This window comes from Stenella coeruleoalba (assembly GCF_951394435.1).
Source record: "Stenella coeruleoalba genome assembly, chromosome: 8".
NCBI classification, from domain to species: domain Eukaryota; kingdom Metazoa; phylum Chordata; class Mammalia; order Artiodactyla; family Delphinidae; genus Stenella; species Stenella coeruleoalba.
Window position 1 is genome coordinate 35605194 of NC_137154.1, and position 67412 is coordinate 35672605.

A 67412-nucleotide genomic window follows, 5' to 3' on the forward strand; every position below is an offset into this window, starting at 1 on the left:
CCAACTGTACCAGTAAGAAAACTGAGACTGTGCTAATAAGATATAGAGCCGGCACTTGAACTCGGGACAGTGCTTTGTCTCTGGCATCATGGATGCCTCTGCCAGGAGATCTCTCTCCATGATTGAATAACCGTCCCCGGGAGCCTCTAAACTCTTCTTGTTGCCACTGAAGGCACCTGCCTGTCAAGTCCTAAACTCTGTTTTCAGCCTTAGTTCTCACTTCCACAAGCATATGTGATGCTTTCCAATTTCGCCCACCACTCTTCCTTGAAAGAGTCCTATCCTCATACCATCACTCACTTGCTTTCATCCACCTGGGAAGCTCATGCTAATACCTTCCTCATGGTCAAAACCCTCCCCGTGTCCCTATCTCCTGAAGTCCTGCCTAATCCTCTCAGCCAGAAGGAATTTCTTCCTCTGCATCCCCTCAGTATGTTCTTGTCCTAAATCCTGTGGCCACACTTGGTACTTGCCACCGTGTGTTATGGCAACGTGTGTACCTGTCTCAAAGCCCCACTCACTCTGAGTAACACGGAGGGAGAGACCAAGTCTTACTCGTGTTTTTCCTACATGTTATAACACTGAGCTCTGTTCCTTGTACAGAGCCAGTACTCAGTATTTGCTCATTTGAATAAAAAATGCATTTATTACCTACTGTGTCACAAATTATTAGGTACTGGAACTATATTAACATCTTAACATAATTAAGACACTTGAGTCGAGTGTAAAAATAAATACATGAGTGAATGGATCAATAATGATGAAAATGTGATTCTGTTTCAATGCCGATCCACACTCTATTCCAGATGTTATTTTCTCCTCATCCTACAAGCAACAGGAGAAGTTTTCTGCAAAAGGGAATGGGGCTGGGTTCAATGACGTACAATATGAAAATTCTCATAAAATTACAGATTACACTAAAAGGCAAGAAAGGAGCAGCCCAAACCACACACAGTCTCAGTTTATGCAGTAGAATGTGTAACTCAGAGAAGTAAATCCACTTTTGTCAAGTTGAGAAAGGCATGGGAGGAGCTTTCTCCTGTAAAAGGCTCCCATGGTGAACCTTTCAGACAGCGACTACCCACCCTCCTTGCATTGCCTTGTAAATCCAGTTCCCACAAAACAGACTGTCATAGAAGAATCTGTGTATCAGAGATGCTGGAATAAATGACCTTGGACTTCTATGCAGCTGTGAGATTCTGAATGTCTGGCTCCAGGAGAGACATCTGAGGAGATGCAGGAAGGAGGCATGAACAAAAGCAGAGAACAAAGGGGCAGGACTGAGCTCCTTAGGAAAATAGCCACAAAGCCCAGGGGGAGGAATAGTCCCCAAACAAATGAAAACGAGATGAAAGGTTGGACGCAGGAAGCCAGGGGAGGTATCAGAGCAAACACCGTTAGCTCCTTCCAGAAAGATCCTTGTACCCTCTTTAACAGTCCAGAGTAGATCAACCTGCTACAGATGTGTGGGCGCTAAGCTTCCCACATTGCATTATCCCCATTTAGGGAAAGACTGTTTAAAGGAGTACATACACATAGTACACTACTATATATAAACTAGATAACCAACAAGGACCCACTGTATATAGCACAGAGAACTGAACTCAATATTTTCTCATAACCTATAATGGAAAAGAATCTGAAAAAGTATATACACATACACATTCGTATAACTGAATCACTTTGCTGTACACCTGAAACTAACACATCATTGTAAATCAACTCTACTTCAATAAAACAAATAAATACTATAGGGCTATAGAAACACAACAGCGCATTTCCAAGTGAAATTCCATGGTGTCTGGGCTCTGCTTTGAAATACACCAAAGAAATAAAGTTTCAGTTCAGAGTGGGGAGAGGGATACATGAAATAAACTTGGACATGAGTTGATAATTGTTGAAACTGAGTGATGTGGACATGGAAGTTCATTTTTCCACACTCTCCACTTTTATATATGCTTGAGAATTTTCCAGAAAAAGTTAAAACACAACTGAGCAAATACATCACAGGAAGGAAATCAAGGATGATAAGCCAGCACCAAATTCTGATGCCACGGAGCGTTCTTCTTTCAAGATGAGGTCTTCACTGAGTTTAGTATTTGCGGCTCCATCTGCCTGCCGAAGCACAGTATTATGGACAAGCCTGAGGGGGTGTGTGGAAGCCTCCTTACCACAGGATGGACACCTATGCCCGTGGCCTGGGGTTTGCAGCATCAGCTTCTGAGGGCATCTCTTTTCCCACCAAGAGCGGTGCAGCTCATGCCCATAGCCTGCCCACGTGGCAGCTGAAGTTGGAGGTGGAATGCGAGTGTCTGTGTTTATTGGAGGAGGACAGGGTCAAGCTTCCGGGTTAACATGATCAGACAGGAGTGTCCAGCTGCCAGTCTCTACACATGATACCAGAGCTCAGGGCCCCTCCCTGGGCAGGGAATGTGCGGGCTCCACACACTTAAAAGGAGAGGAATGACGTTTATTTGCTTGTGTGTCGGTTTAATATGGGTAGTCTTTCTGCTAAGCTCTGTGTTCCATGAGCTCTGGGACTGTTTTATTTTTTATTCAGTGTTGCTTGGGGTCTGACTCAGTGGAGGAGCAACGTAAATGTTTGCAGAACTGAAATAAAGTTGAATTGAAGACTGACAAAATGGTCGTTAAAACACACCCAAGGATTTAACTTGCCCAATCCTTCTGTTCAGATTCACTCAGATCCTCTCTCCCTCCCTCTCTCTCCTTCCCCAGGAGGGATGATTAGTGTATTCCGATGGCTAAGAATATAACAATTTCATTGATATTTGTTTCTGCAGCAGTGCAATATCTCATTTTCCCAAGAAGGCAGTTTTCCATTTCTGTTCCAGGTTTCTCCCAACAAAACAGATCAATCCTGGGAATACCTGAAGGCCACTTGTTAAGAAAGAAAGAATGTGGGTAACGGGTTTGAAATAGACACAATTCTGTAATCATCAGGTTAAACACTGACATTTATTTAGGGTTTTGTGAACTCATACATTATTAGGATAAATTCTAATTTATATCAGTATATAATAGGCAAATATATAATACCATAAATTGCATTGGTACACATAAATACAAAATTTGAGGTAGGGCCTCAAGAATAATGACTTCTTAAATGAATAATGCACAGTATATAATATGTACTCTATAAGATATATATATATATGATGCATCATTTATAACGTAATATATTTTCTTCAAGTACAGTTAATGAAAAAATATAAGGACCTGATTACGGAACATATCTTTATTCATAGGCGACAGGACCATGTAAGGTGCCTGCATTTAGGACATTAGCCAAGTACACAATTTAAGAATAAACCTATTCCATGATAGGTCCATATAAAGTGCAAAAAAAGACCAAAAAAATGAGAGACAAAACAGCTCCTAGTCAGTTACTAGGTATCACCCTAACAATAAAATACACCTATAAGGCAAATGGTTACCTGAAGATGTATTTAACCCATAGCAGGCAAATCAAACCACTGCTTGCTCTTCAGAGGCGATGAACGCCCAATCCGAGAACCCTTCCTCTTTCGCTGCAGGCTGCTCAGAGGTGACCCGAGCAGAGACCACAATTCAAAATGACTTGGCCTTTCTGTACAGTTGAAGCAAAATCCAGGAAAGATAGGAAGCTTCACTTTTGCAAATCCTAGGGCCACTTTGCAGAAAAATTAGTATCAAGATTAAATCACCCAAACCTTTGCTCCCAGCCTGGAGGTTTTCTGCGTGATACCTGGTATGAAACATAGGTAACGCTCATGCCACTCGTTGGCCTTGGTCTTTATTTCTCTGCAAGATAACCTACCGCCCAGCCTGCCCTTGCTCGAGTCATCTGCCTCAGAGAAGCGTGTCACAGACCCAAATCCAAGTGCAGCAGCAGTAGGATCGTGCCATCACACCTACGTTAAGTAACAGTTATTGTGCAAGTCTCTGAGAAGAGAATGATGACCGATACCGATAGCCAAGGGAACAAAGAGGAAAGAAAAATAGCTTAATTTTAGGCATGGGCAAACCATGCTGACAGGTTAAGGTTATCAGGAAGCACTGAGGCACATGTAGATAACAAAATTAGAACTTAATTAAAGGAAAACTCCACTCCAGTGCAACATTAGCAAAGACAACCCCAGTCTTATCCATTTCCGGGTCATTGCGTTCAGTGTCCTTTTAAAGTGCCACTCACTGAAAAACAAGTTGATTCCATTTCTGACATACTAAAAACACATTGGAAATTTCAAAGACGTTGAGGTCATCGAGATTTTGCATTGACCACAGATTTCATGCAATAAATAAATATAAAAGAAAAAGAGAAAAAAGACCAGACTGGACACATTTGTACGTGGCAAACACACAGCCTTAAAGAGATTAAAAGTTACTAATATGCAAGACAAATGTTTGCATAAGAAGCCACAACACCGATTGTTAAGACATGTACATTTTTTTCTCCTTTAAGGATATTACAGCGTTACTGTTTTTAACATATGGCTTTTTTTTTTCTCTGGATGGGTTTCTGGCATTTGTTGGTATTAGGAAATAATCTCACAAGTGGAAAATACCCCACCATTCTGCACAGTGAACCAATGAAAGTCTTTCCTCAGCAACTCGGTTTTTGCCTCAGTTTGAAGGGGAAATCTCAAGTGGTACCTTATGACAATGCTGCTCATTTTATTTTTATTCATTCATTTTATTCCCTTCCACTTGACTGTGCATTTTAATAGCATGGAAACATCCATCTGGTCATACGCATCTCAGCTCTTAGCGTCCCAGCCAAGTCTAGGGGAGGTGCAGCATGAGTAGATTGGTGATGACTAGAAACAGCTCAGATACTGAACACATCTCTGACAAGGAAAGCCTCAAAAGTTAAACACGACTGTAGAAACTGGCAAAACTAAACTCACAAGGTGACTATTTCCAGATAAGCTTAGAACCTTCCACCTTTAAGGAAACTGTACATAAAACTTGAAAGTTGTAGGAAAAAGAAAAAAAAACAAAAACCCAGCTGCTCAGGGAACAGGTCCTGGGTCTTAACTGGACAAATTGTAATGAATACAGATGTCGCTGCCCCCAAGTGCAAAACACACTAGCTAGTGAGGCTGTCCCCATTCTGACAATTAAGTTAACTTGCAATGTGTACAAAACAAATCTGGCAGCATCCATGAGTTTTTTCCCCCTTTCTTTTAATCACAACAGCAATAATTAACAGAAACTGGGTTGGCATCCAGCATCAGACTCAAGTTTTAGCCAAGAGGCAAGAGAGGAAAGCCAAAAACCACTCATCCTGACACAAACGTACCAGTCCTATGGGAGAATGCTAATTGATTTCAGCTCTCTTCTTCAACCTTCAAATGGGAAAGGCTGCAGAACATTTCCAAACCTAAGTTAGTGCTTCCTTCCTCTCCCACCTCATCAGATATCAACTGGAGAGGCTAATTTTTGGTACCACTATGCAGAATCTGCTACAGCAAAGGGGGCTTCTCTACAATATGGCTTTCTTGGGGAAACCAGTGTTAATGGCAGACAGGTCACTATGGGAAACACTGGGACAGGGGAAGCCACAACTCAGCTTCCTAAAGCTAAGTCTAGGGGAAGCTTAGGATTCAGTCTCTGTGATGGATTCTAGTAAGTTCTAGCTTTGGGAGGTAAGCAGAAGAAGAGAACGAGGAGGGGGAAGAACAAACGTGCCCTGCAGACAAAAGAGATGAAAAACCTAAAGTTCGAAACCCATCTTTGTCTCCTTTTCTGAAAGTTTCCACAGGCTGCTCTTGAAAACCGGAAGTTCACGTCAGTGCCGGCAAATGACAACAATATTTGCCCCAGAAAAGGGAGAGCTCAGTAAGATGAGTTGAGATTTTCCTTTTTCCTTAACAAATGAAGTCATTTTTTAAAAAGTGTTACTTTAAGGTCTATTGTTGCGTTTCATTACTGTTCAACAGGATGAAAATGGCACACCAGTATACAAGATTTGAACTGAAAACTTTGCCTGAGACCCTGTAATATGAAGACAAATAAGAAAATGATTGAAATGGTCTCCCCTAAGGAAACAATTTTAGGTTTAGATATTATCACTGTAAGGGAAAAAAAAAACAAACGCAGACTACACTATCCTACACTCACCATCTCTACAGTGATTAATAAGATATTTATAAAGACAGAAAACACCACTGCGAGTACACACTACGTGAACACATATCACATTATAGAAATCTCATATATGTATGTTCAGGATACAAGAAGATAATAAAGGTTACGGCTTCACCAACCTCTGCGGACTTATGATTCGCTCTCATTAGAGTGTGGTTATGAGTACTGTGAATTGGGAACTCTTACAATTGAATTAGCTAAATGTAGTCTTAAAAGCTATAGCTTTAATTAGCTCACTTGCTACTGACCTAACCTGTACCTATCGGAAATCTCTGTAAATACAGTGACCTAAATGTACTACCAGTGCAGTGAATACTGTGGTCGCTTTCTCTTCAACTCTCCGTTTCTTTGATTCTATGGCCACAATCGGCATTGACTGTGAATGAAAAAATGAAGAGTAAAAACCGAGACATTATGTTTTTTAAGAGTTTGTGTCTTATATATATAATATATAGACAGAACCGGGGTAAGTCTTGTTTTCCCAGAGGCTGAAAGACAAGGTAGCTACAGCTCACAGAAAGACATTTAGAAGAGAAGAAACATGGAATGGTGACATTGAACCACAGTGCTAGACGTCATGGAGAAACAAAAAGGGCACTCTGCTATGAATGTACAACTTTGGGCACAAATACAATGCAGAGGTGGAGGAAAGGATCCAAAGAATCCACAAATATGGTTATTCCAACAAAAGACAACTGAGGGGAGAGAACCAACTCTTCACTGAGATTTGCAGTTTGCAGAGAGAAAGCATCTGAGTCCTTGGTACACTTGAGACAGTTGGTCCAGATGAAGGAAACAGAGCCCCAATCATGAATGGAAATGGGAACTTCACCACCTCGGGGGTGTCCAAATCCACGGGCTCGTCTTACTCAAAACCATTTTCTGACCACTGCTGACCCTCCAAAGGTACCCAGTCCTGAACTTTGGGTGTCGGAATGAAATCACTACGTTGCTCAGATGAGTCCAAACTAACGGTCTGGTTATCCTGCCATCCTGCTGCATAAGCCTGACCGGCACCACCGGTGACGACCACAGAGGACGCTTCTCTACTGACCAGCGCACGCACATCTACTTGAGACTTCGCTGGAAAGCGCTCCCCTAGTTGATTCGAGCCTGCGGGGTAAACCCCACCAGAAACTGACAGCATGGACACAGGCAAACCGCTCTTCAAGTGGTCCATCTAGCTCCTGGCTACAGCATGCGACACTATGTCCTACTTTTCTAAGTCACCACTCTCGTGCACGGGTATGAACCGAGATGTGGGGAGAGAGAAGAAGAAAAATGGGAAGAGAGCTGGGGAAAACACTAGGGGAAGGCAGAGAGCAGAAACGGAATCAAGTCTGGGCCACCCATGCCATCGGACTAGCACTGGGTACCCAGTTCCAAATCCTTCACTGGCAGTTTGAGTCCCAGGGAAGAGGTTCCCAAGGGGTCGATCATGTTCTTGTAACGCTCCCCACGGTGCTGAGCTAAGAAGGGGCCCCAGTCCGGCTGCGGCGAGCACACCAACTTCAGCCTCTGCAAAGAAGCCAAAGACACACAGGGTCACAGAAGCAAAGCACCCTCTTCCCCCAGGCACCACCCACCCATCCCCAAACTGCGTGTGACCACATTCGCCAGAACGCCTCCTGGAACCAAGAGGTCCCCCACCAAGAGAAGCAGTTAGGAAGATCAGCCCCATTAATTAACAAGGCCAGGGATGCAGTTAAGAGGAGACTTAGTTCAGTTCACTGGAAATTATTTATATCACCCTGCAAGCAATATTACAGTTGCCCAGGGTTTGCCTTGCACAAGATTAATAGAGAATAAAGGGCCCAGATTTTAATTATACATTTTTCCCCTCCAAATGGAGAGGATCTACAAGCTGCTCTCTCCACTGCCAAATGCAGTCTGCAAAGGACATGTACTCACTTTTGTTCTGTAGCCTCAACAGTGAGTTGTTATATCAAAATAATTGGATTTTGTTTAGCATATTTCCCCAAAGTATATAAATGGCCAGAAAAAAAACCCTCAACCACAAAGATACACTGCCAGGAGTGAGCAAAGATTTTAATTATCTGTTGACAAAAATACACGCTTCTGACTTGGTTCAGAAGTGTGGGTTCTTGCAGGCAAGCTAAAAATAATGGGAATGTTTCTAATCCGTCAACTGAACCTTTCATGGAGAACATAATTTGACTGGAGCATTTTCTAGAAAAAGGAAAGAAAACATATTTCTGACTACATAAGAGGGAACAGGTATGTGTTTATTACCTATTAAAGTGAAGATGCTTCTTATAGCTGTTAGTTTAATCTCCCCTTAATCATCAGTTTGCAACCTTCGTGTCCCGCACCAACCATAATAAATGTATATTGCCGACTCATCAGTTTAGAGGATTTCAGCCTAAGACAAAAGTAGCAGAGGCTAAAGCAGCTTCTGTTCAGAGGGACAGAGATTTCTGGGTCAGTGGGTAGGAGGTCCATCTGAGGCTCGGGCAAGCCATCCCTGGCGGTGAGAGGGCTGAGTCAATTTACCTTAAGGAGATAACAATTTCCTGAGGATGGAAACTGGAACACTGCTTCAGTAAGAAGACTCCTGCATCTCCCTTTGTCAACTCTGCCTCCATCTTTAGTCCAATAAAAACAAAGGCCAGGGCTTCCCTGGTGGCGCAGGGGTTGAGAGTCCGCCTGCCGATGCAGGGGACACGGGTTCGTGCCCCGGTCCGGGAGGATCCCACATGCCGCGGAGCGGCTAGGCCCGTGAGCCATGGCCGCTGAGCCTGCGCGTTCGGAGCCTGTGCTCCGCAATGGGAGAGGCCACAGCCGTGAGAGGCCCGCGTACCGCAAAAAAAACCCACAAAAAAACCCCACAAAGGCCACCTCCTCATCGCGTGGACATGCGTGTAAGGCGTTTACTCACATGCTCTATTCCCATCTGCTTCTCCCCTCCGGAGCCTGCGAGAGATGCTCCAGGGCCCTCTCCTCCTCAATCTGGCTGACCAAGAGCAAAGCCCACCCAGCTGTTCTTCACTACCCTCATCAGCAGGTGTTTCTTTGCCTGAGTCTAATCCAATGCCTCTCAAGCTTGAATTTGCATCAGAATCACCTGGGGGCTCGTTAAACAATGGACGCCAGAGTCCTACTTCCCTGAGAGTCTAGTTCAGCGGAGCAGAGTTGGAGGCCGATCATTTGCATTTCCATAGTCCCTGGGCCAGACCAAAATGGCAGCCCTCTGGACCGCCAAGGCAAGGCAGTGCCGATCTCTTCCTCACACGTCTGAGCACGTGATTTCTCATGAGTAACAAAAGCCTGACCACACTTCACTGGTGGCTCAGCAAGTGGCAGTCCCCTTACCATCCTCTCTGGAGTGAGGGTGGGGAGTTTTTTGCATTAGAAATGGGAAATGGGTCCAGCAAGGGACTAACAGACAAAGACAACCAACATGCCTTATAACAGGCATGCCCTGGACCTTTCATTACATCCTTCGGGGATGGTGACATTTTGATCAGCTTGGACCCCTCAGCCATGCCTAACACAGGCATAGCAGGAAGGGGGAGTGATTTTAAACGTAATCGTAATAGGTGTTTGAGGGGAGGCACCTCGGACAGAGAGGAACGTCAGGAAAGGGGGAATCTGATGTGTGGTTAAAAACCAAACACTGGGATTTAAGCTCTGGATGAGGGGAGAGGAGGGGGAAGCACCAGGAGAGAGGCGACACTCTGATCGTTTATTCCCCAGAGCCACTGCTCAGCCACTGGACTGGCTGAGTCCCTCCATTAGAGGACTAATACGTAATAAAAATGGGTTTAATAGAAACGGTAGCAACTGTAACCACTTAATCACCATGCCTCCCCTTAGAATAAGTTCACCAAATCTTTCGTTTTTTTAAAGCACAGAGCTCTCGGAGCTTCTGCCCTGGGAGGGGACGGCAGGAGAGGGAGCTGATACAATTACCTCAATAAATCTGCCAGGAGCCAGATGCATTTTTATCACAAACATAATCGGGATCCAGATAACGGAACAGGCGAGCATTAGCCATCCGAGCACCATGGACCAGTTAGGGTAGCGGTAAGAGCCATAGGTCATGGGCTCCCACTGGTAAAAGCTGAAGCAAAGGATAAACTGGGAAGAAAAGAGAAACACACGCGTTAGGGTGGGGATGTGAAGTATTCCTTCAACAGCCAGGTACTGGTCGCCTGCTGTGAGTTGGCTGCTTCTTTGTCTATTACCTCATTTTACCCCAATAACGACCCTGAAAGGGAAGTATTATTACTTCATTTTCTAAATGAAGAAACTGGATTTCACAGAGATGAACGTGACACACACTGGGCCGCTGATGCTGCATTCGCCATCCCATAAAAACTGAGCAATGCATATGGGGGTCTATACACACAGACTGGCTGAGAGGACGATTTTAAAGGCTATACACCGAGGTGACGGAGGGGTGGAGGCAGGAGAGGGGATGGTGGGTGTTTTTAAGGAGAGGGGTGTCTCTACTGTCTATAATGGATAATCAAGCTTTTGTTATAAGGAAAAAATCCATTAGATTAATGTGAAAAATGAATAAAATCTACTTTGCTTTCACCTTGAGTGGGGAAGAGCCCATCTGCAGGAGCTGCCTCTAAGGCCGACTGAGAGGTCCCCAAGCAGTGGCTGAGCAGGAAGTTTGGTCCTATAATCAGCTGTGGGACAAAGAGAGTGGAGGCCCAGCCCACCCCTCAACTGATGCGAGGTGAACGGGCCTCATCAGCAACCCGTGAGCCGAGAGGCCGGGGACAGGCAGGCTAATCCCAGCTCTACCACTAATTGGCTGAGGGACCTGTATGTCTCAGACTTCTCTGCTATATAACAGATCCACTTCACACCAGGTACACAACACAGGGATTTTCCAGGAACAACAGTCTGGTATTTACTCAGGAGCCCCCCCGTTTTCCCCCATCACTGCACACTTTGGCTGGCAACAGGGACGCGAACCCTCTGAAGTCTTAGTTAGTGCAGCTGAGGAGGAACAAGGCGACAGATATGCTGGAAAAAGAGGCACCGAAAAGGACAGAAGAGGGGTCCTAACCCTCTAGCCAAGCCTCTGTTGGGGGAGGGGGCACCGCCCTCAGAAAAGTGAGTTCTTCCCTGTATTCATCCCGCCTATGCCAGCCTCCGCCTAGAACAATGTACCTGCCTAAGTCCTTCCCTCCTCCCCAGCTCTCTCATTCTATCTTAAGCAGTAAAAGAACTGCCTGAAAATGATTAGAGGGAATTATGTCAGGCGAGATAATATATGGAAGTGTTTGGGGAAAGTGTGAAGCCTTAGACAAATGTAAGGCATCTGCCTGATTGCTGTAAAGCCCGGGCTGCCGGGGCAAGTGATCATTTCAATGCAACAGCAGTTCAGTATATGTATTCGAAGCAACATGAGACTGAAGACAGTGGTTGAGAAAACTGCTCCTATAAGAGATCTCTCCTCTAGGCCCCCTTTTAAATATCGGCCCCTAGAGTTACAAGCTTTATTAACCAGTCTGTTGGAAGCATGGCCTCATGTAATTATGGTAAGTTGCTCCATTTCATTTACTATATAAATAGCAATACATCTGCTTATGTGTGTGCATACTTCAGTCACGTGATCGCCTATGTGTACAATAATGGCATGCAGAATATTTATAGCTCTATAATTCCATGAAGGCACATATAAAAATGATCAATTTCATTTCAGGGTTTTTCAAGTCATTTAAACCCATAATCTCAGCTCATTCTAGCCTACTACAAGATAGCCATGTTACAGAAGGGCAAGTGGCAAAAAAAAGAAGGGTTAGCCTTGGTCCTTTGATACCCATTTCCTATGACACAAATATCACATCAAATTTATCTGTGCCAACTTGGTCTTGCTATCAATTTCCCTCTGCCAAGTCAGGTTTGACAAAAACCCTGCCCTCAGATGAACCTGGCTATGAGAAAGGATAATTAAGCCACCGAACCAGGGACCTCTCCACAGGCTTCTGAGGTGAGTTTTATAATGGAAATCGAGTAAAGCACAGCACCGTTGAGGAACTTTCTCAGAAAAACACAGCAAGGCCCTAGAATCCCTTTCCCCTGACATTCTGCTCCTAAAGAAGATTAGGATTATTTTAATCCAGAATTGGCCAAACTCCACTTGGAGATGAAAGCAACTAGGCTTTTAGAAATGTATTAGAAATGTATTTAGAAATGTGTTATCTTGAAGCCTAGGTAGCCTTGGGTTCCATTCTTATTCTGCCCCCTGCAAGCTGTGTGGCCTTGGGCAAGCTCCTTAGCCTCTCCAAGCCTCAGCACAGGCAACTGTAAAATGGGGGAAGAATCACCCACCAATCAGAGTGGTTGGCAGCTTGAGAGACATACTTACTAAAGCAGCTACCACAAGTCCTCCTGCTGATTATTATTACGTGGTCTGCATCTGCAGAATATAATAAGATTCTCTAAAGCTTAATCTCTTCCAAGACAGGAGGGAAAGGTCGGTAGAATCTGGAACAGATTCTAACTTTGATTCCACCCAAGAATAAATTGTGTATAGTAGTAACTGAGGGACGTGGCAAAGCTCAGCAGAGATAGGGAACAGCGGGGAGGGGGGTCTCCCGTCTTCCTCCCAGGAGATGGGTAATTCTCCATCCTTCACACACACTTCAGTCCTAGATTCATGAAACTGAAAAGTCTACCTTAGTCCTTTTCAACTCTCATGCCCCAAATCTGGTGGGACTTTTCAGACAAATTACAGCCTCTGAAATTTGAGTACAGATGTGGGCTTCTGTATGATGTCTTCCTGTCAATGCAGAGGGAGGTAAACGCTGAATGGTTTTTCTGTCTAAACTTCTGTCTTTTCAGAAAGAAATTGAGATGTTTTGATTAAAACTCACCCTGTGACAGTTTGGGTTTTTTTTTTTTAGGAAAATATATGTTTTCTCTACAATTTTACTGTCTTGTTTTCCTTTAAAGAAGCTGGTACAGTGTAGTAAAAGGGTCTTAATCTGGTTTCTAGTGCCACCTGCTGGGCCCAGGAGGGGCTACAGCCAGCTTCCTGCAGCCTTTGCCCAGATGACACCTTCAAGCCAGGGAGGAAGAGAGGGAAAGGCAAGGTCTCTGTCAATTACTGTGCTTGGAGAGTAGATGGAGGCAAAGCCAGGAGCTGGGGCACAATAAAGGCGGTGACAGGATATGCCTGCAAGTCCCTATGCAGATTTACTGACTCATGAAGGGCTCTGATCTTTAAGAAGATGAATGTCAGATGATCTCAAAATGTCATCATCACACTTGAGGATGATAAGATAGTCCCCAAAAGCAATAAAAATGAACAATAAAAGTCTAACTTCTGCTATACATATTCGTTGTAGAGTAGCTGTGTTGAGCAGCGTTTAGGATTAAGTGTTCTGGAGCCAGACTGCCTGGGTTTGAACCCAGGCTGTTGCTAATTATAGTTGTACAATCCTAGGCAAGTCACATAACCTCTGGGTGTCAGTTTCCCCATCCGTAAAATGGAGATGATTATAATACCAACCCCTCAGAGCGGCTGTGAGGGAGAGATGAGGTAATACATATAAATCAGCAGCCCCCCAAATTTTTGGCACCAGGAACCAGTTTCATGGAGAGCAATTTTTCCACAGATGGGGGTGATGGTTCAGGCAGTCACACGGGCGATGGGGAGCCACGGGGAGCGGCAGCTGAAGCTTCGCGCACTCACCCACCGCTCATCTCCTGCTGTGCGGCCCGGTTCCTAACAGGCCACAGACCGCTGCCGGTCCTTGGCCCAGGGGTTGGGAACCCCTAATATAAAGCACTGTGCACAGAGCGTGGACCCCAGTTAGCACATGGGAAATGTGATCACGTGAGGCAGACAGATATGATGGGAAATGTTCCCTAGGGATGCTCCAAACGGTGCATGCGTCCTAGCTCTGCACGCGATCAGTCAGGCACCTTTAGGCAAGGTGCTTCACCTCTTCAAATCTGCATTTCCTCAGCTGAAAAACACGAGCAATACTCATCCTACCAGCTCCGCAGGCTCATCTGTATGTAGGCACAGGTCTTGTTCAACATAAAGCATCACATATCCATGCAGGGTGCTACCCATGCAATAAGGTACACGGTCCTTACAGTTAAAATGGTTGGAGTAACAAACGCCCAGCAGACTTTCCAGAAAACGTTGGGCTGGAATCCAATCATCATCTCGATATCTTCACAGAACCTCTGCAAGCCTGCAAAGAGACCAACGGAGATCAAGCATGAGATGCCACGGCAGGGGACGGCGCGAGAGCCCCTCACTCGAGTGCCGTTGGCTGGGACGGCCCCATCCTGGTGTCAACGTGACCCCTATTTATGCAGGAAGCCATCAGACAAATGACTCGCTGCCGGGAAGATTAAGGCAAATGGGACATTTAAATAGATAGTAAACACCCTCTGCAGTGAAGTTCAAAGTGAGATGTCATCCCACCATGACATCTAAAAACCTCCATCCCGGCCTGCCCCGGGAGTCTCCACACTGCCACAACCTGGCATCGTCACCCGTGCGGCTGCTTTTGGAGGTAGGCTCACGGGCTCAGCAACCAACTCTGACAAAGCCAATTAAGACTGTGATCGATAAGCACAGTGTGTTAGGAAAGCCTTGGGATTTTGAGGGAGAGTCGCTGTATGTGGCTTTTTACCCCTCACCATCACAAGGACACTCTCCCATGAGTCAGTTTAACTCCGCTCTATGTAAGATGCTACAGGCAGGCAAGAACCAAAGTGAATGCCACGTGGCCATCACCCACTTTGTTGGAACTCAGAGGATTGCGATCTTCTTGGTCGCTGATCAACATAACTACGTAAAGTAAAAAGCAGACAAGAGAGTTATTCTCAGGACCCCATGTAACCAGCATCCACTCTCTGAAAGGAAAAGCGACAGAGGATGTTTGAGGAGGGAACGGTTTCCTGAGCTCATCAGAAGCACGGCTTTCTCAGAACCGCGGGATCGCTATGCTGAAGGCACTTGAAAGGGCCCCAAGTTCAAGCCCTTTCATAGTCGGCGGTTCTGACTGGTGGCCCCAAATCACGGGCCACCACAGGCAAGAACTGCACACTTTGAGCAGCTGACCTGACCATCTTTGGGTTGGTTGGTTTGTCTCCTTTCATGTCATCAAACACCTTCAAGCGAGTGGCCTCTGGACAGTAGACCCTCTGGGCATAAGTGAGGGGTGGGAACAAAAACAGAGACAAAGGTCAAAGATGAGGCCCTCAGAAGCACACATGAGATCCTGAAAGCAGGCCTCAGTTCTTAAAAGATTCTAAAAATGGGGCTTCCCTGGTGGCGCAGTGGTTGAGAGTCCGCCTGCCGATGCAGGGGATGCGGGTTCGTGCCCCGGTCTGGGAGGATCCCACATGCCGCGGAGCAGCTGGGCCCGTGAGCCATGGCCGCTGAGCCTGCGCATCCGGAGCCTGTGCTCCACAACGGGAGAGGCCACAACAGTGAGAGGCCCACGTACCGCAAAAAAAAAAAAAAAAAAAGATTCTAAAAATGTCTATTATCAGTATCAATCCTGTTACCAGGCTATTAAATCATCCCCAGGAGATGACGGTGCACAGCTCACCTGGGGAAATCGATTTGACAGGGTTCAAGGTTAGACAGAGGAAGACATACAGATAGCCTCCTATGGGAGGAGGGGGTGTCAGTAGAAGTGCTCAAGCTCCCCCAGAGGGGACCAAGAGCTGGACCCAGAGCTGTAGGAGGGGTGGATGACGGGGGCCCAGTTGCAGCAAGAGGCGGTTTGATGCTGAAGAGCAGTGCTGGGACTGAAGGGGAGACGGCTTGGTTTCCAGAGTCAGCTCCAGCCCTGGAAGTCAGCTCTCCCCGTGGGCCTCCGCGAGGGCTCTGGACGACAGGCCTCTGCCTTCAACAGGCTCCAGGTCCCTTGACTGCTCTGCTTGTTCCACAAATGTGGTCCCCCAGCTGGGAGCCGCCAGGCAAGCCTCCTGCCCCTTGCTCATTCCTGAGCCAGGCTCTCCCGTCCCTCCATCCTCTGGCTGCTCCAGCCCCCGCCCAGCACAGCCTGCCCACGCCCTGACTCACGCCCCCACCTGAGTCCCTTACAGCTTCAGTGTCTACCTTCCCCTCCCGCCTTCGTTCATACGGCTTCCTCTGCCTGCTCTATCCTGCCTGCTGGTCCAGATCCCTCTTCAAAGCTAACTCTTTTTATTTTTTTTTATTGCAGTACAGCTGCTTTACATTGTTGTGTCAGCTTCTGCTGTACAGCAAAGTGAATCAGCTAAACATATACATACACCCCTCGTTTTTGGATTTCCTTCCCATTTAGAAGGCTAACTCTTGACAGAGGACTTGATCTTGGGGCCTGGAGCATGTGCATGGAGACTTGCCTGCGGCATGACCCTGAACGTGGAGGGGTAAGAGAGCTCCAAAAGGGATCAGAGCAACTGTTTCTCACTGAATTAGCAGAAAAATAGCAGGAAAAAAAAAAAAAAAGTGGTGAACTCATAGCAACTGTTCTAGATTCAAACCAACAGATCTGGTGCCCAGAAATGTGCCCACCACAACCTCCGTATAACCAGCCAATCCTGAACTGCAAGTCAAGGACCTCCTTCAACCAACCGATCACTTTCACCCATGCAACTTTGTGGCTTTTGTCTTTATGAACCATACCCTTGCCCTTGGTCTGAGTATGATCTTCCAGGGGCTGCTCTCCCCACTGCGTGGCCAGGGCCAGCCTCCTAGCCTGTGAGCCAAGCACTCATACAGGGCCTGGTGCTCAGAAGGGCGCCACCCCTGGATTAATCTTAATCTCTCCTGTCGCCATCTTGAAACTCTTGACAATTTTTTAACACAGGGCTCCACATTTTCATTTTGCACTAGGTCCCACAAATGAGGTCTCCAGTCCTGTGTGTATCTCAAATATTATTCTCTTACAGTTAATGTAATGATCTGCCTGCATCTCTTGGAGCCAAAACCCTATGTGTGGGCTCAGAATTTCCCTGCCTTGGTTAGCAATAAACTCAACACTAAATTACGTCTTTATCTACTTTTATATTCTTTTATCTCCAAAACTCCACCTTCTCAAAGTTTTTCTGGCTACCCTGGCCCTCCTTTATCTCTGGGCAGCAAAAGCGCACAGCTGGGATGCACAGCTTAGTACTGGCCTTCTTCTCAATATACGAAGTAGATTCGCTTTTCCCGGCAGCTAGTTGGAAATATCTGTGAATATAGAAAACTACCTCTGCCCTCCCCACATGCAGGGCATACAGTGAACACTTAATAAATACCTGTTGAGGACTTCCCTGGTGGCGCAGTGGTTAAGAATCTGCCTGCCAATGCAGGGGACATGGGTTCAAGCCCTGGTCTGGGAAGTTCCCACATGCCACAGAGCAGCTAAGCCCATGCACCACAACTACTGAAGCCCGCGCGCCTAGAGCCCGTGCTCCCCAGCAAAAGAAGTCACCACAATGAGAAGCCCGCGCACCACAACAAAGAGTAGCCCCCCACTCGCCGCAAGTAGGGAAAGCCTGCGCGCAGCAATGAAGAACCAACGCAGCCAAAAATTAATTAATTAATTTAAAAAGATAACATTTAAACACAGGCATTTACCTATGTGAGTTATGAATGGACTGAAACCTCTTGTTCCTAATGTTTTCTGAACCCCAGCAAATGGAGCTGGGGGAACTTACACCCTGAATGAGAGGTGGACAGTGACATTTCAGCCAAGAACATATGTGAAGATGGAGCTCAGGGAGGGGGACCAGAGAGGAATAAAATTAAGCTTGAATTTGTGGGGTTCCGGAGAGATCATGTGTTTTGTTTTGTTATTTTGTTTTCTTTTATACTAAAAACAAAAACAAAAACACTTTGATGGACAGCCTGCAGGATGGACAGCCAGAACTGGAGAATGACATATTCCATCCTGTAAAAGTCATTGCCTGTGTGACTCCAACATCCCTCACAAGGATGTGGAGAAAGACAGAGTGGGGTAGGACGTGAAACAAGTAACTGATCAACACGGAAGAAAACAGATCAAGACAATTGAGCATATAGTGATTTGGGGGAAATGCACAGTGTGGGGCCAAGCAGAGAAGCAGGCAGCAGGGCTTTGTGGTGGCAGGTCAGTCCTATGGTCCCCGCAGCCAGAAAGTCCCTGTATTGGCTCCCAGGAAAATGCAAATCACTTCTTCAAAGCGACTCTGTTAGGTAACAGCCTGTTAAAGGGATTGTTCCTACACCAAACTCAGGGAGTTCCACTTTTCTAGCTACCTCAAACCCAAATATTGGCCTTTGAAGAGTGTTGCCTTGAGAACCTGAATCAGATATTATGATCAAAAGATAAAACTTGAAAATTGTACCTACTGTATTTTAAATGTTTGAATGGCAACCTCTAGAATCTAGAGATCCTTAGAACTAAGAAGAAAACACAAATGTCTGCAATCCAGCTACTTATTTTTCAAATTCAGCAGCCAGGATGGGGGGAATCAAATCAGTCGGGTTCATTTTCACTCTTCACAGGTTCATGTCCAACTTCCTTAAACTAACCTTGCATTTGTTTGGGACCTCATCACCTCAGTAAAGAATCCAGTGTCCTCTGGAGCGTACATTATATATTTGTGCAGGCTTTTGCTTTCACCTCTAACAATTATGTTAGCTTATTTCAAATATTTCTTCTAAGAGCCCCTTCTTACAATTCCATCCAGGTCCAAATCAGAGGTTCACACCCACATCCGACACAGCAGGAGTCAAGTTCACCTTAAGCTCAGCACAGAGTCCACCTGGCCCTGGAAGCTGGCCCAGCACGAGCCCTCTAGAGGCCAGGCGATTTCCTGGGTGGTCCCCCAGGAAGATTAGCAGAGCCCAGGGACGGAAGCACTCAGGACTTATTTTTTCCTTCAGAACCAAAAAATCTACACCAGTTTTATATGGAGGCTGGGGGGAGCTACTTAAGTTCTAAAAATAGAGACGTTAAAAGGTTTCTGTTTTAATGATGCTTGTAAACCACACTGAACAGCCCTGTTTTATCGGAAAGAACTGTGCAAATGTGTCTTTTGAGGATACAGACCGCAGAGGAGGTCAATGATATGGCCACCTGCACTTGGGCCAGTGCTGCAACGAAGAGCTTTCCTGACTTTGCCAACAGACTATCTGGTGACTTTAGCTTATATATGGACCCATGAGGGCTTAAGTTTCCAAAGGAGGGCCCCAGAGGCCTCTCCATGGCAAAGCCTTTGGTATCTGGGCAGAAAGTTAGGATTGTGGTAGATTGGCTGGGTTTCTGCCACTCTCTGCTCAGGTAGGAAGCTCTTTGTAGCCTCACCCTAAATGCAGGTCCTCAATCACAGTGTCACTGCAGGCTCCAGGCTGTCTCATCAGCCCAAAGTGTTGGCAGTTTGGTCTCTGATCCCATGACGACAGCTGGCATGCCTGCCCACTTCTCTGGCCAGAAACTAAACTCTCCCTGCAGTGGGGATGTAATCTCCAGCTGAGACAAAGTTCCCTTCTGCCAACACCTAACGATGACTACAGTATCTTCCTCTTCCTAGGGCACCTAACGTTTACATGAGAGGTTTCCTTTTTATATTTTCATTCCCCATCACCCTCCATTTTAATGCGTTTTTCAGGCAAGCAAGAAGCTGCTGAACCCTGATGGACAGGAGGCTAACAGTTACATTAAAAGCAAGATGCTCATACCAAGGACATCCTGCATCCAAGTGGTACCCTGCCTTTCTTTTTACCATCTCTTTTTGGTTTTCAAGTACCGATGGATCATCTGAGTTGGCATTTCTCACCTTCCTGGTATTTGCTAAGGAGGCCTTATCTATATTAGGGATGATTCTGAGACTTCGAGGCACATGGAAGTCGGCAGTGCCTTGAACCCAATAGGACTTGCTTGTGCCGACTGGCGGGGCACAGAAGGAGCCCAGGAGATCACCCGGTGGGACCCCTCCCCCGCACGCACAGACACCTCCACTGAAGGGCAAAGATAGCATCCGCTGACTTACCATTCCTGTTCTTCTAGATAATGGCCCTGCTGATTATGGAATGCAGGTTGCTATGGTGATATTAAGAAGGGCTAATCTGTAAGGGAACAGGCAGTTTCTTCCTAGGAAAATCTGGGGTTGAGATCTTGTATCACAGGCTCCCATGATGCTAACAAAATCTCCTAAGGATCTGTGAGGCCTGTGTTCTCTTTTCTCACTAAACTATCCGGGCATCAGCCATGAAGCTTCTCCTCACCTCAAGCTACAGGAAGACTGCAACTACCAAGACCTCAAAATACAAAAGAAGCCTTCCCCCGCCACCCAATCTGGCCATTGTCCTCAGGCATTAACGATGGTTCGCTTGCCAAACCACACCCAGAGGCATGTTCTGGTCCTAGTAGTTTCTGGTACAAAGACTACTGAGTTTCACCATCACCATCTTTTGTTTCTCTATTAAATCTAGACCCCAGCGGTCCTGAGGCAAGTTGGAAATAAAGGGGCAGCTCTCTTATGTTTCCTAAATAGCTGTAATGAAGCCCTTTCATTGTCTTACTTAATATGGGAGACCTGCTTGCTGGACGCTTGGCAACAGACACTAAGTTCTGCCTCAGCATGAGGCACAGTGGTTCCCTTACCGTACACATAGGAGATTCCCACGAGCTCAAAAATGGCAATGATGACGAGGGCGTAGGAGGCAGCATACGTGTCCACGAGCTGAAACATGTAAATTCCACCCTGGTAGGGGAGAGAAACAACCGACATCAATAGGCCTGGATCTAGGCTCTCTCCCACTTCTAGCAGTCAATCCTTCCATCCTGAGCAGGGTCAGGTGCAAACAGGAGTCAAAAGATCTCCCCTCCCCTTGATATCAGTAACCTAACGCTGGCCAGGTATGTAAGCTGGGGGCCTTGCCATGTTAGCAAAGCAGTCCCTGGAAAGACTCCGAGCTAATCAATAGAACAAGCCCAGAAAAGTGATCTAACATCTTACTCTTCAAGGGCAAAGGTCAGCATCTGAAGATGTATATGTGAAAGTAGCCAGATTGCTTCATTTTTGCTTTAAGAAATAGATGACCATTTCTATCCATATACCTGCATGTGACTGACCTTCATATGACCTTTAGGTGTCTCTGGGCATTCCTCAAGCAACCCCCTGCATTTTCAGCTCACTCTTTAAGTCTCTCTACAATAGATGAGGCTTAGAGATCATCTCCTTTCAATCTATCATTTTACAGTTGCAGAAACCAAGGCCCAAAGTAGTGACTCACTCAAGGTTACAGGGACAGCAATATATATATATATATCAGGTAAGCTAATACTCAATTTACCAGACACTCAGGGCTAGAAGGAACTCAAATGGCTATAAGTCTTGTATATTACAGGTAATCAATTTCTCTAGTCAGTATTTTCATGTATTCCATTTTCTTAAAGTAGGACACACCTGTCTCGTTGGCTCAAGAAGGCTACATCTCAATTACGAAGATGCTAGAAGTATCATTAGTAGCCAAGGTGACATATTTCCCTCTGTGGTCAGAATCCCTAATGAACTGATTCCATCTACGTGGAAATGGCAACGATTTGGCTGTTGTTATAAGGTCCAGGAGCTAAGAGTAAAAGGCTGGAGAGCCATCAGGCGCCCCTGCAACCTGCCCCCATCCCAAGCCTGTGCCCAGCAGGCAGCTTACCTGAGTGATCATGGGGAAGCCCATGATGAAGAAACAAACGCAGCAGCCCAGAGTAAAGACCGGCTTGTGTGTGCGCAGGTACTTGGGAAACTCGTCCGAGATGGAGGTCACTATGGTCTCGATGGTGGCAAACTGGAATGATGCCAGCAAAGCGACACCTGAGACACACTGCCCAACCCCAAAGGCTCCAAAAAGCCCTTTGTGTTTCCCACCAGGCCAAGTGGTATTTGTATGAGGTTTGGGTTTTAGGGTTGCATTCCCTCGATGGGCCTGAAAGACTTTGCTGGGGTCCAACCCACAAGGCCAGCGAGGGGAATCCAAGCAGGATGTAGGCCTTAGAGCAGTGTTTCCAGCCCCCAGAGGCTGCACTCATACCCATCCATCAGGACACTTTAAGCTTCACTTTGTATTCATGAGATGTAAATTCCTCTCCTCCCGTTTAAATCGCATTTGATCTTCTGCTTGAGGAAAAACCCTCTTTGCACCCAACTACTAAACCCTGAGTGCCTGTCACCACGATCTGTAGTAGTCTCAGCCCCAGAGCAATTCCCCTAAAATTGACCTCATATTATTTTCCCTTATTCAGCCCCAAAGGACTTGCTTTGGCAAAATGACACCAAAAGCAGGAAGTACACAGGCTCAAACTTGCATGGAGAACAGAGAGGGACAGAGTACGGCTCCTCCGCCCATCCCCTGAGTCACCCACAAATGCAAGGTTATCCTGAGCCCTGTACAGGTACCTCACCACCCCTACATCACTCAGGGATGGGCGTTTAAGGACCACTAAGCTCAACCCCATTGCAGGCTGGATGCAGGACCCAGGACAGGAGTCTTCAGAAGAAGCAGGGATCGAAGCGGGGAGGGGCTCACCATAGTGTCAAGTCCAAGAGTGAGGAGCATCAGGAAAAAGATGATGGCCCAGAACGGAGAGAGGGGCAGCCTGGTCAAGGCCTCCGGGTAAACCACAAATGCAATGCCTGGCCCTGGAAGGAACAAGGCACATGACTGCAAACAGGTCCAGCTCAAGGCCCCCTCCTCCTGGAAGCCCACAGGGTCCTCTCTCCATGGAAGCCCCGAGTTGTTAGTTATCACTTGCTGCTCCTGCTATTTGCTATGTTTTTACTCCTCTCTATCCATTTCCCCAATTAGACCTCAAGCTCCCGGGAGGGAAAGACCAGGGGAATTAGGTCCACACCTCAGGGAACTCAGAGGAGATGCTCAAAAAGAGTGCCAAAGCAGAGACTCGGGGCCAACTCGACTCTAAGGCCAGGCTGTATCCCATGCAAATAACATGAAAACCTCCATCTTTGTATTCATAAGTTGGAGGAGAATGTAATAATTACCCTCTAGAACAGTGGGTGATTTTGCCCTCCTAGGCACACATGGCAAGGTCTGGAGACATTTTTGATTCTCGTAACTGGGATGTTATGGGGGATGATTACTGGTGTGTAGTGTGTAAAGGCCAGGGATGCTGCTAAACATCCTTCCATGCATGGCACAGTCCCCACAGCAAAGAATTATCCTACCCAAACGTCAAGAGTGCTGAGGCTGAGGAACCTGCTGTAAGGGTTAAGCATGCCCAGAATGACATCGTTTCCCCATTTTGTTACCCTTGTTCCTAGTCACTCCTCCAGGAGAAGCCATGTACATAAAACATGAATCAGTCCAACGCTTTCAGGAACTTGCCCTATAAAGGCTTGGTAAAGATGGGGATACGTCAGTCCACAGGTAATTAAGTGGGGAAGAGGGAAGCATGATATAAGGGTTAAGAGAGTTTGGTCTCTAATAGTTAGACAGACCTGGGTCCAAATTCAGACGCCATGACTTGCCAGCTGTGCAACCCTAGAGAAGTTATTTAATTTCTGTAAGCCTCAATCTTGCCCATCTGTAAAATGGGGATAACAATAGTTCCTCACAGGGCGGTTATGAGGGACAAATGAGGAAACGCAGGTAAAGCACTGAGACCAGTGCCTTGCACATCATCAGCACTCACAGAATATTAGCTTTTCTTAGGGGTGGACAATGAACTTGGAAATTAGCAGCTCTGATTCCGGTTTTCCCAAGAATATCGTGTGTGGTCTTGGTGGAGGGTGTCTGACCTGCAGTTTTCTCTGCTAACAGAAAGCCCCACCAGCCATTCCTGTCTTCCTCACAGCCTCCCTGGGAAGATGGCTAAAGACCTGGCAGTTGTGAATTCCCCTGTAGGTAGAAACCTAGATGATAAGGGGCAGAGACCAGGGAACGTCGGGGTAATCCACGGCCAGCGCACGTCTGGAAGCCAGAAATCGTAGCTCCTGGAGTTTTTATAACTCAAGCATAATGACACTTTTTTAAACTGGAATTCATCAGGTTGTTAGCTCCCAGTGTTGCCTAGGGCCTTGGGTATTTAAAACATAAAGCCTGGAATGCCTAAGATACCCCTGCTCGATGCATTTATTGAACAGACAGTAGAGACAGCCTCTGAAGTCTCCCTGAGTGAACCATGAAAGAAAAATCTGTATTAAGCTACAGTTCAAAATAGGTCTCAAATGCAATGCACCGAAGAAGCCAGTTCAGTGCCCTGAACACGGAGGAAGCCAGTTCAGTTTAGGCCCATAAAGTGGACAAGAAGGTCTTCAAATGGCCACTGCCGGAGGACCTCGGCTCATTGCGTTAACAGGATTCTGGCCGTTTGGGCTTTACTGCTTTCTCAGGGAGGGGAATGATTTCAAAATATTCGGCCTGTTTCCATTTCAGCGGCCTCCCTAAAGTATGCAGGGTAAAGACATCATCTTCAGCAAACTCTGTTTATCCAAGATGGCTAGAGAGTGGATTTTTTAAATACGTTTTTAGAACATTTTGTAGAGTTCAGAAAGATGGACTGTCCGAGCCACAGAGGAGTTTTCCCCGGGCTAGGCCCTCGTGTCTGATGGAGGCTGAGTCCTGCCTCTTTCCTCTCCCTCTGGTAGGCAGCAAGACCCAGTGGGTGGACCGCAGGCTTCTCTCGCCCATGGACCAGAAAACTGGCTCTGCCTCTTACTAGCTGCGGGATCGTAGGTAAGACTCTGGACAAACGTCAGTTTCCTTATCTGTACAATGGAGATAATAATAGCACCTACACTCAGGGAATTTCTGTGAGCATTAAGCGTGTTGATACAAGTAAAGGGCTCAGAACCATGCCTGGCCATGGCGAGAACTCAGTAAGCATAGACCATTATTACTCTTCCCATGAGAGGGGATCAAAGGGGTTCTGCATGCCAGCATCTTGGGTGGGGCCCCCAGAGACCTACAGTGACAGCCTCCTTGGTCCTAGAGAGCCACTGAAGACAGAACCAGGGGCTCCGGTCAATGGACCCATCACGACCCGCAGCACACGGGGAGTGGTTACTCTTCTGAGAAACCCACTACATGTGGATGCATTCTCGGAGGACGCAACACCGGAACCCTTTCCTGTGCCTTTGGAAGGACTGGCATCCAGGTGACAGACAGATGGTGGGACGGTCAGTCCAGTTTGAGAGCGTTCATCTTCATCAGCAGGGTCTCTGAACTATGAGGGGGTGAGGGAGCCAGGGCAGAACTTCCTAGTGGCCTGGTTACCTGAGAGTTACCACCTAGACCTGGGACTCTATATGCAATACGCACCTCTGTGCTCCTCCGCTGTGGTCCAACCCAGTCTTGCCGCTAGCGGGTGAGCATCTTGGTAGGGCTCTGAGTTGGATTCTGACCGTGAGTCAGTGCTCCCCAGGCAGCAGTTGGCTGGGAGATGACTCTAAAAGGCTGACTCCCCAGCAAGCTCCTTCTCTGGAGTAGATGCCTGAGAAGACCACGCCCCCTTCCCTGTGCCCATCGTAAAAGCAGAGGACAGCTTGGTCTCATCACCAACCCCACCCTCCAGCCCCCAGAAGCTCTGATACGGCCTAGATTTGGGGTAATGACTTTGAGCCTCCCTTACAAGGGGGCTGTACACGAAATGGACTAGTGTTAGGTCATTAAAGAGAACCTGCTTTTGACTGAATACCAAAGCACAGGTACTAATGTTGGGTCAGCAAAAATGAACTGAATGTCCACGTGCCAATGTCGCCCAGCTGGGAGAGCTTGGGGCTGGTACCTGATGCAGGCCTGACCCCGATCTCTGTATTCTGCAGAGCCTCCATTACAACGGGGGAAATCAGACAAGCCTGCTAATCACATGTAAGAATGTATGCGAATTCAGATGAGCAGGTTTAGCTGCCCACGGGTCTGGGAGAAGACCTCCCGGGCCACTGCCCCTCCCCTGTGGGAGATGAGACCCACTGTCCCTGTGCTGTTGACAATGAGAAACTACCAATTACAGCTGGCCCTTGAACAACAGAGTTTTGAACTGCACGAGTCCACCCAGACACAGATTTTTTTCAATCATAAATACTACAGTACAACACAATCTGCAGTTGGTCGAATCCAAGGATGCGGAGGAATTGCAGATTCAGAGAAACTGTATCTACGAAGGGCTGACTCTAAATTATAACACGGATTTTTCACTGCGTGGAGGGTCGGCGCCCCTAAACCCTTGCACTGTTCAAGGGTCAACCGTATGAACGCAACACGTTAGAACCTGTGAGAAGTACTCCTCTCTCCCTGTTAAAATCAGAGGAAATGAAAAAATTCTGGAAAGGGGAAGTTTCAGAGGGAAACACAGGCCATTTGTCTGATGCTTTTTATATAAATGAAAACCAAAATTTAATTTGGGCTTTAGCAACTTGTGCCCCCAAATCCCTTTCCTGGGGCAGGAAACGCTCAGAAGAGTTAACGAATGGGGCCCACATCTTAAGAATCACTATCTCTGGCCACTCGGCCACTGGTTCACAAGGAGCTCAGTAATGTCACAAAAATAACAGAACACCTCAGATCTGCTGGCAGGTGGAGCAGGGCCTACCTGCTCCAGCTACGCTGCTGGAGGGAAATGAGGACAGCGCGGGTGGTATAGGCACTCCCAAAACAAAGCCTCCGCCACTCTCTCCCTCCCCCTCACCACCTCCCTGCTCCCCAGAAGGTTTAAATTTTTCAACCAGGGAAGGGCATTTGCTCAGCTCTGGGACCTCTAATTTAGTGCACTGCTGCAGAACCAAAATCCCTGGGGGTTCAGCACCCTCTGCAGGGAGAGGTAGCTCCCCCCCACCAACAAGCTGGCTCTTTAACCCTTGGAGGCCTGCAGTGCACCATCAGCGCCGCTGAAGCAGTAATTAATTATCCTTAGGGAGCCAGAAGACAGCCAGCAGCCCACCAAGAAGATGACATTGCTAGGGCCTAGTTCTTTCTCGTGCTGGCGTCTGAGCCACTACCTGAGACTTGCAGTGAGCTCCTTGAAGAAAGATAACTGCACAGAGAAGTCACAGACAGGTCCACACTCTGGATCGTCCGGGCCCACAGCCCTGTCCCCACAGCCCCTGGCACAGTCCCTACACCAAGGCAGCCCATAAATGCCTGATTAGAGAATGCCCGTCATGATAGACGACGCCACGATGAAATCCCTCCATCACTGAGGCCTGCTCAGCACCCAAACCCTCTGTAGATCAAGGCTGGGTGGAAGTAAAAAGTCAACTAAAAGTATTACACACTCTCTGCAAGATTCTGCGCTAGAGATATGGATTAAATGAGATAAAAAAGGAGCGCTCTCTGTACACTCCAGAGGGACCACACAAACGTTAGCGTTCATAGAGGGATCGCTCGGGCAGAAGGTAAACATGTATTCCACATCCCCCCCCCCACCACCGTCCAACCTTTCCACCCACTGGGGAAACGATTTGCAGGGTCTGCATTGCGAACTAAGCAGAAGACCCTGAGAACACATCTGACCTGACAACCGGGAAAGTGCTTCACCAGGAAAAGGCTGCGCTCGCTGAGCATTAGTGTTTGGTGTCTACAGAGCCCGCGGCAAGGAAAGCCACCCGGAAGCAGGTTGTGCCTACATCCGCTTCAGGAGCCATCGTTTGCCTAGAGAATCCTCTCCCCGCGCCCAACAGGTAGAGACCTTACTTCTGCCGGAGCTGAGTTAACAGAGGACAGGAAAACGAAGGAAAGGAGAGGGAAGCAGGAAAGGGGCTTTATAGCCACACCTCTGGGGAAGGACCGGCCAGATCTAACCCTGCATGAGCTTCAGACTCCAGCTGTTCTGGGTCTCTCCGCAAAGGGGGACCTAGGCTGTCCCCCTCTCCAGCCTGTTCCAGAAGGCCAACTTCCTAGCATAGCATGAATGAGGAGCTCAGGGCGTGAACCTGGAACCTGCCCTACGACAGCAGGGTGACCAGCGCACTGTACCTTGGTCTGCCACGTTCTCGATGTTAACCTTGCGTTCATTGGCCATGAAGCCGATGACTGAGAAGATGACGAAGCCGGCGAAGATGCTCGTGGCACTGTTGGTGCAGGTAACAATGAGGGTGTCCCTGGGAGGAAGAGACAAGTTTGCCAATAGGCGTGCTTTGTGAGGAGGAAGGGATAGGGCAGGGACACATGAATGTGTGCTCGCGTGTTTGTGTGCCCACGTCCACATGCCCATTCCTAAATAGGTACTCACTGTAGGCTGGTCTTGTTCTCTCTTATTCACAAGGAAAGGAACCACCAGTCCTGACCGCAGGCTCTCTTGGGCCAAGTGGATAAGCACCAAAAGACTCAAAAAGCTCTCCCTCCCCTAACAGCCCTGCTCCAGGGCCTCTGGGACAGAGCTCTGGCTCCACCTGCCCGAGAACTGGATCTCCCCTCCTGGCAGTGGCAGAGGTAAGTCTGTCCATCAGAGCAGAAATTGAGGAGATGAGGCCTTTTGCAGAGTCCGGGACAGGAACGACGTATGAGAGAAGAGAAGGCGGTGGGACCAACAAATGCCACCAAGCATGAGAACAGCCTGGGGTTGGGGTACAGGGGCCTAGAAGGGCAAGGGAGGCGGGGAGAGGAGAGACCAGCACCTCGGTGCCGGCGCCTTCTGCTGGCCATATGGCTGCCGTTCCCGGCCTGCCCTGTCCATCCCAGACCCAAGAGAGGGGTCGGAGCCGTGAGGCCAAATTCTCTTACATGTTAGAGGCATGACCTTGACCAAGTCACTTCCTCTCCACTCTGACTTTATTTTTTTACGCATATCCACTCTTTTTTTTTATTCTTTTCCCATATAGGTCATTACAGGGTATTGAGTAGAGTTCCCTGTGCTATACAGTAGGTCCTTATTAGTCATCTAGTTTATATATAGTAGCGTGTATATGTCAATCCCAATCTCCCTATCTATCCTTCCCCCTCTTACCCCCTGGTAACCATAAGTTTGTTTCCTACATCTGTAACTCTACAAAAATTTCTGTTTTGTAGATAAGTTCATTTGTGCCCTTTTCTTAGATTCCACATATAAACGATATCATATGATATTTGTCTTTCTCTGTCTGATTTACTTCACTCAGTATGACAGTCTCTAGGTCCATCCATGTTGCTACAAATGGCATTATTTTGTTCTTTTTTATGGCTGAGTAATATTCCATTGTATATATGTACCACATCTCCTTTATCCATTCCTCTGTTGATGGACATTTAGGTTGCTTCCGTGTCCTGGCTATCGTAAACAGTGCCGCAGTAAACAGTGCATGTATCTTTTCAAATTATGGTTTTCATCAGATATATGTCCAGTAGTGGGATTGCTGGGTCATATGGTAGTTCTATTTTTAGTTTTTTAAGGAACCTCCACACTGTTCTCCATAGTGGCTGTATCAATTTACATTCCCACCAACAGTGCAGGAGGCTTCCCTTCTCTCCACTCTGACTTTAAATGGTGGCAATGACTCCACCTCCCTCACAGGTTGTTGTGAGGACAGAACCAGATGAGGCCTGCACCGCACAGAGCCTGGCACAGAGCAAGTGCTCAGGATACAGCCCACCTTGTCCAGGACCTTAGTTTACTGATGGGGAAACTGAGGCCCAGGGGAAGGTAATGGGCTCATAAGGGTAGGTTCTGATTTGAACCCAGACTTCCTGCCCATTAGCCACACCACACAGCCTCATTTCTAACAAATCACAGAGCAATGCTTCCCCCTTGGACGATGCTCAGACTGAGTCTCGCGGGTCATAAGTTAATAAGCAACTATGACCAAAGAAGTTCAGACAACTTAGTCTGGCATTCTAGCTGTTACGGGCTGAATTGTGTGCCCCAAAAATGTAAATGTTGAAGTCCCAACCCCCAGTTCCTCAGAATGTGACTGCATTTGAAAATAGGGTCTTTAAACAGGTGAGTAAGTTAAGAGGAAATTGTGAGAGTGGGCACTAATCCAATACGATTGATGCCCTTATAAGAAGAGGAGATCAGGGTGCACAGCGGGAAGACCATGTAGAGACACAGGGAGAAGACGGCCAGCTACAAGCCACGCAGAGAGGGCTCAGAAGAAACCAGCCCTGTCAACACCTTGATCTTGGACTTCTAGCCTCCAGAACTGCGAGAAAATTAATCTCTGTTGTTCAGGTCACTCACTCTGTGCTATTTGTTACGGCAGCCCCAGGAGACTGGCACAAAGGCTCTCTCCAGTCTGGCCTCAGCCAATTCTCAGGCCCTATTTCCTTCTTGCCCGGTGAGCACACACCTGCTCCAGTCCCATCAACCTGCTCCCTCCCACGTCTCCATCACACCCATCCACACTCATCCCCACCTGAAAACATTCCCTTCCTCCCCTAACACCTTTTGAAATTTGGCCCAGCATAGATGTCCCTTGTGTGAGGCCATCCCAGCCAGGCTAGGCCACAGTTTAACTATAATCTCTTCCTTTTGGTTCACGAAATATCTCATGCATGATTAAAAATAATAAGAATGGCTACTGCTGTCTACTGAGCACCTACGATGTACAAAATATTGCTGTGGGAATTTTGCATACATCATCTCCTACCCTTCAACAAAATATTATAATCTGCATTTTACAGATGAGAAAACAGAGATTCAGAGAAGTGAAGTATCTTACCCATGTCTTGGAGTTTTAGAAAATGGTGAAGTCATAATACAAACGCAAGTCTCTCTGACTCCAAGGTTCTTTTTCTTTTTTTTTTTAATCAGCCCCTCAGTATTTTCTTACTGTTTGTCACAGATGGATTTAACTTTCAGATGTCACCTCCTCCAGAAGCTGTCCAGGCTCTCTCACATCTTTGGGGTTCCAGAGTCCCCTAATATCACACTATCCAAATGTCACCCTGCACCAGAGTCACCTGAGGATCCTGTCTCGATATGTAGATTCCTGGGCCCACCCGACCTCCCAGATGTTCTGTTTCCTAAATCTGGGAGGAGACTCAAAGTTTGCATAACTTTGGGTTTAACTGACAGATAAAACTGTAATACATTTTAACATATTTAAAGTGTACAACGTGATGATTTGATATACATATGCATTGAAACAGGAGTCCCACCATTGAGTTAATTAACACATCCATCACCAAGGTATTCTTTCCACTGTACCATGCTGCCTTTCTTACAGGGCTCTCTAGAAAAGTGTTTGTCGAGTGACTGAATGACCACACTTCATCAGCGACTACCATACAACTGTATCCATGGACTAGATCGCTCACAAATGACTATTCCAGGACACAACAAGCTGCATGGCACCTCCAGAGAAACTCAACTCCATCCCATGCATGAGAATAGGGTGCAAGTTGGGGTCCAAGCCAGGCCACCAGAAGCCAGCAGCTAGGCCTTAGCAGGCGATTTCCCCTACACCAGAGCTAACTGTCTGGCTCTGCCTTGGGTGAAGCGTGAGGATATGGCCTCAGGTGTCTGATGACACAGCCCATGATTCTGTCCCCAGGCCCTAGTCCCATTCACCCGCTACCTCTGGGGCTTGAAGTGCCTCCACGTACCTGTAGCAGTTGTTGTGGAATTTGTTGTAAGAAGAAAGAGTGATCAGGCCTCCCCATGCGGCAGATAAAGAGAAGAAAATCTGAGTGGCAGCGTCTTTCCACACCTGGGAGGCAAAAGAGGGGAAGATTTAAGGTCACTGAAGGAGGCTGGCCCAGGGGAGGGGAGGGGAGTCTCCCAAAGCCACACCATCTCCCCAGGGGAAAAGGCAGTCAGGACAAGATGACTTTGGCACCAACATAAACAAGAAACATACGTCATTTGCACTGGAAGCCAAAAAGGCAGTAAATGACCTGGGAGACTCTAACTTCATTCTAATCAAAGGAGAGGAACTCAATAAGCAATGTACACATTTCATGCTTGCAAGCCCTACAATGTAAAGCTATACAGAAGGGGAGAGCCCCTTCTTTAGCTGGAAACACACTCAAAAAAACAGTTTGGAACAGCAAAAATATTCATGGGTACAAAATGAAAACCTTTTAAAATTGACATTTCCCCCAAAAAATAAAATTGACATTCCTAAAGATTAGGACAGTTTACTAAAAATCTGAAATTCTGTAGCCCCTCATCGAAGTAAAGCAAGCTCTGTGCCACAGCTGAGTGGATGTTACAGTGCCTCCTCATTCTCGAACTTGGCTGACAACACCTCTTGGTAATCTTGGCGATTTCTTTTCTTTCTTTTTTTTTTTTTTTTGCGGTACGCGGGCCTTTCAGCGCCGCAGCCTCTCCCGGGGGATCTTCCCGGACCGGGGCACGAACCCACGTCCCCTGCATTGGCAGGCGGACTCTCAACCACTGAGCCACCAGGGGAGCCCATTGGCGATTCCTTTTAATTGTCCTCATTAAACTCCAGAAAGCTACTCAAGAGTTTGAGCTATAGATTTATATGATTTGATATGGACTTCCTATCCTTGTTATTAATTAAAACTGCTTTTTAAATTGTGCTTAACATATGCAAAGAGAAAGTTCAAGTGTGTGCTGGCAAAGCCTGTACCACAACCTCCATTCTCCCATGCTCCTCACTAACAAAGCTGTGGTTTTATTTAAAGGCAGCCATATGTCCGGCCAAATGGCCAACTCCCAGAATCAAGGAGAGGTGCAGCTGAGAGGAAATCATCATATGACTTAGTTTCTGGCCAATGATGAGAAAATCAAGTGTTATGTGGAATTTCTGGGCTTTCTCCTCTTTTAAAGAGAAGGAGGATGCCTATCTCTGTCTCTTCCCTCACTGCTTTGTGCCACCTGGAATGCTGACATGATGGGTGGAGCTCTGGCAGCTACATGGCCGCTATTCACTGAGGATGGTGGGGCGGAAAGACAGGAACCTGGGACACTGTGGAGCCACCCAGCCAGGGCTTGACTATCTACCACTGGGCTGCAAGTGAGATAAACTTTTGTTAAAGCTGCCATTATCTGGAGGTTTTTCATTATGTGCAAACTCAATCCTAGTTATGCTTTCTTAAAATCTTCTGGAAAAGCAGATTTTTCTTTAAGGTGAGAAAATGCATTTCTTATTAAACAATCACCCTCTCATGTGAAGTTCTGGGGGTTGGGAATTTTAGAGTAAGATATGCCTGTACAGAATATGCCAAGAGAAAGTGTAAGTGTGTGCTGGCTCTGTGTCTCGGTGTGTCAGAAGTATTCAAATCTGTCTGAGCCCTTTAAATTATAATTGCTTGCGGTTTGCCTAAGTGCTATTATTTTCCAACCAGGAAAACTCCATTTCCAACACACTATAATTAGCAACAGATAAGTGGCATGAGGCGGCCCAAAGCTATTAAGGGAATTTCATTCTTCATTTCAGCCTCTGCAGCCTCCCAGGCGTAGGACAACTATTCCAGGAATCTGAAACCCCCAGCTGCTCAGTTCTCATTAAAAACTTCCTGAGTGTGTAACATTTCAAGATTATCAGGAGTTTGTAAAGGCAAACAGTGAAATGCCCTGAGGGCAGAGGTCTGACCCCTTCTGCTAAACAGTGTCCCGGAGCGGGACCCACCCTCATGTGCCGTTCCCCCTACAGGCACGTCATAAATGAAATCAGAAGCCCACCGTGGCATCCGTAAGTTTCTCCCACTTAGGCGTGATGAAGTACCAAATCCCAGCGCCAGCTCCAGGCAGGGTAACTCCTCGGATGAGAAGAATCACCAGCACGACGTACGGGAACGTGGCCGTGAAGTACACCACCTGGAAAAGCCACCGACATGGGGGCAGGAAGGAGCAGACACACGGGATGTGACCAAAGGAGCATCGACGGAGGCAGTGTGATCTGCCACCCGGACGCAAGTGCCTGATAGGGTACTTTTCCCCAAACTCTTCCAGGTCTGGGGACACAAGGAAGGCACTGGGACCAAAGGTGAATCAGAGAGAGCCAGAAATGAAGTCTTTTTTTTTTTTTTGCAGTACGCGGGCCTCCCGTTGCGGAGCACAGGCTCCGGACGCGCAGGCTCAGTGGCCATGGCTCACGGGCCCAGCCGCTCCGCGGCATGTGGGATCTTCCCGGACCGGGGCACGAACCCTGTGTCCCCTGCATTGGCAGGCGGACTCTCAACCACTACACCACCAGGGAAGCCCAGAAATGAAATCTTGAGGGGGACACCCAAGACTGTGGACTGAGTCAGCCTGCAGCGCAGAAGTGGACAACTCCCTAAGGACCAACTGAAAGAGAAAGGTTATGTGCCCCCCTCCTCCCTAACTCCTAGCCCACCCTCTGCTTCAGGCCCCAAATCCCACCATTAGAGATTAATTTCTTTATCTTAAGTTTTCCATCCTTGTTTGTACACACACCCTAAGTGAGGCAGCCTAGTGACATGAGAGAACCATGATCTTAGAATTAGACATATTTAGGTTCAAATAAAATCACATCTCTGGCCCTGAGTAGCTATGAGACTTAGGTCAAGCTAATCAGCTCTCTGAATCTCAGTTTCTGCAGCAGTAAACTGGGGATAATAGCACATTTCTTAAAATAATTGAGGATTAAATGGGCCCCTAGCACAGCACCTAACTTGTAACAGATGGTCATTCAATGCAGTTAAGTTCAACAAGCATTTATCACGGCCTACTATGACCTGGGAGCTGTGCCAGGGCTTAGATGCATAACGGTGAAGGAACTCGACCTCGGAGACCCAGAGACAATGTCTGAATAATGGGCTAAGCAGTTCCAAACAGGACACTGTGAAGTCCTGGGGAGGACACTGGGTTCAGTCCAGGAGATTACAGAAAGATGCATGGCGATGACGTGTGAGTCGGATCTTAGAGGCCAAGTGCAACGCAGAGGAGGTGAGGTGAGGTGGGAAGGTGAGGGAAGAAAGTGGGAAAGGCAGGGGTGCGGGCAAGGCCCTAAATTCACTAGGAGCACAGCACACAGTTGAGACTAAGAGCAATGGGGCACTAGAGACATGGGAGGAGACAGGTCTTGGAGGCCCTGAGTACCAGCCAAAGGAGGCTCCTGGATTCTGAACGAGAGGGAAGGACCAGAGCCAAGAAATATTTGGGAAATATCATCAGCAGAACTTGGGGGCTGTGGTTGAATGGGGATGAGTGAGAGGCACCTTCCTTATCTGTCAATCAAACCTCAGAATGGGGCTTCCCTGGTGGCAGAGTGGTTGAGAGTCCGCCTGCCAATGCAGGGGACACGGGTTTGTGCCCCGGTCCGGGAAGATCCCACATGCCACAGAGCGGCTGGGCCCGTGAGCCATGGCCACTGAGCCTGTGCATCCGGAGCCTGTGCTCTGCAATGGGAGAGGCCACAACAGTGAGAGGCCCACGTACCGCAAAAAAAAAAAAAACAAAAAACAAACTCAGAATGGAGGAAGGGCTTGGGACCCGGATTCAGTAGACAGAGAGAAGAGCAGACTGGAAGAGCTTGGGCTCTGCACTCCAACGGGCCTGAGTTCAAACCCTAGCTCCATCACTTATGAGCTGGGCCGCCTTGGGAAGTGACTTAACCTCACTGAGTCTCAGTGCCCACACATGCACAGTGGCAATAACAAAAGCACACTCCTCACAGGGCTGTTGGAAGAGCACAATGGGACGACGCATACGCCACGGAACAGGCCCGGGACCCTGGAAAGGGAAGTACCATTTCTGTCTTGCCAATGACTCCTAAATTTAATAACCCTCGCAACCCTCAGCTCATAGGCCAGTTACATCCCAAAAGTACAGTAGGAGACACTTGGAAGGATGAGGCTAAGCTCCTGTCCTGGACCACCAAACCCTCCCTCATCCTCACCCACAGGATGGGCATAGACAGCCGGCTGAGCACTGTTGGTTCAGAGCCCCTCTGTGCTCACCCCCAGCCTTCCATCCTGGGGAAGCCAGAACACCTGCCTCCGGGAGAGAGATAGAGTCCCCGTCACACACTGGCTGCACAGAGCCCATGGCCTGACAGGGGCTCCAGCCCGGCAGTGACTGGCAGGCACTGGGATGTTTAAGCGATGAGAACTGATCCAAGGACTTGCAAAGGATGGATTGAGGGAAAGTTAGGGTTGCGATGAAGATAAATCTCTCGGGGTTACTTCTTATTAATCCAACAAATACACACATATGCATACATAGGCACACATATTTTTGAGCATCTAATATGTTCCAGGCACATGCTGGGCAGGGTGGCTGGGACGATGGCCATAATAAAGGGGAGGACAGGGAAGGCCTCACTGAGAAGTTGCCCAGGACTTGAAGGAAGTGAGAAGGCGCCAACTGGATATCTGGGAGAACATTGCAGACAGAGGGAACCGCTGGAGTAAAGACCCTAAGAAGGGAGTGTGCCAGCCTTCTAGGGGCAGCCAGACAGCCGCTGTGGCTGGGCAGGGGCACAGGTGGGAGAGGAGGGCAGGGGTAGGGGTGGAGGCAGGGACAGATCCTGCAGAGCCTTGTGGGCCCGTGTGGGTGGGGAGGGGAGGGGGAACTACTGCAGGGATTTGGGCAGAGGAGTGATACGATCTAACATTTTAGCTGTCGCCAGCTTGCTGCGTCACGTTTACACTGCAGGGGCAGCGGTTAGGAGGCCACAGCAGCAGTCCAGGCAAGGGACAGCAATGGTTCCACCCAGGGTGTTTCAGGGAGTTAGGAGAAATGATCAGAAACCGGATACACCGTGCAGGAAGAGCAACAGAACTTCCTGACCAATTTAATGTGGAGTGAGGGGGGCGGGAGGCAGGAGTCAAGGGTGACCCCAAAGGTTGTGGCCTCAGCAGCTGGTGGGCAGAGTTTCCGTCAGCTGAAATGGGACAGGCTGCAGGTCAAGGAAAGATAAGGAGTTATTTCTTCCTCTAAACCCAATTACTCGTCAAGGCCAAAGTCTTCCTGTCTACAGACCAGAGATGGGCTGGTCTCCTTTTCTCTGCACTGCTGCCACCACTGACCAGGAGTCTCCTGCCCGTTCCCCAGGACAGCAACCCCCTTCACTCTTTGCCCTGAGGCACTGGAATTACCAGGGACCATGAAGGGGGGGCTCCCTGCTCCCTCCTATCCACCCCCAAAGCTGCTTCTCTCCTTCCCCTTAAGTGAAACCCTTCCACACACAGACGGTAGGAAACCCAAAGGCATCTGACGTCTCAGGAGAAAATCACCCACCACAGGATGACCCGGGCTGTCCTCCCAGCTGTCAGATGGGGCTGGGGAGAGGAACGCTACAGGGCCGGGCGGGGCCCCGCCAAGACAGAAGGGGCAGGGTGACAACTAAGGGATATCCTCCTCACCTCCTGACCATGTGGAGCTGGTGGGAGATGAGGGTGGAAGGAGGCAAGGGAGAGGAGATGACATAGAAAGTGGGGTCCGGCAGGAAGAAGACCCCAAGAGTGGCACCAGTCTAACTTGCTGAGACGCTGCTCCCGTTTGAGTGCGGGAGACAGCGCATTTCTGGAGTTCCCTCCGTGGATCAGCTCTTTGCAGTCCCATTTTACAGAGGAGGAAACTGAGGCTCAGGTTAAGCCTCTCACAAAGGGTTAAATATCTCACTCAAGGTCTCCCAGCTGGAGCCAAGATCCAGACTTGAAGCTTTCTAACTACAAAGCCTATTTCCATACCTTTAATGCCACTCGCTGGGCCACAGGATCAGAAATGTGTGAGGCAGGGCGGGGGACTAGAGTGAGGCAAGGGAACACCCGGGGTGCACAATTTAAGGAAGCACTCACCCTCATGGGGCCGAGCCTGCACATGCAGGAACCTGGGAGTGAGCGCCGCCTTAAATTTCACACCCTAGGCACTTGCTTGCCTCACCAGGTCCAGCCCTGGAATGTGGAATGATGCACTCACTTTGTCAATGGGGATTGCGGTGAACTGAAAGGGCACACAGTTTCATTTCGAAATCCCGGGGATGCCTCCGATGTGAGTCAAGTGTTAGTCAGGTGTTTGTGGAGGTCTCTTCACAGCTAGTTCTCCTGTGTCACGGGGGCTTCAGAATGTACCTGTTTCAGGATGGCCTGCCAGCAGAATGAAACTTGAACAGTAATGAATTATACTTGGCAGGAGTGACAATGACGAGTTGATCTGAGCCTGCTGGCCCGACACCTGGCAGCACAGTCCTCACAACGGGAGCCCTGAACAGGTGGTAAGGCCACTGTCCCCACCCCAGCCAGTGCCAGCTAATTAAGCTGGCTTTGTGTCCTCGCCATAACTCTCAGGCAGAGCGGCCCCTGAAGTCAGATGGGCTGCATTTGACCTTCAGGCTGCCTGCTGGTCGCCCGTGCCTCTGGAATTCTAGCTGCTCAAAGGGAGACTCAGGTCTCATAGGAAGCAACCGGCCACTCTTGTCTCCTAGGGCCCTGAACAAGAGGAACTGAGTTTATCTTGCCGCAACAGAAGAAGGACATCTCTGCTGCTTAGAAATGACAGTCTTGGTGGAACTTCGGTCACAAAGGAGCCCATCATAATGAGGTGCTGCAGCCGTGCTTCCAAACAAAGCTCCGTGATTAATGTCTGCACGAGCCAGGGCAGGGTAATAAACCGGGAGGCATTATTTCCGTGGTATTCCTCATTAAAAGAAAATCCATCATTGAACCCTAATTGGAAGCCTCGCTCAATGAAGCAGAAAGATAACTTAGCAGATCTAAAAGAAAAGCTGACTTGCTCAGGGCTACTCAAAAATCCCCATTTCAGAGAGAGAGAGCCCAGAAAATCTAGCACCAAGGATTAAATTCTAAATCAATGCCAAGAACTGATCCTAACACCATCCCCCCAAAACTGCAGACTGATAAGCAAAGAAGGATCTTAGAGAATATTTATCTTAACCTTGAATTTGCAGACGTGGAAGAGGGGACCCGGATGCCTCCTGGGACTTGCCCAGCTGGTAATGACAGCTATTGACAGCAGGACGGGGTAGCAGTGCAAGGGTCCTGATTCACAGTGGGGGGACTTTTATCCCCCCAGATGCAAATGACGGCTCCAGAATTCTGCATTTCCATCTATTCCTAACAGCCCCTCCTTGGGAGAGGATGTCACGTAGTGGAAAGAGTCTAGGCTTTAAAGGGAGACAGACCTGGGTTCAAATCCCAGCGCTGCCACTTAAAAGCTGTGTGACTGGGACTTCCCTGTGGTCCAGTGGCTAAGACTCTGCGCTCCCAATGCAGGGGGCCCGGGTTCCATCTCTGGTCAGGGAACTAGATCCCACATGCTGCAACTAAGAGTTCTCATGCCGCAACTAAGACCCAGCGCAGCCAAATAAATAAATAAATAAATTTAAAAATAATAAAGTAAAATAAAGTATTCGGGAGTTTGTGAGTAGGTTATATGTAAATACTACACCATTAAAAAAAAAAAAGCTGTGTGACCTCCAGCAATTTACTCTACCTTGATGCGCCTCAGCTTCTCTATCTATAAAATGGGAAGAAATGTCCTTACCTAGCTGGTTGTTGGGCAGATTGAATGCCCTAATGCAGATGAAGTAGTTAGCAGAGTGCCTGGCACACAGAGTGTTCAACCAACTTCTCTTTCTCTTTCCATTTTCCCACCAGAGCCACTGCTTTCAAGATGTCATCACGGGACAATATCCACTCAATACATCAGCCAATCATTATCACAAAAATGAAAAGAGTTAATGTCAATTAAGAACTGATCATATGCCAGGTATTTTTTATATATATATATTTATTATATATTTATATATATATTATATATATATATATATTCTCTCACCTAATCTTAGAACAGCTCTACGAGGTATGTACTATTATCCCCATTTTACAGATGAGGAAACTGAGGTTCCAATGGTTAAACAGCTTGTCCAGAGTTACACAACTAGAAAGTGATCAAGACGGGATTTGAACTCAGACTGGTCTGACTCTAAAGCCACCAGGCCATCCTTCCTCATGTCGCCAACAAGGCTGCTGTTCTGATCCTCCTCACCTAACACCTCTTCTCCTGCCAATCACACCTTCTAGCCTATTCTGCTAGAGACCTGTCCGGCCACTTCGATTATGGTTGAAGGTGCCCTCTCTCCATCTCTAGCTATACGAGATGGTCCTGCAGTTCGATTTTGGCTGAGCAAAGACATGGTCCCTCTTGCTAAACAATCACCACCTGGCTGGCCCTTTTTTTTTTTTCGGTACACGGGCCTCTCACTGTTGTGGCCTCTCCCATTGCGGAGCACAGGCTCTGGACGCGCAGGCTCAGCGGCCATGGCTCACGGGCCCAGCCACTCTGCAGCATGTGGGATCTTCCCGGACTGGGGCAAGAACCTGCGTCCCCTGCATCGGCAGACGGACTCTCAAACACTGCGCCACCAGGGAAGCCCTGGCTGGCCCTTTACTGCCACTCCAAGCTCAGTTCCAAGTCACGGAAGGCGAGGAGCCCAGGAAACCTCAGGACTCACAGGACGTTACTGTGAGGGTCATGTTAACATTTCCTCATCTTCCTGCTGCCCTAGAAAAACAATTGCTCCAGTCTCATAATACTCATTCAGAGCTAGCAGGGTCCTCAATCCCAGCTCTCATTTTACAGAGGGGGAAACAGAGGTCAGAGAGGAAAAGTACCCCCAGCTCACCCAGCAAGTGTTCTGACAGAATCATGTTAGAGCCAGCAGGTCTTAGACATCGCCCAATCCAACTGCCTTCACTTTAGAAATGAGACAACCGAAGCCTCCTGAAATAGCTAAGACAAAGAAAATCCGCTTTCCACTTATCAGCTAAATAAATAAAAGCTAAGGGCAAATCCAAAGCTCAACCAGGTTTCATCGTCCAAGCGGAGATGTCCCTACACAGAAAACACCACGGAAGGGCTGGGGGGCTAGAACCCAGGTCTCCTAACCCCCAGTCTGGCTCTCTCCCCACCTGATGTCATTTAAGGGCACCACTGGCTCAGGTGACCCTGACCAAGCTGCCAGAATCCACCATTCAAGCCCGTGTGGAACCAGATTACATGGAGGGCACCAGAAGGAATTGTTATCAGAAGGCCCTCGTGAGCTTGTCCACGAGTCCAGGGAGAAGACAGACCGCTCTCTGTAGCTGATGGGTGCCAGGTGTGGGTGCCTGGTGGGGCCTGGGAAGCATGCCTGGGAGATGAGAGGCGGCACGGACCCTCACTCCCGTGAGGCTGGATCCTTCCAAACGGGTTGTTTGCTATTGTGACCACAGTAAACCCTGGCCTGGACGACTGGACCAAGCCGAACTCCACAACCTGTGGTCTCAGAGTCCACCACCACATTCTATTCCCTGGGCCTTAAAGACATTTGGGGTTTCATGCTGAGACATGCAAATGACCCTCCAGACGATGAACTTGTATTGGTTATCATCAAAGTGGTTGGTTAACCGTTTCACGGGGTTTTTCTAAAGCAGCAGGAAGATGAGGGGAAAACACTGGGACCTTTACCACAACATCCAGCATGTCCTGAGGGACCCTGCACACCGTGCCTGCCGTGCCTTGGAACTGAGCTTGGGGTGGGTGTCCCACCACCTCCAGAGGACCTGCCAAGCGACTATCTAGCAAGAGGGGCCAAGCACGTGCTCGACCAAACTCCCACTGGCAGGATTATTGCCCTGTCATGCTGGGGGCATGTGGGGTGGGAGAGTGTTGGGATGGGGTTGGAGAAAGGGCACGAAAGGCGGAGAACGGCGTGGTCAGGAGTGAGGAGAAGGAATCCCCTTCACAACTTTGATCTTCTTCCAGCTTCCTGGGAGGAGCAGTGACTGAGCTGGCAGCCAGACCAAGAAGCAAAAAGCCGGCAGCACCAACTCTAGACTTTCGGGAGAGATTGAATCCTATCGGGGAGTGCCATCTGCTGAGTGAAGGGTCCCCAATAGGGAAGGAAGGAAACTCACCACAGAGCCCCCGCCATCCACAAGGAGCCCTGAGTACATCTGTCTCAGTTAACCCTTAAAACCTCCCGGGGAGAAAGGCATTATCCCATTTTACAGACAGCAGTGAAGTCACTTGTCCAAGGCCTCACAGCTACTCAGGGACGAGTCAGAATTCCACCCACACCTCCCGACTCTCATCCCAGTGCCCTTTGGCTGCTCTATGACACAAACAGCCCTGGGGGTCCCAGAGCTTTCTCTCAGATAAATACAAGTTCTTACTTTTCCTGAAGACTTGATTCCTTTTGCCAGGGATGCATACACAATCACCCAAGCCAGGAAGAGGCAGAAGGCTAGTGGCCACCTGATCTCGCCAGGATATTCAATCCCTGCAGAAATCTTCAGCACAAAGTACCTATGAGTTGAAAGGAGAGAGAAGGGAGGGGAGGAAGGAGGGGAAGGATGAGCTGGCGGAGGTGACAGTCTGCAGGCTTTATCTTCCTGCAGAGCCTCAGACAAAATCCCAGCATCCCCACCCTCCCCATCAGGGACCTGATCAGATCAGGTTGTGAGGGATTTGCTGATCCGGGCTCCCTCCCACAGCTGTCTGCGGTGAGACCAACTGAATTTACCCTGCTTTTAATTAATTAGGGCACTAAAGGGGCTTCCCTGGTGGTGCAGTGGTTGAGAATCCACCTGCCAATGCAGGGGACACAGGTTCGAGCCCTGGTCCAGGAAAATCCCACATGCCGCAAAGCAACTAAGCCCGTGTTCCACAACTACTGAGCCTGCACTCTAGAGCTCGTGAGCCACAACTACTGAGCCCGCGTGCCACAACTACTGAAGCCCGCGCGCCTAGAGCCGCGTGCTCCGCAACAAGAGAAGCCACCGTAATGAGAAGCCTGCATACCACAATGAAGAGTAGCCCCCACTCGCCGCAACTAGAGAAAGCCCGCGCGCAGCAACAAAGACCCAACGCAGCCAAAAATAAATAAATTAAAAAAAAATTATGGCCCTAAAGGACCTACTGTATTAGCACAGGGAACTATACTCAATATTTTGTAATAACCTATAATGGAAAAGAATCTAAAAAAGAATATGTGTGTGTGTGTAACTGAATCACTTTGCTATATACCTGAAATTAACACCATATTATAATTCAACTATACTTCGACTTAAAAAAATTATTTATGGCCCTGGGCGGGCTCTGAACAAGGCTATGTCAGCTCCACCATCATCTGGAGCTGCCCCAGGAGCAGTGCAACAAATCCAACAGCGTCGGGGGTCCTGGTGTAGCAGCCCCTGGAATGGGCATCATGGAGGTTGTTGTCTTTACATAAGGACACATCAGTAACAGAAACTCTAAACTGTCAAGGATGATTTTTGTGTGTTTCTGTATTGTTCTACTCTTTTGTGGGAACGTATCCCAATAGTTTTTGTACAACTTTAAATTTAAAAAAATCAGTACAGAGTCATTATGGTAAAAGAATTTAAAATGCCGCTGTGCATTTCAGTTCAGGTTGTGATGAGCATGTCCCAGGGCTGAGGTTGGCTGAAATGTAAAAGCAGGGCTGGCTGGGCCTTACTCAAGGAACGTATTCGAAGACAGACAACCAGCCGCACACAGAAGGGGGCTGGCGCTCATCTGTAGCGGCTGCTGGCACCTGTGTGTAAGCTGAAGGTGGCGACGCCCACATCCCTGGCTAGAGGGCGAGCAGGCAGCCTCATCCCTGGGGACAGGAAGCAGCTTCAGAGACCATGAGTCATGACGCCAGATGGGACAATCCCCTCAACTCTGTGATAAAGTCACACAGCCTGGATGAAAGTGCTGTGCGTGTAGGTGGGTGTCTTTCTGTGACCTGAATCAAGGGCCAGCCAGCATCCAGACTCTACTGGACTGCAGACATGACGGCCGAGTGTCCTGACCTGCTGAGGGAAGTGAAGGGGACAGCACCCCTCTGGCCAGCTAGCCAGCGACACTGTGAGAGGCTGTTTTGCGGTTCACAAGAGCAACCCGGAGCTCTTTTAGTCTCAACTCCTGGGGCAACCTGGGCTCTAGAGTAGAGTAGAAGTCACCAAGGGTGGAACCAGCCTGTTCCAAACCTTAGGGACCATACTTCTAAACACTGAAAAGGACCCCCAACCCCACAATGGGCAGGCCATCTAGTCAACAATTCCACGGCCATCTCAACTACTCCATGATTTAATAAGGGATGTTGGATGGGCCCCAAGAAGCTCCTGATAACATTCCCTCTTGGAAACTAAGACTGGTCCCAGAGGATTAGCAAAGCCACCAAAAGTAGATTTGCAAAACACTTCATAATACACCTGACCACATGGATTATGTGATCAGATTTCAGCCCACCACGAGGTCAGACTCCTTTCTCAGAGCTCAGGGTGAATCAAGGCCCACCCTCACTGGTCCTATGTTTTCTTCAAAGGGGATTATTTCTTCATTCAGCCTAAGCGCCCCTTCTGTTCTACAGGAAACATCCATGTGCCCTCTAAGTCCACAAGACAGAAAGCTTGGAAGAACTAGTGGGAACAGTAGTAACCACTTCCTATTATCTAAGTAAAGGCCACAAACCAGGGGCCCCCTGACACATGCACTTTACGTGACCCCAGTTTCATCTGAATTCGTTTGCTAACATTTAAAGTGGGAGAGACACATAAAAACTCCTACTTTATTTCCAACTTCTCTTGTAAAATGGAAGCTCTGGCAGCACTGCCCACAATTCCCATAAGACAGGGGCCAGTTGGAGCTGAGCATCAGCAGCCTCCCTTCCACTGGGCAGACCTCCCCTCCCGTTGGCCACAGTCCCCACCATTCTCTATCGTCTTACCTCTACCTCCCTACCAAGCCCCCAAGTACATTTGAGTTTACAAGCCCCGACTTAAGGCTTAGCTAGAGAACATTATCTACTCTCTGTTGAACTCTGTCTCCATCTACCTCCCTTATGAAATAATTCCCTGAACGTTATTAAATCTTCCTGTGGTGGCTGAGGATTTCCTCAATCCCCAAACCTCAATCCCCAGTGTCTGGCAAAATGGATGAAGAAAGTAGAAAACTAAGACAGAACTGTTTAAAAGAGAAAAAAAAGGAAAGAATTAGTTCTTCTTTAAACCAAATCACTGATCATGATTTGTTTCCTGACTTTCCTGAATTTTTGTCTCTCTTCCCCTCACAAGTGCAGAAGGAAAAAAATAAAACAAGTAAAAACAAAAAACAACCTAGTCAACTGAAGGTCTGCTTAGATCGCATCGGAGGAAGGTTTTGCAATGTTTTTGGCATCAGCGTCATGAACTACAGCAGCACCAATTCTGTTCCCACCAGCATTCAGCCAACTCTCCTCTCCAGGCCCACAGGGCACAGTAACCCGCTCCCAGAAGCCAGACCAGGGGAAAAAATCTTCCTCCCTGAGCATCTGAGTAGGTAGGGAGGTACAGAGGGAGGCAACCCATCCCTCTAGTCTACAAGTTGGATAGTCACTAATTCACTGGGTTTCTCTTAGAAAAGTTTTTTAAAAATCTTACTTGAAATACTCTTCACTCCCACTGACAAATGTTTTGTTGGCCTGGCTGGTGAAATTAACCATTGTCAAGTTGGGATAAGCCGTCATGCAGAAAGTTGAGTTCTTGATCTGTATTTTGGGATGGTCACTGATCACACAGGAATCTGTTCAGGAGAGGATGGAACGAAAACACAGTTAAATCTGTACAGACAGTAGACACGTGTATCTCTCTAGCAACTTAAAAATAAAAGCCAAACATATTTGCCAAATGTTGGAGAGTAGCTTTGCGAGGGTATTAACCGAGCAAAGCTAGACGCAGATGAACCCCCAAATTGTGTGCTATTCATCCCAGAGCCCCCAGTACCCCCCAGCAGTGCCCGGTCCTGGCAACAATGGCTCTCATTTCTGGAGCGCTCTCTACACGCCAAGCACTTTACATGCATTATCTCACGTAAGGCTCACAACAGCCTGTGCTGTGGGTACGACTGCCTCCGTCTTTCAGATGAGGGAAAAGCCTCAGAGGTTAGGTCATTCTACCAAAATCACACAGCTAATGAGGAAGAGAATCAGGATTCAAAGCCGGGTCGTTATGACTCCACAAAAAATAAATGGCTTGCAGAAATGAATTTTAATGAGACATAAGTAAAACTTCTGAAGGGCTCTACCACAGAAGGCTCACTAATAAGCCCACCTTGAACCTACTGCCTGGCACAACGGCCGACATACAGAAGTTCCCTAAGATACGTGTGCCACGCGCTTTCTGCACACTCGCATGTGCTCGTGAGTCTGCAACAGGACTGAACACAGTGGTTCTCAACTGCGAACGAATTTGTCCACTAGGGGGCACTTGGCAATGTCGGGGGACATTTTTAGTTGTCATATTTGGGGAAAAGGGTGGTACTGGCAACTAGTGGGCAGAGGCCAGAGATGCTGCTAAACGTCCAACAATGCACAGGACAGTCCCACGACAGAGAATTATCCAGCCCAAAATGTCAATAGTGCTGAGGTTGAGAATGCCTGACCTAGGCTGGGATGGGAACAGGGAACTAATCAGGTGAGTCTTAGCATGTCAGGTACCGTGCTGGACGCTTTACCAATTATTATCTTGTGGAAGCCTCAGAAGACCTGGGAGGTGCCTATGATGATCCTCATTTGAAATAGGAAGATACTGAAGTCTTCCTGACCACATTACAATGTTTCTATGATCACTTGATGGACATTTTAGATAAAGAGTCCACCGGGATTAATGCCAAAGGATATTAATTTATAAAGAGATGAAAAGTAACAATAACAACAATAACTAACACTTATATGGCACTTACTATGTACTATTTTAAATGTCTTACATGCATTAACTAATTTGAGCCTCACATCACGCCTGCGAGGTAGGTATTGTTATTATCTGTATGTTACAGGTAAAGAAACTGGGCACAGAGAAGTGCGGTTGCTTGCCAAGGTCACACAGCAGAATCAGGAGGCAAACAGTCACTCTCTCTTTGGAGGCCATGCTCTTAACCACTTTACTGGGAAACAGAGAGCAGGGAACATAAACTCAAACACCTTCAGAAGCCAGGCTGGTGACACAAATTAGAAAGATATAAAATGGAGGGTAAAAAGGGGTGGCGAAACAGAGAGTATGGTCTGCCCTCCGTATCCGCAGTTTTACATCCATGGATTCAATCAACCACGGATTGAAATTTCGATGGCGGCTGGCTGAAATACTGTTTTCATTGTACTACACCATTTTATATAAGGGACGTGAACATCTGCAGATTTTGGTATCCAAAAGGCCTCCTGGATCCAATCCCATTAATACCGAGGGACGACTTACCAGCCAATCAGTGCCATGCTTTGCTAGGTGTCCTGATAAAAGACGCAGAAAATCCGGATATTTACATGAAATCTCTCCTTTTTAAAACATTGGAAATAAGGCCAAATTGTCTTTAAGCACTGTGGACCAAAACGAAACAAAACAAAACCAAAAAAAAAAAAAAGCACATGCAGCCTAGATCTGGTGCATGGACTCCCAATTTATGCCCTCTGTGGAACAGCAAAGTGGGTAAAACCATGGGTTCAGGAGTTCCACTAGCCCTGAGAGCTTGGATGAGTTCTTAATCTGTCCAAGCCTCCATTTTCTGATAATAGTGTATCTAGTTTGAAGGTTGCTCCAAGAACCAAATTAAGTGAGATAGGTCATGAATGGAAAAATTTCATGCAATGCTTAGCACACAGCTGGATTCAGTAAAACTTAGGCGCAATGCACTCGCCATTGTTATACCTTTGCATGGGGTGAGCATCTCTAATCCTCAGCGTCGCCTCTCAATCCCACTTGCCAGCCGTAAATGATCTACTACCTCCCACACATCCCCCAGAATATCTCAGAATACTGGATAAAACTGCAAAGAGTAATTAAAAGAATCCCTTCCCTCTGATGAGTCCTTTAGACCAGAATTTTTCTAAACAGCAGTACTACTGACACTTGGGATGAGAAAACTCTCTGCTGTGGGAGGCTGTCCATGCATTGCAGGGTATTAGCAACATCCCTGGCCTCTGCCCACTGGATGCCAGGAACATCCGTCCACCCCACCCCACCCCAGCCCAGTTGTGACAACCAAAACTGTCTATGAACACTGTCAAATGTCTCCTGCCAAAATCTCCCAGGTTTGAGAACCACCAACCACTATTAGAGTCCTCAAAATACCTTCTTACTCAAAACTATCTTCTTTAGTCAAATAACAGAGACTTTCAGGGGGAATCTCACCTCATAATTATCAACTATTTACCGAGGAAGCATTTGTCTCCCCCAGCAGGCACCAGAATGAAGACAATTAAAGGGCCATCCATAGCCCTTTTCTGTAAGCAAGCACAGAAGTTATTTCTCGCCCTCCTGCCCAAAAGTACGTCCCCTAAGACAGACGAGATCGCTAACACACGGGCAAACGCCAAATCGCTTGCTTCCAAAACTGGCACTGAGAAGCACATGGACAGCTTCCCTACAGAGCGTCTCTGGGCGTCTCTGGATCACCGCTCTCCCCTGCAGTGCAAGGTCACAGCGTCCCTGAGGCACTGCAGCAGGGCTCCCTGCAGCCTCAAGCCTCCTGCAACATCCCTTCCCACCACTGGGCGGCAGAGGCGCGCTTCCCAGCACACTGCGCCTTCAGGTCGGCCAGCAACGGAAGGAACGATGGGCCGTGTCATCGGCTAGCTCTGCGGCCTAGCAACCCTGAACAAAGAACAGCGATAAGGATCGTGCTGAATTGGAAGCTGTTCGAATGAGATTCTCCTTACGCGGGCAATTATGAATAAATGAAAGCATGTGAAAGACTGGGGAGAAAAGGAATCACTGAATTAAGGTTCTAATGAAAATTAAGCCATTCCAGAAACAGAAATGATATTTGTGCACTTCGCATTTTAAATGACCCAGCTAGCTCCCAATTTCAAAGAACCGTTGCTGGTCTTACTTGGCAGGCCATGGATTAGCCCTTCAACATTACAAATACCTGGAGGGTTGAATGCCCCTAAGGAAGACAGCCTCTCTCACAATCTACACCTGAGAAATGTGTGGCAAGCTCAGCCTCCACGGTGGACGGAGCCAGGGCTTTTGCCCATGGCCGGAGCAGGTACAGGGTCCTGGCATCTGAATGATGAGGTAGGGCTCCCAGGCAGTATGTCCCTAGCAGAGCTGAAGGGCCATGGGATAAACCCCTCCCTGCTATGAGTGAAGGTCATAATGGCGTGGGAATCTACCCCCATCTCCTGGGACAAGCTTCCCACTAACACAGGGTACGGTGGTTATGGGGTTGTAAGGGGGAGGGTGAGCCTGGAAGGTCATTTGTGGAACACCGCCCTGGAGGAGGGAGTTTTTCCATTTCCTAAACAAGCTTCTCTCAGTACGGCCACTTGGGAGGCAGCCTGGGACTGTCTGGACTCTGGTCTTGTCCAGCAGAGCAGTGGGGCTACAAAGCCATCCATGTCTCTATAAGTCAGGCCATCATCCCCTTTTCCAAGACACCCCAGGACCCCAAAGGATCAATACTTACACAAAGGATACCTGGCCCCAGTCAAGTGAGGATAACCCAGGGAAGGACAGATTGAGGGTCTCCACTAAGAGAGGGGAAAGGATCGATACCTCCATTTTCAACAAACAAACAAAAAATTTTAAAGCACTGGCTAAGAATGAAATAAGATCTGCCCAGCCTGTCCATATGTTTCCAGGGAACAGAGTGAAAAATGTCCATTGTCTCTCTCTGCTCAGAGCTTGCATCGTTTTTACGGTTTATACCAGTCGACAAGGTGCTTAGCTGTCTAATGTCTTCACTCTGCCTTTCATGTTCCCTGGGATATTGTGAGCCAGGCAAAAAATTCCACAAAACCCGGGGGGGCCTGCACCCACACGCCTGGCCCAGTCACTGTGCTCAGCTTGCTGTAAAAAACACACACACACACTATATATATGTGTGTGTATACACATACATATATATACATATATATTCTCTGACTATAAAATAAATACACATCCCTGATAGAAAATGTAGAAAAAAAAGAATGGCCCCAAGTTTACCAGTTAACATTTTGCGTATCACCTTCCTATATGTTTTCTAGCCAGCACATATTGTTAGTAAAAATGAAATTATACTATAAATTGGTATCCTGCTTTTACATTTAACAGGATATGCTGACGATTTCCCTATGTTTCATGAATATTCACCTTTAAAGACTATAGAATACTTCATCCTATGGATGCACTATGATTTATTTGAACCATGGAATTATTGAATTTTTGTTACACGTCTGTTTCCGGTGTTTTCCTAGATTGTAAATATGACTGCAATGAACAATCTCGAATAGTCCTTACCTGTGTCTCTGATTTTCCTCTAACAATAGATCCCCAGAAGTGGAATTACTAAGTCAAACTACTGTTTAAACGAGCTTTCTTTTTTTTGCGGTACGCGGGCCTCTCACTGCTGTGGCCTCTCCCGCTGCGGAGCACAGGCTCCGGACGCACAGGCTCAGTGGCCATGGCTCACGGGCCCAGCCGCTCCACGGCATGTGGGATCTTCCCGGACTGGGGCACGAACCCGTGTCCCCTGCATCGGCAGGCAGACTCTCAACCACTGCGCCACCAGGAAAGCCCCTAAATGAGCTTTCTTTTAAACCTACAGAATCTCAGCTAAAAACATCAGTTAGGGAACAACTGGACAGATGTCACTCTGCCAGGGCTGATAGAATAGAACCTTCAGGAACCCTGGATGAGCAGAGAATCAGGGGTCATGAGACCCAAATCCTTGTGCTGGCTCTACCTTGAGACTTGTGGCCTGATACTTCCACCCTCTAAGGCTTAGAGTCCACTTTGTCACCTGTGAAATAGTGATCACGTCACCTGCCTCTTGGGACGTATGGAGCTCTTATTAGGAATAGCAGAGACATCATTTATGAAGCTGCTTTGTAGACTGAGAAGCATTTAACTTGGTCGTTAGGACCGTGGCCTTGGGAGGCAGGCAAACTTGGGGTCAAATCTAAGGTCTACCACAGAGCTCGCTTTATAAACTTGAGCTCCAGATTTTTCACCTGTAAAATGGAAATAATAATTAAACCATATGTTGGCTTGTTGTCCATCTTTTTTTTTTTTTTTTTTTCGGTACGCGGGCCTCTCACTCTTGTGGCCTCTCCCGTTGCGGAGCACAGGCTCCGGACGCGCAGGCTCAGCGGCCATGGCTCATGGGCCCAGCCATTCTGCGGCATGTGGGATCCTCCCGGACCGGGGCACGAACCTGTGTGCCCTGCAACGGCAGGTGGACTCTCAACCACTGCACCACCAGGGAAGCCCCTGTTGTCCATCTTAACATTGATAATATGAGTTAAAGGGTTTAACATGGTGCTTGGTGTGTAGTAAGTAATGCTGGCTATTATTATTAAGGTGCTGCACACATATTAGTGGATATTGTTGGCAGAGGAGAACGTGTTTCTGAACTCCTATCCCTCGCGAGGAACAGCTGTGGGACACACGTGACCCCCTGAGGGAAGTGTCCAGGGAAGCTTCCTTGGAGGCTGGATCAAGGCAACAGCTCTCTTTGGAAGAGGTACTCCCTTGGAAAGTAACTTCCGTCCCAGACACAATCTGGGAAAGACAGGCAGGGCACTGGGATGACCTTGAGGTTTTTCTCCACTCCAGCCCCACATCCTAGAAAATGCACTTTGCCAAAACGACATTTTTGGGAATCCATTCCAGCAGCAGATTATTGGTTGTGAATCTGAGAACAGCTACCTTAAGTGGGGTATCTGAGTGGGGTTCTCTCAGACAGCAGCTTTGCAGAGGTGACCCTGAGTTGGTAGGGACTCCAGGGCAAAGAAGCTGGGCACTCCATTCCAAACATGGTTAAGGGCAGCTTAATTAAGGGATGTGGGCAAACACCAACCTGGTGGTTCTTACCCTTGGGGGCAGCTGGGGAACTGTAAAAATAGATTCCTAGGCTCCATCCCCAGAGAGTCCAACTTAGCTGGTCTGGGCTGGACCCTAAGTGATGTCTTGATTTGCTAGTTCCCCAGGTGATTCTCCTGTGTAGCAGCTTGGGCTGAGAACCACTGCGCTAAGTTAAGAATCCGTCCACGTGGAGATTGTAAAGATGAGGGCACTGAGGCCCAGAGAGTCTAGAGGCACTTACTCTTGGTCATTCCACTGGGCCGCACACCTGGGAACCCCACAAATCCCCATCCTCCCATTCTTGAGCACTCAGATGCACTGGGTTTGAATTTGATGGGCGCACGTTTCCGGTTTCAGCTTTCCTGCAGTCTCGTTCAAAGCCTCTCAAGGTGGAGGCTGGACGTGTTGTGTGCATACATGCACATGTGTGGAAAAATACTCCAGTGTGCATTACTGCCTTTAGGGATGTGCATCTCTCTGGGGTGTGGGAGGGATGGGTCATCTTTCTCTCTTACACACTCAAAGCATTTAAGTAACTTCCTACTTCTGCAGTGTGCAGGCTGTCAGGGCAAAAGTGCTGGTTTGGGGGACCAACACTAAAAGCCAATCATACAGAGACCACAAGATTCTGACTTCAGCCAGATCCAGCTTAAAGGGAATAACAGCTCCGCTGGGGAGAGAAGAAACTACTTGCTTATTGGTGCCCATTAAAATGATGAGCACCTGCAAAGGCAACTGATACTAGCACCTTCTATTTGTATGTTTTTCCAACTACGATCATATCCTCCATTTCTTTTCTCCTTACAGAGGTAAGTAGGATGAAGAATGTTGTTAGTAGTTCTATTTTTCAAATGAGGAAAACTGAGATCCAGAGAGAAGTTACCTGACACAAACACATGCACCATCAGGGGCAAAACGTCTTACAGATCAGAAGCCTTGCCAGCCACTCTGCTGTTCCTCCTCACCGTCACGCCCTTGCCCTTGACCCAACAAGCTGACAGTTCCCCCAAGTCCTCAAGTCCCAGTGGATTTCAGGCCCGAACCAGCCTTCCCCCAGGCACACGCCTTGCCTCCCTGGGCAGCCTTCCCCTCTTCTAGGTTAGGTCTTCTATCACAGGTCCTCAGTTTAAGTGTCTCTTCTCATGTTTACCTCATGCACTGGGCAGCATTTTGTGAAGTGTGGACCCAGGATCACAAGCATCGCTCCCCTAGATGCTAGACCCCATTGCTTTACAAGTTGTACCGTGCATGTGAGTCACCTGGGGACCTGACCCCAGCCAAAGCTAGTAAATCAGACTATTTGGTGGACTTGTAATTCTACATTTTAAACAAACACTCTAGCTATTCATGAGCAAACAAAAATTTGATTACCCCTCCTCTAGGCCATGAGTTCCTTAAATATTAGAATTAAGTACATTTGATGTTGGTTTTAATCTCTGTGCCCCCAGCACAAAACCTGGCAAACATAATATGTGCTCAATTCGTCCTCATTGAATGAATGAATAGTTCACCTAGTGTAGGTATATCCAAACTTACCTAATAAAAGTTTGGTTTTATCTTTGCATTCTGGCGTGTTCCAAGGGTTGTTGCAGGAGCCCCAGGGCAGCACAGACACAAAGGAGGCAAACAGGTAGAAAAGTGTGTAGCAAATAATCACGTTGTAGTATATGGCTATTAGGACGGAGATGATCAGCATTGCGATGCCGCAGCCTGTGGAAGCAAAAGTTCCAGGGATTCATTCCCTCCAAATCCTGCGGAATCCTTACAGTTGGGCACAGGGTGGGGACCTAGGTCTTGGCTCTCTCTTACAGATGGATACACTAATAGTGGAAAAGACTCTGTGTCTACCAGGAACACTAAGGCATTCTGCCAGGAACGGAACCATGCCAGAGGTGATCTTGGGCCATTCTCCAGAGGGCCCCAGTGGTGAAACTGATCAAACGGAGAAGGAAGGAGCGGGTTCTCCTGATCACAGAAGCAGGTCTCCCTCCCCGGGGCCACGTGGTGCCACGGAGGGCAGGGGAGGGCTGAGGGAGCTGGAAGGCAGGGGGGACTCACCTTGTAGGGCTGGGATGGCCTTCCACACAGACACCGGCCCCTGGCTGGCGAACTGGCCCAGAGACACCTCTAGGAAGAAGATGGGCAACCCTGCCAGAGCCAGCATCATCAGGTAAGGGATGAGGAAAGCACCTTGGAAAGAGAGAGTGCGAGGTGAGAGCCCAGGGAGGCCCAGGCCAGCTGGCTCCACCTTCCCCCTCAAGGAGGAAGCTCCCTTGCCTTCTCTAGGAAGCTTTCGATATTCCAGCTCAACCACAGGTACCCAGGACATTTAAGAGCCCTCCTCTGAAATGTACAAGGGTACCCTGCAAACACATTCTTTTTTTCAGTTCCCCATTGGATGGGTTGCTAGGGGTTGCACACTGGGTGAGTTTTCTTTTCTCTTCTTTTCTCTTCCTTATTCTAGTACCTCAGTGTCTCCAAATTAAGCTCTTCTAATGTTCAACAAATCCACACCTTTGATTCACTACTGGAGTCAGATTTGGTGAAATCTCATTGGCACCTTAGCCCTCCAAAACCTTAAAATCTTCTAAGCTAGGACTCCAGGAGCCCTCAACTTGTTACCTGCATACCTTCTGCCAACCAGGGTTGGACCCGCTCTGCCAGACGGGTGGCAGGGACATCCCTTTCCCCACTACCTCAGCCATCACACACGTCTCAACTTCCTTCTCCACATTAGAAGTCCCTTCCATCCTTCAAGGTCAACTCAAATGCTTCCTCCCTCAGGAAGCCTCCTTTCTCTGTCCTCCCACAGTACCTCTCCCCAGGCGCTAAGCACTTGACACTATTTATGTGGGCGTCTCGTCTAGACTGAGGGCCCCTGATGTTGACCCTTCACGTCTATTCCCCAGAACGCCCAGTCTAGGGCACCAGTAGCTGGCAGGCCTCCGCAGACTTCCTGAGGGTTCTCTGGGGTTCTTTATCCTCAAGGATTCTTTGAGGTTGTTCGGTAGAGGCTTGGGGAATAGCCATGATCTTTGGACGAGGGAGTGCTGTTGCAGAGTCAGAACCAATTCAGACTCGAGATGCCAGAGTCCAGAACACTGGGCTCCACTGAAGGAAAGCTGATCTTTCTCTAGTCTCTTCCTCCTGCTGGAAGGGCCTTTCCTGTCGGGGCAAAACCAGGGCTGTTGCTTTAAACCAGGGCTCTTGCTTTATCCTCTCCTGAATGGGTTTTCGAGAAAGATGTAGATTGCGCAATCTTTCTCTTTTGCTGCTGGGAGGGAGGAAGCGAGCTCTCCACCCGCGCCGCGAAGGGGCCCGGAGCTGCAGTGCGGACGAGGTTGCCTACCCTCCCAGCGTCCGGCTCCCTGCGCAGCCCAACACTTCGCAGATTGCAGATCGCAGATCCCGGGCGAGCAAAGCACGGACCCTTTTGACTTGTCCAGCAGGGAGAGCAGCAGGGCTGCAAAGTTGCCGCACTCCCTGGACTGGAACTCCCTCCCCACCCTCAACCTGAGTGCCCGCCCCCTTTCCTGGTACTGTAAAGCTTAACACGGCACCCTGGTCTGGGGACTCCCTGCAGAGAACCAAGGGGTAACACGGCTGGGGCGCCCGTATGTGTGTGGCCAGCATGCGTTCTTCTGTTTCCGGGGCACCCCTGATTGCGAACGCTCTGCGCTCCTCATAAATACTTGTCAACGTGTCCTAATTTGGAATTAGGGGGAGGGTATTAACATATTTTTCCGTTTTCATCATCACGTGGGGCTGCATCTGTCCCTTGTCCCTGTGCCTGGAGCGCACCGAGAGACCAAAATCAAAAAACAAAACCAACCAAACAAACAAACTTAAGCTGCCTAACCCGATGGAGTGAGGGGCGCAGCTCTGGTCTCCTTGGTCCAGTTGAGAAGCTGTGAAAGGGAATCCTGGGTGCAAATTCCTATTCCTAGAGGGGGTTTGACTTGTCACTTTAGCCCCGCTTTGCAAAGGAGACCGTGAATGTGCCGGGTCCCTCCTCGGTGGGCAGGGGAGAGGATCCTAGAGGCCTAACTGGCGTCCTCCCCATTGTAGAAACGGTTTTCCTTCCACCCAGTGAGGACAAATGAAACGGAAACCGTTTTTGCAAAACGATTTTTGCTAAAGTCAGAATATGCCCTGCTTGTGCCCATGAGGATGTGTGTGGCGGGGTGCTTCTAATAGATTTTCAACAGCACAACCCCCAGCCCCTCTCTTCTCCCCACTCCTGGTTCGCCTGCATCCTGCGTTCTGCACGACCCAAGCGCCCATTCCCAAAGTCTCCTATGTAGGCTCGGATTTCCAGGTTATGATCTTAAAGCCTCCTTAATTCAGCGTCCAGGATCGCACAGCTCCTGGCTCTAAAGTTGTTTAAGTGTGGGGAGTGTGTCGGGTACCGAAATACCTGTGGGCTAAATTAGGATTTGAACTTCCCTGCACCAAGGCTCAGTTGAATCAGGGCCCAGCCCCCCAAGCTGGACCAGTGAGGAAGCGTGCGGACCCATCTCTTCTCTGAGCTCCATCTCCAGACAAAAGCCTCCTGGATCTAGTGCCAACCTCTTTCAATAGCTCCTGCCCTCCGGCTTCACACGGATGCCCACAGGGGACGAATTGGAGTGTGAAGAGGCTGCTCTGAGCCTCCCCTCTCAGCCTCGGTCCCCGTCCCAGGGCTCTGTGTCACCCCCCAACCCACAAGTGCCCGCCCCGCCACGCCGCAGGCGGAAAGAGCGGAAAAGCCATACCTCCCCCGTTCTGGAAGGCCAGGTAGGGAAACCTCCAGACATTGCCCAGCCCTACTGCATACCCCACCATGGACAGGATGAAGTCCAGTTTGCTGGACCAGTTCCCTCGGGCCTTATTCTCATCCCCTTGCTCGTCCTCCTGGGGGCGGAAAAGCACATGGTCGGATACCAGCCCCGGGGAAGGTCTGCAAGCAGGCCCCATTCCGCCCCTCCCCCACTGCTGAGGATCCTTCCCAGCAAGCAGGCCCCCACTTTTCAACCGAGGATGCATCGGCAAGCAGGACCCCAATTCTGAAGAGAGGATGCATCTACAAGCAGGGCCCTGACCCTTCAACCCTGCAGAGAGTCTGTCAGCAGGAGGCTCCCAGTTCTGATCAGAAGAGCCATCCTAAATAGACTCCTGAACCCCTCTCTCCCTGCAGTCAAATCACACCAGCAAGCAGCTTTCCCCAAACCTTGAACTGTAGGTGGATTGCAAGCAGGTCCCTCCATCCCCAACCCATGACCAAGAGTTCATTTGGCAAGCAGGCCCCCAATGTCATGCCTAGAGTCCCCGGCAAGCAGGTCCCTAACCAGCCCCTCCTCCCAAAATTCCTCACACCCCTTACTCAGCCCTTTCTTTTTTTGGACCCCATGCTAAGGCCAGAAGGAGAGCTGCAATGCCTGAAGCCAGCCAGAGCCCCTGCCTCACTTTCTCTAAAGCCTACGGGCAGGACCTGCCTGGTCAGCTCACTGAAGGGGGCACCTTTCAGCAGTGGGGCAAGGGAGGTGGGAAGGAGAGAGACGCGGGGGTGAAACAACAGGAAGAATGGAGAAACAGACATGCAAAGAGACAGGACATTGAAAACCTTGAGTTCTGGTCGAAACTTTATCGTCCCAGCTGGATAACCCCAGGCAAGCCACTGGCCCTTGCTGAGCTTCTGTGTCCCCATCTGTAAACTGAGGGGCTCAGAATCACTGTCCCCTGAGGCACCCCCCAGCTCCCGCAGTCTCTGGATCTTTGGAGCTCACCTCTCCAAGCTCACACTAAGATGCTTTCTTGGGGCAGTCCCTGGTTCTGGAATGCCTCACTGGAAAGCAGAAAAAACTGGAGGTGAAGCCACCTCAAATAAACTTGGGAAATGTTCAGGACACCTGGACACCACACAAAGCTGCCAGGGACCCAAGTCACCGCACAGCTTCCACCTCCTCAGTCACCCTCCACCTCATTCTAGCAACCTGGCACGTCCACACTGTTCCACAGGCCATGGAGGGTAAAGAAGCAGCTGCCCAAATGGGAAGGAAGTCTTGGGGAGAGAGGAGGAGGGTCGAGGTGGGTGTCAGAAAGGCGAGAATCCGAAAGATGGGCAGAGCTGAAAATAGGCAAAGGCAGGGCTTGATCTATACTGAACATCTTTAATAACCCCACTACACTCCTCCCACACACAGACCACCTCCAGCCACCACCACCCCACTTCAATTCTTCCGGGGCTACGAAGGGTGGGGATTCCAGCCCTTTTGCCGCAGTGCGGAGGTTAAGCAAGGCATGCGGAACAAATTTTCTGCCTCTACCTGAGGTCACACTCTTGGGCACATGCTGTCACTTGCTGTTAATGCACACAGTCAAACGCTCCAGAGGTGAACCCCAAAAGCAAGGGCGAGCGGGAAAGCCTAAGTTTATGTCCATTTCTAGTTATTGTAACAGCTGAGCTCTTGCTGTGTGGGCATGTGTGTGTGTGTGTGTGTGTGTGTGTGTGTGTGTGTACAAACACTAGAGTAACTGAGAAGGGCTATACATACCCTAGATCTCACACAGGCAGATGTTCTGGTTCAAGAGTCCACCACTGGCTACACACGCTTAGCCCTTGAGCCCAGGGGAGGAGAGGAGATAGCAGTAGAGGCAGGCAATGGGAAAGGAAGAGCTAAAGTATGTGAAAGGGGATGGAGGAAAGAAATCAGGGAAGGAGGGAGAGAAACTGGAGGGAGATGGAAGAAGACAAAAGTCCATATGGGAGGGGGGCCTCCAGGAATAGCTGCCTCATCCCTAACTCAGGACTGGGATTTGCTTTGTGGGCTTTTCATGCTTCTGGTTGAGCGTAAAGGATCAAATGCACAGGTGAATCCAGGTTTTTGGGGCCTGAGGCTCATACAATTGAGAGAGGTACTCTAAGAAAATATATATATATATACACAAAGTTAGGTACCAGGTTTTGGAAAATATAGGCTCTGAGGCTTAAACTTCAGTACTGGCCTCATGTAAGCCACCTCTCATCAAATGAGCTCTCATGTGATAAATGTAATTCGCAGTGCAAAGCCTACAGGACTTAAGTGATTATTCCCCCAGGTTTTTCTCTGTATTTTCTTCTCCTTTTTTAAATTAAGAATTGTTTTGGAAAAAAACAAAGACCCAGTCATTAGCAAGAGGGGGTTCTGTCTGCAGAAAGGGGCAAGAATCTAAATGCCTCAACTGCTTAATGAGTCTGCACCTGGATTTCCGCTACCACTGAGGCTGGGAGGGGGCAGGTAGCGGCAGGTCCTGAGGTCGCAGTTCCTCTGGCAGCTTCGCTGCAGCCCTCGCGCCCTGAACTAGTGACCCCAGCGCAGTGCGAGTTTCCGAAGCCCCAAAGCTGCCTCCCGCATCCATCACCTGGCTCTGCCATCCGGTCTCCCCATCAGCACACGTGCACCCGCTTCGGCCTGGCTCGCCTCTCGCGCGGCTGGGGAGCAGAAGGCGGCGCGGCTCGAGCGCGACCTGCTTACCTGGGCGGCAGAGGTGGCCACGCTGCCCGGGAGCACGGACGTGATTCCATCCGTGCCCAGCACCACGGTGCTCTGGCTCATATTCACCCAGCCTACGGCCGGGGTATTGTTCCGCTCCAGGGTGCCCTTGCCCACGCTCACGTTCGCATCCCCCTCCGGGCCGTGCAGGGCCGGAATCTTACAATGCAGCGCGTTGCCGGGCCCGGCGCCCCCTGAAGGAGGGGCGGCCTGCGCGCCGTGCGCCTCGCTCAAGTCCCGCAGAGCCGCCGAGGCCGCCGGCGCCCGCGGGCTACCGAGTTTGCAAGCCCCTACTCCCGGCCGCTCGGCCTCGCAGGCTCGCGCGTCGGGGAAATGGAAAGTTTGGGCGCCGGTGGAAGAGGACCTTGGCACACGCGGCGGCGGCGCGGCGGCGGCCGCGGTAAGCCCCTGCTCCGGGCTCGTCCTGGGTGCGCACGAGCCATCGTGGTGGCCCAGCGCCACCGCCGCCTCCAGGCTGTTGGCTGGTTGTTTATTCATTTCCTTGGGAGCACCGCAATCCTGCAAACATAATGTGAAGTTCGTGCAAAAAAAAAAAAAAAAAAAAAAAGTCACGGCAGCTTTAAAAATACCTGTATCTACCTATAGAGATGTTCACAACTCAGGTCCAGACATAATATCTAGAGAACAAATTGGAATCTGGATTGTTTTTTTCCTTCTCCAAGAAAAACTGTAATCATTATTTCTCAGTCTGTCCGTCTTGTGGATAACTGGATGACATAAAGAAACTAATATTCTCCTCCCTGATAGAAGGTGAACTAAGGAAAGAGGCAGAAATGTTTTTTGGAGGGGGGAGAAGCGGAGGGCGGAAATCACCCTACAGCCATGAGGTCCCTGCCCTCTTTGGATTTCACATCACGACTGTAGAGTGCCCACGTTCCCATCACCATTGTAGAAAGATTCTTTAATTTTCCGCCCCATTTCCTTTGTCATTCAACAATGCACATTGCTTTTTTTTTTTTTTTTTAAATAAGCGATAAACAAGCTGCGGCCACAAAAGCTGATGCCCGGGCACCTGCGAGTGTTTGAGGCCAAATTGGTTGTGCGAATCCCAGCGCTCCAAAGCCCACCCCCGCCCGCCAGGTAGCAAAAGCAAGAATAAGGATAACGACCAAAATAACAGCAACAACAACCCCACAAGAACAGTAATAAACCAGATTTCAAACACAAGGTAGTAACTGGAGTTATCTTACACAACCTACATTCATTTCTAGATTCCCAGATATGTAAAAGAACCTGAGAAGTTTTTTGATCCACTCCCCACGAATAACTATTCACACGAGTTTAATATCCATGCCCCTCCACTGGCTTGGGAACCAAAACTCACGACTAGTTTTCATTTGCTTTCTCCCAATTGAGGTTCAAATGAAAATAACTGTCAGCGGTGTTTTCTCCATCCACTTTCTCCCCGCGTGTTATCTTTCCGGGCTTTGTAAATATTCGTTCCAATAATTACTATTATACTGTAAGAATAATCCTATTACCTTCACCTCAACCACACACCTCTCGTCTAACCTTCTTTCACAAACGCACAGATCAGAACTCTTTAATCTGCACCAAATCTAAGTATCTCAGTTCTAGCCAGCATTCTTATCTCAATAGCCTCTAGGACCCACAGCGGCTCTCTTCAGTACCGGCACCTGGTTTTTCAGCACCAAGGACAGTTCCCAGAATAGCGGGGTTGGGAGACACCTCCAACCTCTCAGCTCCACAGCCTCGGAAACCTCTTTCCGACCCCAGGTGATGCTCACAAGTACAATGTGCGCTCCCTTCGCCTTCCAGAATGCACAGAACATTTCAAAAAGAAATACCCAAAACGAATCTGCCCTTCCTACCCTCGCAGCCCCCTCTCCTCTTAAAAGAACAAAAGCAAACACTCACCATGTCTGAAACAGGCAATAGATTGAAGGCAGAGAGTGAAACCAGCTATTGACAAGACTGGGTTCGGCTCCAGCAAGAGAGGCGCTTTCTATATCTCCTTGGGAAAGGCCAGGTTTGCGTCAGTGCAAAGCAAGGTGCCCTTCGTTTGACATTTTCTTGATAAGACAAGTTTGATAAATCATTACCTCCTTGGATTCGAGTTTTAAAGGGACAACAGCCGAGAGTACGCTGGCCAGTTGTCACTCGGTCGGGAGGGGGCTGCGTGTTTGGCGTGACTCATGTGGGTCTGATTACTAAACCGAAGCAGGCGGGAGGGAATGATAGAAGTTTGCCTCCTCCTAATTAAGGGAAACATGAGAGAGACACGTCCCACTGCACCCAAGCTGAGGCGCAGCCGCCAGAGGAGCGCTTTGGGCTGCTGAGGTGGGCTCAGAGAAAGGAGTTAAATCACTGTCATGTTTCCCTCTTTCTCTTCGGCTAGATCCTGTTGCCACCTCTCCAAACCTGCAGGCAGCGGATTCCGCAATATTACTATAAAGAGATCGAGGGTCTCACGAAGCGACACAGTTCTGCAATGGCTGTACGCACGGTTCCTGCATTTATAAGGCTGTACCAACCTTGCGTGTGGGACTTCAGATTCCCACAGCCCACCCTCCCAGCCAACCAGTGTTGGAGAGATCCTACGTTTTCGCTTAAAAATTGAGGTCTAGTGTTTGCATTTCTATTTTATCTCCATTAACACAATTAAGAGAAATCCCTGAGTAAAATTAGCACTATTCTTATTGTATGTTTTAAGCTCCTCTGAAAATATTATAAGTAAAAAGGAAATTATTTCCAACACTGACCTGGTTCTTAGGTCACTTTCAAAGTCACAGGAAACCCATTCTTTCTTCCTAGCCCTCTCAATAAAAATTCACCAGAGCCAGGAATGATTTGGACGCACAAGGTGTTATAGACCCTCCAAATCACCATCTGCTGCAACCAGGCGGTAGGGCTGGCCCTCCGAGATGCCACCAGAGGACGTTCTACTGCTCTGTGGCTGGGGTGGAGGTGGCCGTGGCGATAGAAAGATGGACTTTCCTGCTGGTACAAAGCAATGGCTATAATCATTAGAAAGGGAAAACACCTTTACATAGGTGTAGTTTGGAGACTAATAGGGGATTCGTATCAAAACGCTTCCCTTCTCTCCTTTCTGGCCGGGCTCCTTCAGGCAACTCCAGGCCTCGGAAATGGGGAGCTACGGAAAGCACTTTGTCCCTTCCCTGCTGCCCGCAGCCTTGCCAACTGCCTCGGGGTCGGCTCCGTCACACTCGACTGGGCCGTCCCCACGCGGCGGGAGGACAATGCTGCGGCGGCAGCAGGCGAGGCTGCGGCGGCAGATTGCGGTGGGCGCCCAGAGCGCTACTGCCGGGCCCCTCCCGCCTCCTTCCGAGCTGCGCGAACGCACGCGGATGCCTCAGCTCACTGACTCTGCCCCCTGGCCCCTCCGGGGGCAGCCGGCTAGGGACCCACGGTCTGCATGACTATGGAAGGAGGACAGGTTCCCTGAAGAGACCTTCCTTGTGAGCTTCCTTGAGGGCTTCAGGCCGCTTTGTATTGTCGCTTTAATATTTATTAAGCTCTCAATATCGAACAATCGTGCAGGGGCTTTCCATGAATTACCCCATCTAGCCTTAACAACAACCTTTGAGAAACTCCCAGTTTGAAAGCTGGAGAAACTGAGGCTCAGAAAGTCGCTTTCGAGCCCTGGAGAATCTCCCAAACCCTCCCACAGGGCCGTCTGGGGGCCGATCGCGCCCTCCCTAGAGGACCGCTCTAAGGCAAACCCAGCGAGGTCGGGAGCGGGCAGGAAGGGAGATGGGGTGGGACTGTGGTGGGCTCTCTCTGGGGGAGGTCAGGCGAGAAGGCGGGGCCAGGAGTCCCACAGGGGCGCTTGCTTCGGCCCTGGTGGGCGCTCGAAAACGCCCTGGACTCTGGCAGCCACGGGGAAAGCCGAGGGGCTCTGCTGGGCGCTTCTTCGGAAACAGTCCCCAGTTTCCAAGGAGCCAAACCAGGATGCGAGAACTGTAAAGGGCAGGCCTGGCAGCCCCCCGACTTCCGCGCCAGGAAGCGCGCCCCTAGGTCAGAGTAGGCCTCCCTCGGCGGGCCCTGCGCCCACTTCCAAGAGGGAGTCCCGACTTCGAAAGTCAGTTTTCGCAATTTGCATTTGAGCCGCCCGCACCAAGTGCCCGGCGCCAGCGGAGCGTCCAGCCAGCGCACCGATGCTCCGGGGCGCACTGACGTCCCTGCCCGGGCTGGAGCGAGAAGGAGTGCGCAGAGGCGGTGGAGTACTGCTGTCCTCGCCGCCCCGCGCCCCGGGTCAGTCCCCCGGGTCTGACGTTTCTCCCGCAGGCCCTCCCTCGCCAAGTGCGCACTCGGTTCCCTCCTGGGGCCCGACGTGCGTCAGGTCCTTCAAAGGCGGTTGACGCGCAGGCTGCAGGCGGTTGGCAGAGGCACTGCTTTGGCTTCCCACCTTCCCCCCACTTCCAGTCGCAAGGTTCTGTAGAGGAGGGGCCGCGTGGAGAGGGGAGGGAGAGTGCGGAGCGGGGAGACCTAGAGGGGTTGTTCTGAAGCCTACGCGGATGCGGAGTGGCGGGCACCAGCCTGGCAGCCGGGTAGGGGGCGAAGGCAAGAGAGAGCGTGCGGGGGCAGGAGGCCAGGGGCGGCCTTGCGCCCCGTTGGGTGTCAGCGCTCGGGAAGCGCCGAGGAGTGAGCCGCAGTATTTAGAAAAACAAGAAGAAAAGGCTCAAGTCCTGCGGTTGCGGGCCTCCACCCACGCCCTGCGCCGCCGCCTGTTTGGAGTGATAATCGGCCTCTGAGCGCCGCCGCCGAGCAGGCCGTAAATCCGCATCCGTCACTGAGCAGCCATTCGGTCGGAAACAGCCAGTCGCTATGGCCTTAATTACTTTGTCAAAGATGAAAAATAGTAATTGATTTTGCCCTTGATCACTCTGCTCCCCCCGCCCCGCAGTTAAGCAAATAAATAGCTATTTTTGAACACCCCTGTCCACCCAGCAGAATGGGGGGGGGCAGGGGAAGGGGAGTCTACTGAAAAGGAGGCCATCCCGTGGCAGCCCTGACGCCAGTGTTTGTGCCAAGACACAGGGGGCAAACTGGAACCCAGGCAGGAGAGGGCTTGGAGGGCAGCCTTTTGCCTTCAAGATGCTGCCCTCCTCCACACTAGAGGAGGAGAGAAATGGAGAGGAAACGGCGTTTTACAAGCCCTGGCTCTGGTGTTAGCCTGTCGCTTGCGGCGCCAGCTTCCTCTCGTCCTCAGGGCAGCAGGTGAGAAACAGCTGCCTGGCCAATTTGACAGAAAGGCGAGGAAACTTGCCTAAGGTCAGAGGGCAGAGCCAGAATTTGAGCCCACGGTCTGCGTTGACTCTGGTCCACAGTCTGTATCTGTGATCAGATGATTTTGCTATGGGAGCCATAAACATCTGAAACTTCTATAGATGGTGGGTGCGGGGTGCTCAGTGTGGGTTTCAGGTGACATTGATAAGATAGTCAAGAAGCCATGCAGTATTTTTGTCCCACTTGTCTGCTACTGCCGGTTCCACTGCAGTGTTGTTCTGTGTTAAGAATGTGGGCTCTGCAGACAGACTACACCACCTCCTCGCTCTGTGACCTTGCGGGGAAATTCTCAATCTGTAAAATGAGGATAATAAGAATGTGTATTAACCTCCCTCAAGGGTTGTTTGTGGATTAAATGAGAGTATGCGTGTGAAGTACCTACACTGAGGTCGGCTGCGTGGTATTCTTGCAATAAGCAATTGTTATTACTCAGACTGCAAGAATTATCTGTTCGAAGCCCCTTAGATTTAGCAAATAAAACAGTTCTTTCTCCCTGGTCCAGAAGCTTTACTATGGGTAGACATGCACAGAACAGAAAGCCTGACAAAGTAGATAACCATTGTGCAACATTTTCCCTCCTCATTCAGTGGTGTGGTCACGCAAAAATCAAGTATTTATCCTCATTAAAATTGGGAGCATCCTGAAAAAGCAATCAAAGAGGCTGCTAGGAGTGTGTCCTGTTTAGATGAAGGTAAATCTAAACGTACACAGCAGAACCTTAGAACTCTGCAATCAGCTTCACTGTCCAGCTCTCATTTGAACCGCGGGTGTCAAGGAAACACAAACTAATCAGGGAAATCTTCCCTCACTATAGCATTTCAGAAGAGTCTGTACTTGGAAATCAGTGGTTCAGCTAAGTAACTAGCCTGTGTGCAAAATGTAGGCCCAAAATCTTGAGACTCAGACAGGCAGGACGCTTGTTCTTGAATCAGCAGCAGTGATGATTTTCACTTCACTGCAGCAAAACACAGAGCAGTGGGCATAGGTGCAGACGCAGAGAAGTTTAAAACAAGCTGCAGAGGACATTCAAGGTCATCTATAGTCCCACACGCCTGCTTTACAGTGAGAAACGAGGTCCAGGGAAGAGAAGTGAGTGCTCAAGGTCACTTGCAAAATAAGAACGTCTAGCATAATCTTGTTTAAAAGGAGAGAGAAAAAAAGAGCAACTACACTATTTTTTGATGTAGCAACCTCACTCTTAGAAATCTATCCCAAGGAAACAACGCTACAGTGCAAGAAAGCTTATTATCGCACAGTTGATAAATGAAGCCTCGGGGGAAAATATCCACATTAGATCAATAGTACGTCTAAAGCATGAAATGATTTTGTAGCCTTAAAAAGAACGGTTTAGAGCCACACAGTTGGCTTGGACAGATACTCATGAGGTACTGAATGAGAACAGCAGATGCACTAAAGTGTATATAATATCATTCCTGCATGTGTGTATGTGTGTTCGTGTGCGTGTATGTGTGTTTGTGTGCATGTGTGTTTTCCAGCATACACACTGGGTAGTATGTAGGATTACTGGTGGGCAGCATGGGCATTGATGTGAGTGGAGAGGAGAGAGGGTAAGAGGTAAACGAAAAAGGAAAAGAGAAGGAAAAGGCTGTACTGTAAAAAAAAAAAAAAAAAAAAGGTTTTAAATGGTTCTGAAGAACCTAGGGGCACGACAGGAATAAAGACGCAGACGTAGAGAAGGGACTTGAGGACACAGGGAGGGGGAAGGGTAAGCTGGGACGAAGTGAGAGAGTGGCATGGACATATATACACTACCAAATGTAAAATAGCTAGCTAGTGGGAAGCAGCCGCATGGCAGAGGGAGATCAGCTAGGTGCTTTGTGACCACCTACAGGGGTGGGATAGGGAGGGTGGGAGGGAGATGCAAGAGGGAGGAGGTATGGGGATATATGTATATGTATAGCTGATTCACTGTGTTATATAGCAGAAACTGACACACCATTGTAAAGCAATTATACTCCAATAATGATGTCTTAAAAATGGTTTTGATTGTCATATGTATAAATTTATGTTAAAAAGTGTATAAACAATTTTTAAAAGAAAAATAAATTCAGTACTAGAACCTACTGCTTTAACTAATGAGGATAGTCACCAAACGAGCTACTTTCATTAGGAAGTATTAAGCCTACATCTATCTGACTGTCTTTCTCTGAGGAGCAGAACTCAGAGAAATGAATTCAGTTAATTAAGGATCCGAGCTACCGATATTTGGCTAATCCTCCTTCCTAAAGTCCTGCTGTTTCTGCCTCCTAGCTCTGCTGAGCTGGAACCAGGGCCTAATGAAAACCTTTAGAGAACATAGTTTTGGAAAATATGATGATGTTCTGCTCCCCCCACCCCATCCTTGCAGTGTCCATTAAACTATAAAATAATTTAAACTAAAACAACACTAAACTGAAATTTTTTCTGATTTCTACTTTTTCCATAATGACAACATTGATACTTTTCTGACCAACAACATATTCACTTCTTTCCCTTGCTCCCCGCCCCCCTTTTTTTAAATCATTCTTTTGGTAGCCCTGCTTTAATGGTTGCATATGTTTGGTAAAACGACCTAGTAATCACTTCCCAAGTTTAAGTCTTCTGCTCAAAGTTCCCAAACCCAAAGCTGGGGAAACCATCCTTGAAAGAGAGATCAGGTCCCAAATATATGCATTATTAGAAACAGAAGATTTCTAATACATGGGGTACAAGAGAATTGACATTTTATTAAATGTTAGCAAAGAAGAGTCTTTTTTTTGTTTCTTGAATGTCCCTGTTTCCCTTGGCCTTCTGTTGCTGTCCTAGTTAGTGGAGGAAAAAATGTGAGTTCAATGTCATGCAAACCTAGCAGGAAT

General features: G+C 48.6%; 1 protein-coding gene across 1 annotated transcript; it reads right to left on the reverse strand.

The window, feature by feature from the left end:
• Positions 1-7252: 7252 nt before the first annotated feature.
• Positions 7253-60384, reverse strand: SLC6A5 (solute carrier family 6 member 5). The gene is made up of 15 exons (XM_079930436.1): positions 59248-60384; positions 56509-56647; positions 53813-53944; positions 53291-53464; positions 45356-45497; positions 42104-42236; positions 33645-33779; positions 31598-31701; positions 28052-28176; positions 22649-22761; positions 21779-21910; positions 20730-20829; positions 14242-14342; positions 10084-10251; positions 7253-7668 (listed from the first exon to the last, which is right to left on the reverse strand). The coding sequence occupies exons 1-15, from the start codon at positions 59761-59763 to the stop codon at positions 7513-7515; spliced, it is 2370 nt and encodes a 789-aa protein (XP_079786562.1). The 5' UTR covers positions 59764-60384; the 3' UTR covers positions 7253-7512.
• Between the last annotated feature and the right edge of the window lie 7028 nt (positions 60385-67412).

Bases quoted from the DNA above. Each gene is read 5' to 3' on its own strand.
- SLC6A5 (XM_079930436.1), bottom strand. From the start codon at position 59,763: ATGAATAAACAACCAGCCAACAGCCTGGAGGCGGCGGTGGCGCTGGGC. The intron at 33,780-42,103 runs GTAAGAACTTGT...TGGCTTTTCCAG, and splicing joins GAATCAAGTCTTCAGGAAAA to GTGGTGTACTTCACGGCCAC. The intron at 14,343-20,729 runs GTAAGGGAACCA...GTCTCTTTGCAG, and splicing joins GGGAATCTCCTATGTGTACG to GCTTGCAGAGGTTCTGTGAA.